Genomic DNA, 72,089 nt, shown 5'->3' on the forward strand with positions numbered 1-72,089 from the left:
TCTCCATCACCATATCCATGTGTGAATCACAGAAAGAGAGTGTTAAACCTTGATACAATATAGTTCAAGAAATATAGTTCACACGTGTGCATCTGCATCTCTGACACTCAATACCATTATGTTTGAGTCCTCATTAAAATAATACCAGGGTATGAAACCGTTTGAAACTGGTGTTTTGTTTGAAGTGGAATATTATAAGGGTCAGGAACACTGAGCAAGTAAGTCTCAGTAAATGCTGTCGTTTGTTTCATGTCTGATGAAAATCATGGATGCACAAAATCTTAGTGTTTACACTCAAAATTTCAACTTTGACAGAAATATTATGTGACATGATTAAGGATTCCCGAATGTTTTCGTCAGCAAACCACAGATTTTAAGCAGTGTTTTTAAAACCCCCAATTTTAAAGTCCCCCTGTAGTCAATTATTTTATCCCTTAAAACTCATCTTTGATCACCAAAATGACATATTTTGTCACAATCGCAGAAACACCAGCGATTTCAAAGCATGTTTTTGAGACTGTCTTTGGTTCACTGCAGTTTTAAGGAGAAAATACTCAGCAATGGTGTCGACTTATGAATTTACACATGGTTTTTCTTAAAGCATATTAAAAACACCATAGACATATAAACATAAACTCACAAACGCCCTTCAGTTCCCTCATGAAGCCCAGTTTGGGAAACCATGATTTATTCAAATGATATGAGCTTCAAACATACAGTGACTGGGTTGAAATAATACAACGCTTTAGTGTTAATAATGATTAATAACTATAGTGGTGATTTGCAGGAAAGGCTGTTACTGTACCGTATAAATCTCAGTACTGGCCAACACTAATATGAATAATGTACAGTATATTAACCCTGTGAATATAAATATACCATTTCCAACAAAGTCCAGCATCTTTGTTGTTCCACATTCATAATGGAAGTCAATGAACTTGAGGTTATATTACTGAATGACAGCATCAGTTTCTTCAGTTGTACTGATGTTCACTCGATCTTATAGACTGTATCTGCATTTAAATGCCATTTGGATTAAACATGTTGATGTAATATCTGACATTTGAGACAGACAGCTGTTCTGCTGGAGATATTCATATATCATAGTTCATATATCGTTTATCTCCTCCATAACATTTGAACAGAGGAGGACTTTTATTTTATTACTCTCAGTATTATCAGTGAAACTGTCATTTCAACTGGATTTGATTTAATTTAATATGAGATTTTGATTTTTTTTTTTTGCACTTGTCTCTCATACCCGTCATGTGTTCCTGAAGAGAGATCGAGAGTCTGAAGCTCAACAGACGCAAAGTGAACAAATGCAAATGAGCTGAGAGAAAGTTTCTCCACAGCAGGTGCAAAATGCCTTCAAACCATGAGAAACTGCACAAATTGAGCTGTTGCAGATCTACACTCTGTGTCTGTGAGTGTGTGTGTGTGTGTGTGTGTGTGTGTAGATCTGCAACAGCTCAATTTTCTCATGGTTTGAAGGCATTTTGCACCTGCTGCGGAGAAACTTTCAACTCATTTGCATTTGTTCACTTTGCGTCTGTTGAGCTTCAGACTTTCGATCTCTCTTCAGGAACACATGACGGGTGTGAGAGACAAGTGCAAAAAAAATTAATCAAATTGAATAAAAATTTTTTTATCAAAATTTAATCAAAATCTCATATAAATTAAATCAAATCCAGTTGAAATGAAACTTTTGAAATAACAGTTTCACTGATAATACTGAGAGTAATAAAATAAAAGTCCTCCTCTGTTCAAATGTTATGGAGGAGATAAACGATATATGAACTATGATATATGAATATCTCCAGCAGAACAGCTGTCTGTCTCAAATGTCAGATATTACATCAACATGTTTAATCCAAATGGCATTTAAATGCAGATACAGTCTATAAGATCGAGTGAACATCAGTACAACTGAAGAAACTGATGCTGTCATTCAGTAGCCTAATATAACCTCAAGTTCATTGACTGCCATTATGAATGTGGAACAACAAAGATGCTGGACTTTACTGGGTGATAAAATTAATCGTATGATCACATAATGATAGTGAAAAAGCCTGAAACGGAATATTTTTATTTTCAGGATTAATGTTGTATGTTAAGGGTGGTATTGGGTTTGTCCAGTAGGGGGCGGTGGCGCACTGTGTTTGTGGGCTGTGGCACTGTTAAAAGCAGAACTTTCCAGGGCCTTGACATTTCACAAACTTTCAAGGATTTCAAGGAACCCTGTATAATGTAACGAGTACATCAGGTGTTATGGGAAGTGTTCCCGGCGTCACACAACGTTCATAGCGTGCATTGTGTCTGTTGTATATCCTAAAGAAGACTCTTAACCCGAAACGCGTTGGTGATTTATAGAATAATAAAAAAAAAATTATGGGGTTGCCAGCAGGGTTGCCAATCCTTGCCATGTGGCTTCGCCTCTAGAAGAACATCATTAAAGTGATTTCCTTTTTTTCTGGCCGATATGAACACAGAGGCTTTGATGTGGTTTGACAAGAGTTTAAAAAAAGACATGAAAGAATAAAAGACTGTCGGGAAGACATAAATCATATGAAAGGTGATATCGATCAAGATCTGGCTTTGTTGCAGCTCCAGCCTTTTTGTAGCATTTGTATGATTCTGTATTTGTTTTGTATGAACTATTTATATTTACAAATGCTTAAAATTGCATGCTTGCTTGCATTCACACAATGTTTGTGTGTCTGTGGAGTGAAGAGATGTCACCACCAGCGGATCAATCGACTCTGTGGCCTGAGAGAGCTTTTGTTCTCTATTCAAGTAATCATGCTCTCACAAACACACACTTAACTCCATAACATTAATGTTATACACTCACCTAAATGATTATTAGGAACACCTGTTCAATTTCTCATTAATGCAATTATCTAATCAACCAATCACATGGCAGTTGCTTCAGTGCATTTAGGGGTGTGGTCCTGGTCAAGACAATCTCCTGAACTCCAAACTGAATGTCAGAATGGGAAAGAAAGGTGATTTAAGCAATTTTGAGTGGCATGGTTGTTGGTGCCAGACGGGCCGGTCTGAGTATTTCACAATCTGCTCAGTTACTGGGATTTTCATGCACAACCATTTCTAGGGTTTACAAAGAATGGTGTGAAAAGGGAAAAACATCCAGTATGCAGCAGTCCTGTGGGCGAAAATGCCTTGTTGATGCTAGAGGTCAGAGGAGAATGGGCCGACTGATTCAAGCTGATAGAAGAGCAACTTTGACTGAAATAACCACTCGTTACAACCGAGGTATGCAGCAAAGCATTTGTGAAGCCACAACACGCACAACCTTGAGGCGGATGGGCTACAACAGCAGAAGACCCCACCGGGTACCACTCATCTCCACTACAAATAGGAAAAAGAGGCTACAATTTGCACGAGCTCACCAAAATCGGACAGTTGAAGACTGGAAAAATGTTGCCTGGTCTGATGAGTCTCGATTTCTGTTGAGACATTCAGATGGTAGAGTCAGAATTTGGCGTAAACAGAATGAGAACATGGATCCATCATGCCTTGTTACCACTGTGCAGGCTGGTGGTGGTGGTGTAATGGTGTGGGGGATGTTTTCTTGGCACACTTTGACTTTAGGCCCCTTAGTGCCAATTGGGCATCGTTTAAATGCCACGGCCTACCTGAGCATTGTTTCTGACCATGTCCATCCCTTTATGACCACCATGTACCCATCCTCTGATGGCTACTTCCAGCAGGATAATGCACCATGTCACAAAGCTCGAATCATTTCAAATTGGTTTCTTGAACATGACAATGAGTTCACTGTACTAAAATGGCCCCCACAGTCACCAGATCTCAACCCAATAGAGCATCTTTGGGATGTGGTGGAACGGGAGCTTCGTGCCCTGGATGTGCATCCCACAAATCTCCATCAACTGCAAGATGCTATCCTATCAATATGGGCCAACATTTCTAAAGAATGCTTTCAGCACCTTGTTGAATCAATGCCACGTAGAATTAAGGCAGTTCTGAAGGCGAAAGGGGGTCAAACACAGTATTAGTATGGTGTTCCTAATAATCCTTTAGGTGAGTGTATATGTTAATGCTTTCAGCATAAGCGAGTTTACAATGGTTTTATGCCACTGATAATACAGAAGCATCAATATGATTGCTGTCCTGTCAAATGAAACAAAAACTGCTGAAGTTCTGACTTTTTCAATAATTTTTTCAATAATTTTGTTGTGCTGTAGGCTATTGTGGTTTTGCATTGTTTATATTATATGCATTATAAAATATTATTGCATTTTATAATGCACTATACAGTGTTGTGTTTAATGATGGGATCCAACCGATTTGACCACTAAACTTCAACTTCACAAGAAACTGTAGAGTGTCGTGTCTTTGCACGCCGCGCGGTGGCGCTATAGAGTAACCGCGCGCGCACTCCGCGCGTGATTGATCGTTTCCAGTGCAGTCCGTGCTCGCGTTGCTCAGTCAGATCGAAGCTGCTCGCGCTCTGAACGCATTCCTGTCGCGCCACGGAACGGGATATTTCTGCCATCCAAGGATCACACGTGTTACTGTAAGTACTTCAAAGGGATTATTAAAACTGTCAACGGTAAAATGGTCAGAAATTCAAACTGCGGTAAAGTTAGTTTAACGTTTGACATTCGTTAGACATTAGTTTTTATACCCATTAAACTCTCTGCGCATTTCATGTTTTCTGCCCAAACCAACCCAGATATGCGTAAACATTTGTCCTTTTCATTGCAAAAGGTTTAATTTCAACAAATATTAATTATCCCTATAAATCAATTAAACAACTGTATGACATTATGATATCAAACTAATGTCAAAATAGTACGAAAATATCTATTTTATTGCACAAGGCTCTGTTTTTGGAATTAGCTTTACACATATTTTATCATATTTTTAAAAAAAATTAAATGTATGCAATCCTGTAAATCCATTAAACTACAACACTGTTTGGCCAAAAGGTATCAAACGATCTGTACATTACTCAGAATATTATTCTCTGTAATGCACAAGGTTTGTTTTCTTGATTATTCATCTGATATTTTTTTATAAGGCTTATTTTTTAGATTATTAATCTGTTTTTTTTCTATATACAGTACTAAACCTATTAAACTACAACACCGTTTGGCCTAAAAGTATCAACTAAATGACTAAATGATAATATTATTCTCTACAAAGCACAAGACTTGTTCTCAAGTAATTAATCTGGTGTTTTTTTATACGTCTTATTTTTCAGATTATTAATTTGATGTTTTTATATACAGTACTGAACTCATTTAAATCCATTAAACTTGGCTTAAAGGTATCAAACCAACTGTAAATTACTCAGAATATTATTCTCTGTAATGCATAAGTATGGTGTACATTGGTATATTCACTCCCCTCTATGGAAGTAAAATAATGGCAAATGTTTTTGAAACAAAAAATCTTGTTGAATTGCTCTGCTTGAATTTTTTTGCATTGCATTAATAACCATGCTTGCATTTTAATGCGTTGTATTTTTAGGACTTGCATTTTTATGGGCTGAAATCCAACATGGTTGTATATTTAAGCTGTGAATAATTCAATTCAAAACATTTCACACACATGTCCGTTCTGAAAAAAATTAAATAATCCATGTATTTACCTTTCAGATTCCACTTCCAAAATATTCATTATGTTAAAAAATACAACCAATAATATTCGACAGGCAATATTCAGTCCATTATATTTCGCTTTACAAATTCACGTCTACAAATTCAGTGGTTCAAATTCGATTCATGCAATCCATATTTTTTTCAGTTAGCGCAAATTTATTCAAGTTTGGCATTATTTGACTTCCATACCCCTCCATGCACAGGTCAGCGCTGTATCATCTGTGTTCTGCTGGATACACACACATGTTGAGTTTTGCATGCAGATCGTTTCTCTGTGGCTTATTTAGCATGTTTAATTAATGGGATAATGAGCTGTGAAATGACCGTGTCATTGCTGACTCGCCACTTCCACATCGCTCAGAGTTTAAAACATCACAAATGTCAAAGTGAAGAATCACCCAAATATTATGTACGAAAAAACATGTAATCCTAAATAGTGTATTGTATGTAGTGATAAACCTTTTTAACTGTAGTAAACTTAATATATGCACATTGTGCACAAAATCCTTATTGTAGGGTACTTTACTTTTCTTTTTTAAAAGTGTGCCATATAGTTTGTGTCTGCTTTTTTCCCCACCTGAGACTACTTGTTTATATGAGTATATTGCTTCTGTGTGTGTTTTCAACACGTGAGCCGCATCTCGTCTTTTTCGGAGTGTATTCTGTGTGTATTCTCGCTCCAGATCTGAGAGGCGAGTTCTGTAATTGATATGCCACAAGTAATAAATCAGCCGTCCGCCTGCGAGCGCTCGCCATTATCTGAGGAGACGGGTTTAGAGGTCTGTCCGCAGTGTGTGTACGTGAATTTATGATCTGTTTTCTAAAGCAGAAGGGTTGTGAGACGACTCGCTGAATAACGTGTCCTCGGGCAGCTGTGGGAAAAATGGAGGATGAATTGACTTCCATATTAACTTCCATTGACTTCCATATGTTATAATTCAGGCACTTGCAGAACCATTTTGGGTTGGTGTACGATGTTGGGTACGATGTTTACTAAGCGTATGGAAAATAATTCAATTCATTTCAATTCAAATTTATTTGTACTGTATAGCGCTTTTCACAATACATATTGTTTCAAAGCAGCTTTACAGAAAGTGAATTTCAGAAATGTACATAGAAAAATACAGTTAGTTAATCATGTATTAATTTATGGCATAAACATATCGCCAGTGTCGAGTCGTCTCTTCAGAGGCGTCGAGTCGTCTCTTCACAGGCTTCGAGTCGTCTCTGCACGGGTGTTGGGGCATCTGTTTTCCATGGGAGGCTGGATACAAACTGGAGCTGACGATCTGTATTTACCTCGGGACTAGCGTCCCGAGATAACAACAGAAAAGCAGATGGGAAATAATTAGCGTAGCTGCTGTTCATAATATTAATGCATTCAATCTGATTCAACTGTAGTATAAAAGGTAAGTATTATGTGAATGCTTGGCTAAAGAGATGCGTCTTTAATCTAGTTTTAAACTGGGACAGCGAGTCTGAGCCTCGAACAATAGCAGGAAGGCCATTCCAGAGTTTAGGAGCTAAATGTGAAAACGCCCTCCCTCCTTTAGTGGACTTAGATATCCTAGGAATGACCAGAAGCCTCGAATTTAGTGATCTTAAAGAGCGCGATGGATTGTAGGGCGATAGAAGTTCCGTTAAATACCCAGGAGCTAAACCATTTATGGCTTTATAGGTCATTAGTAATACTTTGTAATTGATACGGAACTTTATAGGTAACCAGTGTAGAGATGATAGAATTGGTGTTATATGATCATATTTTCTTGACCTAGTAAGAACTCTAGCAGCTGCATTCTGGACTAACTGTAGCTTGTTTATTGAGGATGCATGACAACCAGCTAATAAAGCATTACAGTAATCTAGTCTCGAGGTCATGAATGCATGAACTAACTTTTCTGCATCAGAAACTGATAGCATGTTACGTAGCTTAGCAATGTTTCTAAGGTGGAAAAAGGCTGTTCTTGTAACATATGAAATATGATTTTCGAAAGACAAGTTGCGGTCTAATATAACACCCAGGTCTTTTACTGTAGAGGATAAAGTAACAGGACATCCTTCTAAATTAAAGTTGTATTGTAAGAGGTTTTGTGGGCAGTTTTTTTTACCAATAAGTAATACCTCAGTTTTATCTGAATTTAATAGCAGAAAATTACACGTCATCTAGTATTTTATATCTTTAACACACTCTGTCAATTTAGATAATTTATTGTTTTCATCTGGTCGCGATGAAATATATAATTGAGTGTCATCAGCATAACAGTGGATTAATTCCATGTTTTCTTATAATATTACCAAGTGGCAGCATATATATTGAGAATAGCAGGGGGCCTAACACAGATCCCTCCATAGTTTACTGGAGTTATGATCGTTTTTTCTCCATTTAAACAGACAAAATGGTAGCGGTCTGATAAGTACGATCTAAACCAGCCTGTCCATGAACACCAGTGTAGTTCTGTAGTCGGTCTAAGAGTATTTTGTGATCTATAGTGTCGAACGCAGCGCTAAGATCGAGTAAAACTAGTATTGAGATACAGCCTTGGTCAGAAGCTAGAAGTAAATAATTTGTAATTTTAACGAGCGCAGTTTCAGTGCTATGATGCGGTCTGAATCCTGACTGAAATTTTTCATATATATCATTTTCTTGCAAGAAAGAGCACAATTGAGCGGACACCACTTTTTCTAGTATTTTAGACATAAATGGAAGATTTGAAATGGGTCTGTAATTTGCTAGGTTATTATGATCTAATTGTGGTTTCTTAATAAGAGGTTTTATAACTGCCAACTTGAATATTCTTGGAACATGACCTAAAGATAAAGACGAGTTAATAATATTGAGAAGAGGCTCTTCCACTACAGGTAACACTTCTTTCAGTAGTTTAGTGGGTATTGGATCTAATAAACATGTTGTTGGTTTAGATGTAATGATACGTTTATTTAGCTCTTCCTGTCCTATAGTTGTAAAGCGCTGTAGTTTTTCTTGAGGGGCGATAATTTAGGCTGAATCATAAGACACCATTAAAGATTGTACATTTACAATTGTGTTTCTGATGCTTTCTATTTTTTCAGTGAAGAAATTCATAAAATCATTACTACTAAACTGTAACGGAATATTTTGCTCAGGTGACGTCTGTTTATTTGTTAGTCTAGCCACGGTGTTAAATAAAAACCTTGGATTATTTTGGTTATTTTCTATTAGTTTGCGGAGATGCTCAGCCCTGGCTGCTTTTAGGGCCTTTTTATAATGTGACATACTGTCTTTCCACGTGATTCTAAAGACCTCTAAATTAGTTTGTTTCCATTTACGCTCTAAATTACGGGTTTCTCTCTTGATAACATGCGTAGCACTGTTGTACCATGGTGCTTTAGTTTTCTCTCTAACCTTTTTTAATCTAATTGGTGCAACAATGTTTAATGTACTAGAGAAAATGGTGCTCATAGTGCTAGTCATTTCCTCTAGTTCATCTGTTTGTTTGGGTTCACTGAGCAGCTGAGATAGATCAGGTAAGCTATTTGAGAATCTATCTATAGTGGTTGGAAGGATTGTTCTGCCTGGTCGATAACGTGGCGCAACATGACAAATTTCAGCAGTACGTAGTATGCAAGTGACCATGTAGTGGTCAGTGACTTCATCACTTTGCGGTATAACATCTATATCGGTTGGATTGGTTCCATGTGATATAATTAAATCTAGCGTATGATTAAGACGATGAGTTGGTCCGGTGACGTTTTGCCAAAGGAGTTTAATAAATCTGTAAACGCAGCCCCTAACGCATCATTTGTGTTATCTACGTGTATGTTAAAATCTCCAACAATTAATGCTTTATCGACATTGACCAATAGATCTGAGAGAAAGTCTGCAAACTCTTTTAGGAAATCAGCATAGGGCCCTGGAGGTCTATATACAGTAGCCAAGGCTAGAGATAATAGGGATTTCTTTCTTACATCTAAGAACGTAACATTTAGCACTAGTACTTCAAACGAATTAAACCTGTGACCTGTTTTCTGAGTAACATTAAGAATATCTCTATAGATTGTTGCAACACCGCCACCACGACCAATCAGACGGGGCTCATGCTTATAACAGTATCCAGGAGGAGTAGACTCATTAAGATCGAAATAATCATTTGGTTTAAGCCAGATTTCAGTAAGGCAAAGTACATCGAAACTATTATCTGTGACCATTTCATTTACAATAACCGCCTTAGATGTGAGCGATCTAATGTTAAGAAGACCTAGCTTTATAAATTGTTTTTGTTCACTAATATTGAGATTTTCTGGTTTAATCACAATTAGATTTTTCCTAGATCCTACAGTAGATTTAGGCTCAATCCCAATTCACCCCTTGCCCCTACCCCTTGGCCCTACCCCTCCGTTTTGCGCGTTCCCGTGAAGGGGTAGGGTTGTCTCGATTCTCTTTTGGTTGGAGGGGTAGGGGTAAGGGGAAAGGCCAGATAGCCCTTGAAATGAAGATTTTTCGGGACCACACTTCAAACGAAGGGGTATGAGAAATGTACCTGCATACACCGGCTACAGAGGCAACATGACTGCCAATAATCATTTTCTTTATGTCACATTCAATCTTGTGTTCATATTTACGGTCATGTTATTCAAATAAACGGTTGCAAAAAAAACGCTAATGTTCGTTAACAATATGACGCGTGTAAAAAGCAAAAGTTTGAAGCGAAGTGGACGTGCGAATGAGGCGAATTCGCATCCGCCGCGCTAAATGCCTCATTTGCGCTGCAAGACCTCCAGACGCGCGCAAACGCGTCTTAACATTGAAATCACTCGCGCCAGACGCTCTATTCGTCGAAGATATCGTCATCTCCGTTGTTTTCTGCGAACTTCAGAAGAAAAATGCAAAAAAATAGCTGTAACTCACGCAAGACTACAGCTGACGACGGCATCTTGGAAGTTTGTGATAAATATTGGCGCATCTCCTGTGACGTAGGCGCTAGCAACGACGTATAATGACGTGTAACGGTGTAGTAGTGGTGTCCCATTTCTTAGGGGAATATTTTCACCCCTACGCCTTGCCACTCTGTTTCAAGGGGCAAGGGTAAGGGGTAGGCGAAGGGTTAGGGGTAGGCGAAGGGGTATAAAATAGAATTGGGATTGGGCCTTAATGTTTGACCTCACTAAACGAGGAATAGACACAGTTTCAATATAATGTTCTACATTGGTACTTATATCAATTAAGTTTGGACAGCAAATAGTGTGATTTGGACTTTGACTTACTAGTCATATGGTGTGCAACGCTTTGGAGATGTTGTCCGACAGAAGAGCCGCTCCGATTCTGCTGGGGTGAAGGCCATCAGCACGGAAGAGCCTAGGTCGCTCCCAGAACAGATTCCAATTATTTACAAATAGCAGTCTCTGTTCATTACACCATGACATTAACCATTCATTTAGAGCAAATAATCTACTGAACCTTTCTTGTCCTAGTCGGTACGTGGGAAGCGGTCCAGACGATCGATGATCGTTGTTTCAGGCGATGTGTTGCGTACCGTCTCGATCAGGTTCCTGTAGTCTTTTTTCAGAACCTCCGTCTGCCGCAGCCTGATGTCGTTCGGTCCCGCGTGCAGCACGACAGCTCCGACGCACTTGTCACTGTTCAGGATCTCGGGGACCTGCGCAGCTACATCAAGAACACGAGCACCAGGAAAGCAGTGAGTGCGCACCTTACCTTTACCTGAGGTAAGATGTGCTATAATGGCGAATTATAGACTAAAATAAGACGAACAATAGGTGCGACCACGCGTGCAATGCTAGCGGGCTAAGGCTAGTAGCGGAAGTTCGGAAGGTTGGATATAAGTAGCGATATCAAAGCAATCCGATTATTTTTTAAAGAGAATAGTATTCCAGATATGTTCACACGCTATAAAAATGAAAATGTTCGTTTGTAAAAGAGTGTAAAGAAGAAAATCAAGGTTTCTGAATTATTTCGACGGAGCTCCAAACACAACAACGCACTCAGTCACGAGTGTAACACGCATTTAACAAAGTAACTGAAATCACTTCCTGATTTAACTCATCATATTCCTAGTGCGTTGAAAATGGCAGCATCTAAAACCTTCTGGGAGGTTTGTGGGACTGTAGATATATTTTAGACTGTAGACTGTATAAATATTCTGAATGTTCTGATCCAATCAGACTTCTGACCTGTAATGCTGCCTGAATCATAATCATACACTGTTCGCTCGTTGGCCAGAGGAGAACTGAGTGACTGAGCCTGGGTTTTCTCCATTCTGTCACTGATGGAGTTTTGGTTCCTTGCCACTGTTGCCTTGGCTTTTGGCTTGCTTAGTTGGGGACATTTAATATTCAACAATATTATTGATCAGCCTTACTTAAGGTGGACGATGACGCAATTTTCTTCTAGAAACAAACTTTGTTGCATTATTGTTTTATTATCTATTATTTTCATGTTATTACTGTGAAGTTGCTTTGATACAATCTGTATTGTAAAAAGCGCTATATAAATAAAGGTGACTTGACATGACTAGTTGAGAAACACTGCTTAGTAGAGTTTTCTTATTGCGCTGGGATGCAAATTTAAGAACAACACTGTGCAACTACAGTGCAACTATTGTCAAGTACCTCGACTACACTATTAGCTTGTTTCTAACTTCATTAATTGAAATTTCCTGTAAAAAACATGATAGTAGCTCATATCTAAAATTGAATTTGAGTTAGAGTTTTGGTTGGTTGGTCCTCTGCTGATAGACAGAGGAATAATTTCCTTTCTCTGGTCCATTTTTGCGCATGTTTCTGGAGATCTGTGGAATGATGCCACTTCCCATCATCTCGTCCTTGGGGAATGATGGACAGATAAGAAGACCATCAGTTCACCGCAAACAGGAAAAAAACAATGGAGATAAGAAATGGACAAAGAAAAGGATAGAGAAAGGAAACCATTCCTCCTATTTTCCCTCTGCACTATCTCCTCTTTTTATTTCCTTTATCTTTCACAGTTTTCGCTTGCCTCCGGCTTTCTCCTGTTGCTGAGATTTTCCTGTTTTTGTAGTTCTGTCGTCTAATTTTTTCCAGTGGAAATGGTGAACTCAGATTGGTTTTTTTTTTGTGGATTTATTTTCTGTCATCAGCACAATTGCAATTTGTTTTCCTAACAATTAATTGGGTAGTAATTTTTATCAAGTGCTTTTATCCATAACAACTACAGGTGTAGTTTCTCTGGAGTAACCTGTGATTTCATGGTTGGTCACCCTCTTGAGTTACCAGTCCAGATCTTTATTCACTGTGATATCAGTCCTGAGTTTGTTGATCTGTTGACTAAATGGCAACATCTAAACCAGGGCTGGATTTGAAGCCACTGCCCTGCAGAGTTTAGCTCAAACCCTGATCAAACACACCTTCCTGTAATTTTCTAGTTACTCCGAAGACCTTAATTAGCTTGTTCATGTGTCTTCTATCTGAACGCTGGGCAGGGACTCTCCAGAGCTGGATTTGAGGAGATCTGATCTAAACAGGGCCTAGTTACTACAAATAATTGTATAGCATATTTTAGTGCAGTTTACCACAGTTTTCTCAATGGTCTGTCACCATTCTGAAAGAATTTTGGATCATATAATCATGGTGAACAGATATAAACGTTATAATGCATATATGAATCATCATAACGCATTGTGGAACTCATTGGTTTTATACTGAAATGTGTGTTCTCAGGGCGGTGAATTAGAATAGAAAAAGCTGTATGGATCATTTCATGTTGACTTGAAACAGGACAATGTAATTTTCTTACCCTTGTAAAATTTAGAACAACTTCAAGCATTTCAGACCTCAAAGACTTTAGACTTGTTTGTTGTTCAGGGCCCTTTTAGAGGTATACAGTTATTTGCATACTTGATCTACACAAAGCTGCTGTCAGACACTTTGTGATGATGGATGTCTTGTGCCAGTGCTGAAGCGGGTCCAACTCTGCAGCTGTGGTGTTGAGTTTGTTTACAGTACATATCTAATCCATCTTCACCCTCTGAGCTATCAGTCTTAGTAATTAAAAGTTGACACGGTTCGCCTCATTCGACCAAGGTTCTAAATGATTGGTTGCAAACTGAAAGATATTGTCTTGACTCTCTTTCCTCACTGTTTGACTTTGAGAAATGATGCATAATGAATCAGATATGTTACATTTGCACTCCATAATGTGTGTTTTTTTTCCCTGCAGGATTCCCGGACGAGGAACTGAGGTGGATGTTGGAGTGGATGACGGTGGTGTGAGAAGCCAAGGAAGCATTGAATCAATAAGGCTTGTCCTGCCTTCCTTTCTTATTTGTTGAGTTTTGTTTAAAAGTCCAAGATTGAAGACTAATAGCGTGGACCACCACATCTTTCACTTGTGAGGATTAGCGCAAATATGTGGCCTCAGCAGGGGCCGCAATGCATTATTAGCCCAAGGACTGTAATGCTCCTTGGGCTGCTGACAATCTGCATTTCCCCCCACCTTTCTGGAGGAGCACCGGAGCCATTTAAGTCCTTCTTGCCCCCTGAATGGGGTCTGACGCATTTAGCCATCCATAACAAGACAGGAGATGTTTACGTTGGTGCGGTAAACTGGATCTACAAGCTCTCTAGCAACTTGATCAAGTTGAGGAGTCATGAGACGGGTCCGGTAGTGGACAATGAGAAATGCTATCCACCTCCGACTGTACGCTCATGCCTCCATGACCTTTCCCCAAATAGTAATGTGAACAAACTGCTGCTAATAGACTATCCCCAAAACAGACTCATTGCTTGTGGAAGCACCTCGCAAGGCATCTGTCAGTTTCTGCGCCTGGATAACCTTTTCAAGCTTGGCGAGCCACAACACCGCAAGGAACACTACCTCTCCAGCGTCACTGAGTCGGGAACCATGTCCGGCGTCATCATCTCTGAGGGTCATATCAGCAAGCTTTTCATTGGGACGCCCATCGATGGGAAATCTGAGTTCTTCCCAACACTTTCCAGCCGTAAGTTGATGGCCAATTTGGAAGATGATGACATGTTCAGCTTTGTCCACCAGGACGAGTTTGTCTCGTCGCAGGTGAAGATCCCCTTGGATACGCTTTCCAAATTCCCAGCGTTTGACATCTACTACATATACAGTTTTAGCAGTGAGCAGTTTGTCTACTACTTGACCTTGCAGCTCGATACCCAACTAACTTCTGATGCCAGCGGGGAACAGTTCTTCACCTCTAAGATTGTCCGACTCTGTATCGATGATCCCAGTGTCTATTCCTACGTGGAGTTCCCAATCGGATGCACCAAAGATGGCGTAGAGTATCGGCTGATTCAGGACGCCTACTTGAGCAAACCCGGAAGGCAACTTGCAAACTCTTTGGGAGTGTCTGAGCAAGAGGACATATTGTTTACAGTCTTCTCCCAAGGCCAGAAGAACCGAGCCAAACCCCCAAAAGAGTCAGCACTCTGCCTGTTCACGCTAACCAAAATAAAGGAGAAGATCAAGGAAAGGATTCAGTCCTGCTATAGAGGAGAGGGCGGGCTGTCTTTGCCCTGGCTACTCAATAAGGAGCTACCATGCATCAACGTGGTAAGTCTCTGATGGCAGGCCATTAAGACACACTGCATGGCTATGATGATTGATTTGTTGGGTTGGATGAATTGGTGTGCTTCAGTAATGTCCTCTGCTAGAGTTCAGCTTCCATTATCTTGGTTGCAAAGGGTGATTGTGATTAGATATAAGTGGAGAAATTGTATATCAGACTAGGGTCGTCCGGGTAGGACAACTGGGAACTTTGAGGAGTGGCCTAGTAAAGTCCTCTATAGCAGTGTTTCTCAACTCCAGTCCTGGAGACCCACCTACTAGAATGTTTTAGATGTATCACTTCCTGATTTAACTCATCATATTCCTAGTGTGTTGAATATGGAGGCATCTAAAACCTTCTGGGAGGTTTGTGGGACTGTAGATATATTCTAGACTTTATAAATATTCTGAATGTTCTGATCCAATCTGACTTCTGACCTGTATGTTATGAGGTGTGGAGGAGGTGAACCCATATGCAGACCGTATGCAATTGAACAACGTTTATTGTGGACAAAAAGGGAAAACAAAACCCACAAGGGGGCAAAACATAGACAGGACAAAGAGTGACTAAACTAGACTATGACTTGACAGATAACTAGACGATAAACAAACAGCAAATACAGAATCAGAACTTTCTCTAGACAATACTCTTGACAGGATACTCACAGGGATGATTACAAACACAAGGTTTCACTATGTATGATAATGAACCAGCACAGGACAGCAAACACAAGGGGATTAAATAGGGAGAAACTGATAATGACAGCAGGTGACACAGATGAAACAATAATGACTAACGAGGAGAACAAGGGGGCAGGGTTAAGTAACGAGACAACACAAGCACATGGCCCAAACAAAAGGTCATGTGCTTGCACACAAAACATGGGTCTGTCATGATCCTGCCTCAAGACTAGAGAAAATTAAGGACAAGAAGGCAGAATCAAGACACTGTAACGCTGCCTGAATCATAATCATACACTGTTCGCTCGTTGGCCAGAGGAGAACTGAGTGACTGAGCCTGAACATTGCCACTGTTGCCTAGGCTTTTGGCTTGCTTAGTTGGGGACATTTAATATTCAACAGTATTATTGATCTTCCTGACTTAAGGTGGACAATGACGCAATTTTCTTCTAGAAACAAACTTTTTTGTATTATTTTCATGTTATCACTGTGAAGCTGCTTTGAAAAAATCTGTATTGTAAAAAGCGCTATATAAATAAAGGTGACTTGACTTGACTAGTTGAGAAACACTGCTTAGTAGAGTCTATTTATTTGTGCAACTGTCAAGTACCTCGACTACACTATTAGCTTCTGTCTAACTTCATTAAAATGTTGTAGAATATAAATATCACAAGCACTCTTCCTGTCACCCACCTCCTGTTTCCTTTTGTGTCCGTTCTCTGATCACGCGCGTGATCATAGGTAACTAAACCTATGCACGTGAACTCGGCAATCGACTACTGTGGACTTCGACCGAAAACAGGAAGAAAATACAAGTATGTGCGCTGGCTGAATTAACATCACTTTTATTAAAGGGATACTTCACCTCTGGAAAGATGAATGTGTATTTAAAATAGGTCATTTATGTAGAAGAAATGTGAAGAAATTTTTTAATTTGGAGCTTTCTAGCCTGAGAAAAGCCAGAAAATGTATTTTTGGCTCATGTGGATGAAAGACAACAACTCCCAGAATGCACTTGCTTCGCTGCCCTAGGAGGCCACGCCTACTGGTAAGAGAGCGCAGTTTAAAACAAGGTTAGGCTACCAGTGAGTCTCCGTGACGAGTCTGCCTGGGATTTCGGGATCGCCCAAAATGTCCGGGATTCGGCTTTTGTGTTCTACAGTCGCCATTCATCATGTTTACTGTGGTGAGCAGGACGAGGCTGACGGCCGCGGGAGAACGGCGCGAGGCCGGTGGCGTCATTACTGAGACGCGCCGGTCTCGCAACGGAGGGGCAGGAATTTTCTTAGCAATGTTAAAACGCACATCAACCGATCACTTGTTTAGCGTTGATTCACCGATCGGAATGAATTCAGTTAGATTGAAACGAGAGGTGTGCATGTAAACAACGAATGGCGACCGCAGAAAGCAAAAGCCGAATCTCGGACATTTTGAACGATCTCGGATGTAACCCCTACTTACTCAGCTTTCTCCTACTACTCAGCTTTCTCCTACTATTCTGCTTTCTGAATATGACGATTCGCAAAATGACGATTTTTGCGTCATCGGAGGATTTTTTCCAGACAAAAAATACATAAATCTCTCCTCTCAGGGGGATATGAGGGTGGAAAGCACGGTAATTCGAAAATACTACAGGTTTTCTACTAATACAAAGCTTAATGCTAAATCCTGAAGTATCCCTTTAATATCTTTCATATCTACTGCATTCAGATTCACCCGTGTTCACTCGGAAGGAATCACTCACATGACCTGTGCACTTGTAATGACACATCAAGGATGTTAAGAGGCTAAAAGCAGGTTTAAAACTTGCCCCATTGAAGTCAACAGGGTGCAAATTTTAAAAAGAGGATAACACGGTGTAGGCAACACCGATTTTTGTCGTTGTTCTCTGTATTGACAGCACTCCAAATTTACAAAAAAATGAGCTCAATGTTAAAATTGACCGGAGTTCTCCTTTAACACATGAAATTGTTAGAACGTAGTTTATATAGAGTCACGTGTCTCTCTCTCTCTCTGTTGTGTTTGGTTTCGCCTCTCACATAATCAGCAGTCTGAAAACCACACACACACTCATGTTTGTTTTGCTATACTTGTGAGGAAATTCCATAGACATAATGGTTTTTATTCTGTACATACATTAGAATATATTCTATATATTCTATCCCCCAAACTAACCAGACCTCTAAACCTACCCATCACACAAAACTTTTTTGTAATTTTGAATTTTTTATAAAACACAGTTTAGTATGTTTTTAAATGTTTTACAGTTTTTTTCGATTGCTAAACGACAGAGAGCACAACTGGAGCTACATGTGCAAAACTCTAACTACAGTCTGCACTACCAACAGTCACCTGAGCTAAACAGTTCACATCACCTGCAAAACTCACTCCAAGCAACACAACTCTTAACACATGGCTCAAAACAGGCTCAGTGCAGCCAAACACTATATGCACAACCCTCACTGAGATAACACACACTGTCACTCAGAACACACTGAGAGTAAAAACACTAGCATCAAACACCAATACAGAAAATACAAACTTTTCATCTTTACAGTTTGAACAGTTTCAGTGACTTCATACAAAGTAATATTTTCTTCAAAGAAAAGAGTGACATTCTTTCACATGATTTGTTTAATTTTTTAGAACATAACAATTCTTTAGGGTAAATGAAAATTAGCAGTTTGCTTCAATAGTCTGTAGTAATTTACGGAATTACAGTAATGAGAAAAAAAAAGGTAGAAACTAAAAGTACATAGTACACAGCATTCAGCTGAAAGTGCAATCAGCAGTGTGTGAAAGGCACAAGGCTGAAATCTATTCTGTTGTGAATGTGTGGTTCACAGTTTTGACAGCAGTGTGTTAGCATTTGAACAAAGTGCTGTAATCCACAGTGTTGTGCAGGTTGTGGTTAAAGTCATGGGATAAGTGTGTAGAGTTTTGAAAACTGTGTTCAAGCAATGAAAAACGAACTAGAGTTTGGACCACATGAACTGCTGCTGTGCAGACTGTAGTTAGAGTTTTGCACATGTGACTCCAGTTGTGCTCTCTGTCGTTTAGCAATCGAAAAAAACTGTAAAGCCAATTTAAATACGAGGACTCAGGAAATGTCCTCATAAATCACGTTCACGTTGTAATAGCAGTGTAATACCCATGTCATTATACAAATTTCTGTCCACATAAACACACACACACACACACACACACACAGCTTAAATATACAGCCATGTTTGATTTCAGCCCATAAAAATGCAAGCCATAAAAATGCAATGCATTAAAATGCAAGGATTAATGCAATGCATATTTGCAAGTAGTGCAATTAAACAAGCTTTTTTGTTTCAAAAACATTTGTCATTATTTTACTTCCATACTCTCTCTCTCTCTCTCTCTCTGTTGGGAAATAACAAGAACAGTACATCGATTATTGTATATACTATTAACCTTTTCACACATTAGCTGACTTTTGTATCCTTACATCACCCTCAATACATTTCCTGCAATACAGTGACCTTGCTTTCCCATTTTGGCATCCATGTAATAGCATGTGAGTTTATGTGTATGTGTGTGAGTGTGTGTGTGTGTGTGTGTGTGTGTGTGTGTGTGTGTGTGTGTGTGTGTGTGTGTGTGTGTGTGTGTGTGTGTGTGTGTGTGTGTGTGTGTGTGTGTGTGTGTGTGTGTGTGTGTGTTTGTGTGTGTGTGAAAGAGAGAGAGTGTGTGTGTGTGTGTGAGTGACATCCGCTGATACTGTGTTTAGGAAAACCCACCCATACCCAGTCATTGACCCTTATGGCGGAGTCTCATTCTCTAACTCTCTCTCTGTTCCTCTGTTTCAGCCTCTCCAGATCGATGATAATTTCTGCGGGCAGGATTTTAACATGCCTCTAGGGGGCACCAGCACCATCGAGGGCATTCCCCTCTTCATCGACAAAGATGACGGAATGACTTCAGTCGCTGCGTACGATTATCGCGGGAACACGGTAGTCTTCGCTGGAACACGCAACGGCCGATTGAAGAAGGTAAGAGGCGTGCAGCTCTAGATTTGATCTCTTTGTTCTCCTAACATTTATTATTCAGTGTTGTGCTTGGGAATGTTTGTAACTGTTCATTAAAGGGATACTTTACCTCTGGAAAGATGAATGTGTATTTAAAATGGGTCATTTATGTAGAAGAAATGTGAAATTATTTTTTAATTTGGAGCTTTCCAGACTGAGAAAAGCCAGAAAATTTATTTTTGGCTTATGTGGATGAAAGACAACAACTCCCAGAATGCACTTGTTTCGCTGCCCTAGGAGGCTACTCCCAAGCCACGCCTACCGGTAAGAGAGCGCTCAGTTAAACAACAAGGCTACTGCTAGGCTACTAGTGAGTCTCCGTGACGAGTCTGCCCGGGATTTCGAGATCGCCCAAAATGTCCGGGATTCGGCTTTTGTGTTCTACAGTCGCCATTCATTATGTTTACTGTGGCGAGCAGGACGAGACTGCTAACTCGTGGCCTCAAGATACTAACTCGTGGCCTCAAGATACTAACTCGTGGCCTCAAGATAGTAACTCGTGGCCTCAAGATACTAACTCGTGGCCACGAGAAAGTACGTTTTTTCAAGGCGAACGTTCCTTTTAATGTTTCCATGGCGACGCGTCACGCGATTGACCGCAGCCACAATAATACTGTATGACAGATGTGTCGCTTTTATTTCGCTTTTCCTTTTTTATTCAAAATATTCACAAACTTGCTTACCATGTCATCAACTAGCCCCTGAGAGTACGGCGCCACATTTAGAATGTTCAGTGCTGCCAGATTCAAACTGTGCTTTCGCGCATTGAGCCAGAGTCGGACGCGTTCAGCGCTGTCATATATCACAACTAAGCAGTTTTTTCAACTTCATAATGTTTATTTTTGGTTTCAGATATTTAAATACACATAAGCACGAGTAAAACAATACATTTGGAGTTTGTAAAACACACTGATGTCTGTGAAGCAGCAATAACAATCTATTCAAATATAATTTGCAGACATGTGTTATTCATATTAGACAAACATAGTGCAAGACAAGGAACTATAAAGTTTACTCTATTCTTCTCAGTTCACCGGCCACTTTCTTGCATTTATTTCGGGAGAAACTGATGAATTTACGTGCTGTAAATCCGACTGACAGGACAACATTGCAGCGCCCATCTCATGTTATTATAGATCAAGATTATTTATGGTTTTTAAACGAGCCAGAGTCGGACGCGTTCAGCGCTGTCATCACAACTAAGCAGTTTTTCAACTTCATAATGTTTATTTTTGGTTTCAGATATTTAAATACACATAAGCACGAGTAAAACAATACATTTGGAGTTTGTAAAACACACTGATGTCTGTGGAAGCAGCAATAACAATCTATTCAAATATAATTTGCCGACATGTGTTATTCATATTAGACAAACATAGTGCAAGACAAGGAACTATAAAGTTTACTCTATTCTTCTCAGTTCACCGGCCACTTTCTTGCATTTATTTCGGGAGAAACTGATGAATTCACGTGCTGTAAAGGTACGTTCACACTACACGCGACCAAGCGACGCGATAGCATTCATTTTCAATGGGGAGCGGGCGACTTCCGGCGACACGCGCGGTTGCGACCGTTGGCGACTGGATGGGGCGTGTCTGGCGACGCGACAAAGTTGAGAAATGTTTAACTTTATGCAAATGAAGAGCGACTTTCGCGAGCGACAACCAATAGGAGTGAAGTCAGTGGAGCAAACGTGATCCGTCACTCTTCAGTGCAGCGTCTGACCGAGGCAAGATGAATGAGAAGTTTATTTTAGCAGTCAGAAACTGTCCAATAATGTATGATATGTCTCTGTGTACATACAGTGGTACTCGCCGTGCTGACTCCGAGCCCGAATGGTTTCGTGAACTCAGAAAGACCAGTATTTGCCCATTTTCTGCAGTTAAATAGCCGCGATAGCACAGGGCACTCGCTGTTTCTCATTCATCTTTAATATTATGCATTTTTTGTACTGATCCCATTTATATTTAGACTTTTCCTTCCAAAATGTTAGCTTGTAGCGGCAAGAAAACAGATTTGTTGTCTACAACACGTAACATCCGTGAATGTCACTCACAAACATTACCTAGGCAACCAGAAGTGAGAACGCCCACTAACGACCTCATCGCCAGCCACTGGCGACATGCAGCGATAAAGTCGCTTGTAGTGTGAACGGGGCTTTAATCCGACGGACAACATTGCAGCGCCCATCATGTTATTATAGATCAAGATTATTTATAAAGGTTTTTAAACGACTAAACACACTCACTTACACGTATGTGAGAATCGGAATATCAGATAGGCTAGTTGATGACATGGTAAGCAAGTTTGTGAATATTTTGAATAAAAAAGGAAAAGCGAAATAAAAGCGACACATCTGTCATACAGTATTATTGTGGCTGCGGTCAATCGCGTGACGCGTCGCCATGGAAACATTAACATGGAAATGTTCGCCTTGAAAAAACTCACTTTCTCGTGGCCACGAGTTAGTATCTTGAGGCCACGAGTTACTATCTTGAGGCCACGAGATATACTATCTTGAGGCCACGAGTTACTATCTTGAGGCCACGAGTTAGTATCTTGAGGCCACGAGATACTATCTTGAGGCCACGAGATACTATCTTGAGGCCACGAGTTACTATCTTGAGGCCACAAGATAGTTATAATCATTTTTTTTTTTGCCAAAGTGGGACTAGGGGGGCTCCGTACACATCAACGATCACTTGTTTAGCGTTCATGTAAACACTACATTCAGATTCACCAATCTGTAACAAGGACGCTGAGGCTGAGTGAGAATCCATGTGTGGAAGTTTATTAAAGGCAGTTTCCACAAACAAATACGATAAGGCAGGCAGAGGGTCAAAACCAAGGGAGCAGTCAGATCTTTCAACATACAAAGGGGAATTCCAAAAGGCAAGAGTGAGTAGGCAGGCAATAGGTCCAAGCAAAAACATCAGTCCGATCAGGCAACCAGAACAAAGGGGATATTAAACTATATGCTAAAACATATTTCTGAAAGGACTTCAGTTAGCAATACGTTTTTGCATGCTGCTAACTAACATCATTTTCTAACCTTAACCCTATACGTAAGTGATATATCCACATTTCACAGGGCTATAGCAATTTGGCGGAAATATCCTAAAAAAATCATTTGACCGACCATACCTCATACTGAAACTTTACCTCGAAAAGCACAGACAATTTCCATTTTAAGCTTTCACCAGAAATTAAAAGTTTACAAAGCTCAATATGCTTTTATGCAAACAAAGCAAACATTTAAAATGAAACAAGTTTTTAATCTTTTCAGAAAACTGGAACATAATTTCAAAGTTATGAGGAACCGTCGTCTTCCATTTTGCCATCAACTGATCAGTTCTCAAAAAACACTGTCATAGTGAAGTGTGTGAGCGGCAAGGTTATAATCGTTAATGAAAACGAACGAAAAAATGAAAACTAGGTGGGAAAAAAAATTGTCGTTAACTGAAATAAAAATAAAAACGAGGCATTACAAAAAAACGATAACTAACTAAAACGGTAATGTGTGTTTGGCAAAACTAACTAAAATAAAATAGAATTGTAGAGTAAATGTTTTTGTCAATGTCTTTCATAGAGCAAATAACGTTATATCTTTCAGAGTTGACATTTCCGACCATAGACATACAGTTTCCGACTGGCAGTGTTTCCCACACATAGACTAATCGTGGCAGTGCGCCACAGAATCAACACCAGCCACCACATATTGCGTTTCTTTATTCATTTTTTTTAACTCTATTTAAAGGGGTGGTTGAGTATGATTTCACTTTTCTAACTTTAGTTAGTGTGTAATGTTGCTTTTTGAGCATAAACAACATCTGCAAAGTTACAACGCTCAAAGTTCAAAGCAAAGGGAGATATTTGCTTTTAAAGAAATTGTTTTCTTAGGACCACAACAAACGGCTGGTAGAGACTACACGACATTCCTCCAGGGTTAGTGACGTCACCAACCCTAAAATTTACATAAACCCCGCCCCCGGGAACACGCAGTCCGTGTTGAGAAGAGGAAGAGTTGCTGTAGTGGAGCACATTTGTGAATCAGTTCAAACTGTAGCAGTCTTCTTTTCACATGCAATAGAAAGTCACTCTGTGTGCATCTCACAACAGTTCCTATACGAGCGATTTATAGATTATCATGACAGAATATGCTAATTGAGATAGTTAACTCCACATCAGCAACATAAATTCATCAACAAACCATTCAGAGACGTCATGTTGCATTCTACATGTTGTCACTTCTTCTTGAGTCTCTCCATCTTTGTCTGACTCCGTTTAAACATAAAAGGCAGAACAGTTTCTGTCATTTTAGTGTGTGTCTGCATGAGGTAATCGAAGCTGCTAACACACAAGCTCTTGATGTCTGCGCACCACAACCTTGTGGAGTCGAAAACGGTGGGACAGCATGACCTGGTCGTCAGGTTCCTTAGGGGGGCGAGGAGACTAAATCCTCCTCGCTCTCCTCTTATACCCTCTTGGGTTGTCTCACATTGCAATCAGTCAAGCCTCTTCGGACCTCGCAGTGGTTTTATCTGCCCTGCAGAGAGCTCCCTTTGAGCCATTGCAATCAGTCGAGCTTAAGTTCCTGTCTATGAAGACAGCGCTCCTGGTCGCTTTGGCCTCCATCAAGCGTGCCTAGAATTCGGGCCGACTAACTCTCACGTGATCCTGAGACCCCGGCCTGGATACATGCCCAAGGCTCCCACTACTCCTTTCAGGGATCAGGTGGTGAACCTGCAAGCCCTGCCCTCGGAGGAGGCAGACCCAGCCTTGGCACTGCTCTTTCCAGTACGCACCCTCCTTGTTTCAGGACCTCAGACCAGCTATTTGTCTGTTTTGGTGGGAAGCTAAAGGGAAAGGCTCTCTTCAAGCAAAGGTTGTCTCACTGGATAGTGGACACCATTGTCTTGGCTTACCAGATGCAGGGTCGATCATGCCCCCTAGGGGGTGAAGGCACACTGCACCTGGAGTGTGGCTTCCTCCTGGGCTTTAGCGCATGGCGCCTTGCTAACAGAAATCTGTAGAGCTGCAGGCTGGGCGACACCCAACACTTTTGCAAGATTTTATAATCTCCGGGTAGAGCCAGTGTCCTCTCATGTACTTGCTTCCACTAGCCAGTAAGTAGGACCTGCTCAGTGTCATCGCTTGCTGCACCATTACACTCCACGGACTGGATACGTGCGCTATTTCACTCAGATGAGTTCTCCTCTGACCCTGAGTTCCTCCTACACTGTTGATGCCGTCACCAGAGTACATGCCCGGTTGGTCAGCCCTTGTGATTGGCTAGGTCCTTCCATGTGCATGGTTCCCCACTTGGGAAACCCCCACATGTGTATTTCCACGGTGAGTCTCCACCGAGCATGTGTCCTTCCGTCGGCAAGACTTTGCCATCTCGAGGTTAAAACATTCCACCCTGCAGGCTGGATACCTATGAGTTCTTCCTTATGCTTCCCGTACTCGGGTCATATGCCTGTTCTAAGTCCTCCCTGTGGGTAGGCGCTGTGTTACATATTCCACCTGGGATATGCTACCCAGTGTACCTTGGTATTCTTGCATTAAGCCTAGCCCTTAGTCCGTGCTAGTCTCACGACAGGGAGCTCAGACTTGCGCAGGGCACTGGAAGACAGCTGCTGTGGCATGATTGAATTGGGACCCCCATTTCGTCACGCACTGACGAAACCTATGATAAAACAAGTCTGTCATTTTTATCATAGGTCCTCTTCAACTGTGAGTGACGGAATCTAAAACAAAAATCCAGAAAATCGCATTGTATGATTTGAAGTAATTAATTTGCATTTTATTGCATGACATAAGTATTTGATACATCAGAAAAACAGAACTTAATATTTGGTACAGAAACCTTAGGTTGCAATTACAGAGATCATACGTATCCTGTAGTTCTTGACCAGGTTTGCACACACTGCAGCAGGGATTTTGGCCCACTCCTCCATACAGACCTTCTCCAGATCCTTCAGGTTTCGGGGCTGTCGCTGGGCAATACAGACTTTCAGCTCCCTCCAAAGATTTTCTATTGGGTTCAGGTCTGGAGACTGGCTAGGCCACTCCAGGACCTTGAGATGCTTCTTACGGAGCCACGCCTTAGTTGCCCTGGCTGTGTGTTTCGGGTCGTTGTCATGCTGGAAGACCCAGCCATGACCCATCTTCAATGCTCTTACTGAGGGAAGGAGGTTGTTGGCCAATATCTCGCGATACATGGCCCCATCCATCCTCCCCTCAATACGGTGCAGTCGTCCTGTCCCCTTTGCAGAAAAGCATTCCCAAAGAATGATGTTTCCACCTCCATGCTTCACGGTTGGGATGGTGTTCTTGGGGTTGTACTCATCCTTCTTCTTCCTCCAAACACACCGAGTGGAGTTTAGACCAAAAAACGATATTTTTGTCTCATCAGACCACATGACCTTCTCCCATTCCTTCTCTGGATCATCCAGATGGTCATTGGCAAACTTCCGACGAGCCTGGACAAGCGCTGGCTTGAGCAGTGGGACCTTGCGTGCGCTGCAGGATTTTAATCCATGACGGCGTAGTGTGTTACTAATGGTTTTCTTTGAGACTGTGGTCCCAGCTCTCTTTAGGTCATTGACCAGGTACTGCCATGTAGTTCTGGGCTGGTCCCTCACCTTCCTCATGATCATTGATGCCCCACGAGGTGAGATCTTGCATGGTTCCCCAGACCGAGGGAGATTGACCGTCATCTTGAATGTCTTCCATTTTCTAATAATTGCGCCAACAGTTGTTGCCTTCTCACCAAGCTGCTTGCCTATTGTCCTGTAGCCCATCCCAGCCTTGTGCAGGTCTACAATTTTATCCCTGATGTCCTTACACAGCTCTCTGGTCTTGGCCATTGTGGAGAGGTTGGAGTCTGTTTGATTGAGTGTGTGGACAGGTGTCTTTTATACAGGTAACGAGTTCAAACAGGTGAAGTTAATACAGGTAATGAGTGGAGAACAGGAGGGCTTCTTAAAGAAAAACTAACAGGTCTACGAGAGCCGGAATTCTTACTGGTTGGTAGGTGATAAAATACTTATGTCATGCAATAAAATGCAAATTATTTAAAAATCATACAATGTGATTTTCTGGATTTTTGTTTTAGATTCCGTCTCTCACAGTTGAAGTGTACCTATGATAAAAATTACAGACCTCTACATGCTTTGTAAGTAGGAAAACCTGCAAAATCGGCAGTGTATCAAATACTTGTTCTCCCCACTGTATTTAATGTCATTCACCATCGTTTTGAGGCTCTATTTTTTTTTTTTTAAGTATCGATTTGGCACCGGTATCGAAAAAAAAAAAAAACAATACCCAACCCTAATTATTGTAATGATGTTTGTGTTTTCACATGATGAAAGCGTTTGGCCTGGTGTCGTGCTTCTCTGTGTGTGAGAGGATTGCGCTGGTGTTATGAGATATTAATGAGATGTTGATGCTCTTGTTTTGGCAGATTCTGATTAATTCTGTGAGCCCGTCCCGACCGGCGCTGGTGTACGAGAGCGTCCCGGTGAGCGATGGCAGTCCGGTGTTACGGGACATGCTGTTCAGCCCCGACCTCCAGTTCATCTACACACTCACTGACAAACAGGTGAGCACGCGCTTTTACACACTTCATAATGATGATTTCAGTGAAAAAAACACCTGGACCAGATCCTTTTCAATATGGTGTTGCAATGAGAATTTGATGTCAAAATGTGCTTAATTGCCATTAACCCTCTGGGGACCAAGGTGTTTTTGGAGCCCTTGAGATGTTCTGACATGCCTTGAAATTTGTGCTTTTTTCAGTTATTTATAAACATGTTAATGGCAAAGGTGTAAAATCACTCTATATAGCACAAACAGGGCTACCAAAATATGCGGGCAACGTGTATGTAGATGTTTGTATTTTTAAGAGAATAATGTTTATGCGTGGTTATTGGAAAAAATTAAAATGAAAGTGGCTGAATTAAGACCACAAAACACATATTAAATATGTGTCCACAAGACTTTTGTCTAATTGATGTTGTACCTTTGAGTACTGGCTTCAAAATTATGTGAAAATAGTCTTGCTTTATCGTTCACAAAAAAAAAATACATTGATTTAAATGGTGTAAAACAGGTTTTGCTTGGAAAGCCAATATGCGAGGGGGGCGTGAAGGACTAGTTTACACCTGGGTTGTTCCACCCACTCTGCATAATGACTCTGCATAATTAGCCATTCATTCAGGTGTGACACTGACTGAGCCACAATGGAAGGACAATGTATTTAGAAGAATACTTATATTGACCATTTAAGATTTCGCTTACATCTATCTTGTAAATATGTTTAGCTATTTTATTAAAAATGTTACAATTACAACAATAATTACAATTTCAACAATATTTCAAGTGTACTCTTTCTTTGTAAAAAAAAAAAGAAAGAAAAAAAAGATTATAGGCCTACATTTTATCATATGTATTCATTAGTTTGAATATAGCCAACATTGGAACATCTAACATCTTAGTCTATGACTTTATTTTTGACAAAAATAGTGTGACTAACGCCTGACTAACGTTGTTTTATTGAAATATCAGGGCATATAAATGTTAATTTACGTTGCTTATACAAATACATTTTATTTCAACATATTCCAGTCGATTTTTACTCATCTCAGTAGGCTATGGCAAAGCAGTTTATTCTTTCACACACAGACACGCGATTCATAGGCTATTTAGGCTATGTACCCTTCATTCATCTCACAGAAACGCGAGTCATATTATAGAAATGCGATTCATCTTTTTGCGGTTTATAGGCCTACACTAACGTTATTCCATAACGTTATTCCACACTTGAGAAAAGAAAACAGCCTACCTCACTCCTCAGCGCGATCTGCTGCTCATATCAGGAAATATTTCTCCTCATCAGCACTGTGGAAACTTTTCTCCATAAAGGCTATAATGTCTCACTCGCGCTTTGTTTACAGCTGATGTGGGGGCGTTTCACAGACTGAAATGGTTCTCAGAATTTGCATTTGAATAGCGCGCGCTCTCCGGGGAGTGGTCAAATTACTGTGAATCATCTCGTAATGAGCTCGACTGGAGTCGCTCTCTTTGTATACAGATTACAGAAACTAAGAATATTTGTTTTTTATATAAATGACTTCATTTAAAAGATGCGATCTCAAGCTTTATGCCCGTGGGTCTGTTTGCCTGTTTGACTGAATTTTCGCGGAGTTATAGATCATTTTCGAACGCGTTTCAAACGGGAGTTTACTGACAGAGAGAAGGCAGAAATCGCATCATCTTAATTTTTCTTTATTTGTCAAAAAGCAAAACACTTTATTTTTATTGTGAGTAGTGTAAGGATGGACTTTTACTAAGACTGAATTCAAGAATCCTAAACCGCAATAAAACAATAAAACTCACTAATCTGAAGAAGAGATCTATGGGACAGAGAGCACAACACAACTTCTCCAATCTCGTCTCTTCCCCCCATGCTGGGGTCCTGACTCCTCACACTATCTTCTCCCCCCAGGTCTCATTCAGTCATGCAAAACACACACACCTACTGTCTCCAGTTGTTTTATGAGAGGTCAAAATAAATACTTCTGGTGCGAATGGTAAAGAAGTTTCATTCCTGCAGCAGCAGAACAGTCAGAACAAAGAAAACAATGCCTGTTCTTTTTGATGTGGGAAGATGCCCCAATAAAGATAATAGATAACCATTTGTGTTTATCCCCCAAACCCAGGCGTGACCACTTGGGCACGAGAAAGGGTCCAGCAAAAGCTGAATAAATATTTGGGTGCTAGATGTCTAATACCGAGCCCGAAGCCTCTCCTCGGACAGCACGCCAAATATACATTTATTCTATCTGACTTATTTGTAAGCGTGAACTCGTGAAATCTCAATTCTTCAGCGGCAGTCATTTGAATTCAACCCAAGCGCTCGTTAATGACGTGGATGATTACGTTACCGTTGCTCATCTGTCCATCATCGTATAAAGCCCGCCCTGACAATTTGATTGGTCCGAACAATTTTTGTTCGGGCATAATAGCTCCTCGACGGAACGAGTCCAGACCGAACTTCCCGACCTAAAAATGTTGTGGGCGGGGCTAAGTTCGGCTGGCATCCAGGCTAGCAGGCTGCAGTATCAGATGAACTCCGCTCACGGCTGCTCGCCAGTGTGTGTGTGTGTGTGTGTTACATGATGACTTTCACCATGTATTAAAATGACAAATTAATGTTAAGCTTGAGTTAAACATGTTGTCTTTAATGCATATTCGTTTGCTCTATTTTACACTGTATATTTTCACGCACACACACACACACACGCTGACAGGCTGCATATGGTGAACTAATATTACAGAGAAACGGATGTGCCCTTAACCCTAAACGTTCACACCCACACACACACACACACACACAGACCTGACCTCGCCATCCTCACTATCTCACCATCTGTTCTTCATCTCTGCTTGTCTTCATCCCTCCATCATTGTTTCTCACCCTGTAAACTGATACTCACATCTGTGTGTGTGTGTGTGTGTGTGCGAGTGTGAGTGTGTGTATATGAGTGTGAGTGTGAGTGTCATTAAAGTGGATTCATATGCTTCCCATCATGCACTCTGGGTTTATATTTGCCCTTAGATTAATAAGTTATGTATTAATAATATTATACACTTGTGTATAATTACACAAGTAAGTGCTAATTATTATTAATTATCTATTTATAGGTTATGGTTTGGTTAATTTCTTGTAATTACACATAGTGTTAGTAAGTACATATATCATGTGTTACTTCCACCTTCTTTCATTCCATTTCTCATTTGCTTCCTCTTCCACACACACGCACACACGCAGAAAGCAGCAAACATTTGTCACCCTCCAGCGCTCATTTCTAGCCTGAAGCGACTCATGCTTTGACCACAGATGTTATACTCTGATTTGCTCTGTGTGTGTGATATGATTAACGTGTGTGTGTGTGTGTGTGTGTGTGTGTTGTGCAGGTGACACGTGTGCCGGTGGAGAGCTGTTCTCAGTACACGAGCTGCTTCGAGTGTCTGAGCTCCAGAGATCCTCACTGCGGCTGGTGTGTCCTTCACAACATGTAAGCAAACACACAAACACCTTCATATCAACACCTTTCCTCGACTTCACATTACATCTCATTTGACAGACATAAATAAGTTGAACATTTAACCCTATTAATGAACTGTTTAACCCTAGAAAGCCTACTGTATCATATTTAATACATGAAAAACATGATCAAAACTTTCTGAAAATCCTGTTGCTCATTCTACAACATGTCGTCTTTCTCCTGATTTATAGTTAATAAGTAAATAGTATAATTGTACAAATGTTCTCCTTCAGCTCGTGATTCATGTATCTTTTTCCTGTGAAATATGTACTGATAAATGTAATAACTTTGAATATTTCAACACTTGAACACTTACTGGACTGAAGCAACTGAAGTTTATTGATTATCCAAACATCGTTTATTAGAAAAATCATGAGTCTAAAATATGATCATCGGTCTTTTGAGGAAGGTTTATTTGTTCGTCTCTCAATCATCATTGTATTGCATTGCATTATGTTTTAAAACGTACTAATGTAACCTCAGTTCTCTTTAGAAGAGGGAACGAGTATTGCTAAGTTGCTTACGCTATGGGTAAAGTCATCTTTTCTCGAGATATGAAGCCAGAAATTATCCTTAATTTTGTATTTATTGTCAATGTGTTGCAGCAGCTAGCAGACCTAGAGCGGGCTAGCTTCGCGCCCTCACGCGCCACAGCCCGCCAGAATGGGGGTAGCTTAGCGTATAAAAGGACGGGCTCGGGGGCTGCTTACCTGGTTTTCATCGACTGAAGTGAGATCAGCTCGTGGCACGAGCACGGCAGGTTACGCAATACTCGTTCCCTCTTCTAGAGAGAAAAGAGGTTACATTAGTAACCGAGTACGTTCTCTTACTAGAGGTTCTCTCGTATTGCGTAAGTTGCTTACACTACGGGAACCCCTTGTCAACGCTGTGCGTGCCAAGCATCCACCACATAAAGTCCCAGGGGCACGCCCGGGGAACATAGATTAGTGGGAATAGACGGCAAACTAAGTGGGCCAGTACATGTACTTAAGCACACAGTGTCATGTGGCAGGGAATACGGAGCGGCACAGCCGGTCCATACTGAGAGGAGAATATCAATCCTAATAGTTCAAGTCTAGCCTGCAGGGCAGGGACTTCTAGGCTATAAAACTTAACAAATGTAGAGGGGGAGGCCCTGCCTGCCCAGTACGCGCCTTTCAGATGCTCACGACCAGACAAATCCTCGCGCAAATTCGCCCGAGGGACTGGTTTATCTCTCTCGATCTGAAAGACGCGTACTGGGCAGGCTGGGCCTCCCCCTCTACATTTGTTAGGTTTTATAGCCTAGAAGTCCCTGCCCCCCTGCAGGCTAGACTTGAACTATAAGGATTGATATTCTCCTCTCAGTATGGACCGGCTGTGCCGCTCCGTATTCCCTGCCACATGACACTGTGTGCTTAAGTTTGAACGGCAAGGATTGAACGGTTATTGTAATTAAAGGATTGAAGGATTGAAAGTTCAAGGATTGAACGGTCGCCTCATGAGAGCTTTGTTCAAATATCTCAGATCTAAGATGGATCTGAGAGCCCCATCCTTCTTTGGTACGACCGGAAGTACCGGCTGTAGAAGCCTGACTCGCTCTGGGAAGGCGGTGCTGGTTCTATGGCCCTTTTGCATAGCAGCTTTGCTATTTCTGCGCAAAGTAGGTGTGCTACTTCTTGATTCACTCTCGTCTCGGTCCGTGCAAGATAGCGCGGGGGACGGCGGGCAATTTTGCAGTGAATAACCCGGCTTTACTGTATTCAGCACCCATTCTGACACTCCCGGAATCGCTTCCCATGCTTTTGCATGCATAGCTAGGGGTAGAATGGCCTCTCGGTTCCGGTCTCCACACGGCGTGGGCTTGTGAACCTTAGTCTGAGGTATTGGCGCTGTGAGCGCGCTCTCGATGCTTGAATACAGCGGCACGCTGAGAGTGGCGGCTGGCCTTCCTGCATGTAATGACCCGGTCACCTTGGGCGGGGAACATTTCATGGAAAGAAGGCCGGGACGCGTGTGTAGCACCGGGCGTTTTGTCAGTAAGCGTGAGCGCTTGCTAGCGGGCACAGGACTTATGTTTATACCATAGCCGTTGTGTGTCGGCTTTATGTGTTTTGTTCCCTGTGATAACTGTGTAGCAGAGCGGGCAGTGAGTAGGTGTGGGAACTGTATCGTGGGCACAAGACAAAACATTCACATGTCCCATACACGAGGCCATGCACCTCCCGATAGCCTGGGCCGCGGATTTAGTGGCGCGAAGGGAAAGATCCGTCGCGCTCCTTAAATCCGCGATGGCAGACTGGTCCGCGCCTTTCTCATCCCACTCACGGAGGAGATCGGCTTGGAGAATTTGGAGAACTGCCATCGAATGCAGGACGGAAGCAGCCTGTCCAGCGGCGGTGAAAGCGCGGCCGACAAGAGCTGACGTGGCCCGGCAGGCTTTGGACGGAAGGGCAGCCTTTGCACGCCATCCCGCAGAGGGCGGACAAAGGTGCGCTGCTACCGCCTCTTCCACAGGGGGGATGGACTTGTATCCCTTCTCACTGGCGCCGTCCACTTGGGAGAGCGTTGAGGAGACGGAAGGCCATGGCAGGCTCTGCCGGTCTCTGGGAGCGACGCTTCTTTCTGCGCGGTCCGGTAGAGGCCGGCGGAGGTGCAGCTTCAGCGTCAAACATGCTGAGTCGAGCCCGCAGGGTCGACACAGACATGTCGTCGCAGTGGATGCAGCCGCCTGAAGACAGGGCGAGGGCTGCGTGGTCTCGGCCCAGGCAGAGAGCGCAGATCACGTGGCGGTCTCCGTTGCTGAGCGTTGCTGAGCAGGAACTGCGAGGCATTTTGAGAAAAACGCCTTGCGTTCTTTTAGAGGAAAAGGTGTGTGTCGCAGCGGCAAACACACACAGAATCAGTAAAAGGATACGCCGGATAGCGTGGCAGGCACGGATGGCTGAAGGCGGCGAAGAATCGTCCGGTTTCCTCAGGCGCTGTCCTCTGCTTGCACTGTCACTTGCTTCGACGGCGGCGGCTTCTCTCAAGATCCAGCGATGCGGAGAGCTTCGCTGAAGAGATGAAAATCAGGTAAGCAGCTCCCGAGCCCGTCCTTTTATACGCTAAGCCACCTCCATTCTGGCGGACTGTGACACGTGAGGGCGCGAAGCACCCCCATTGGGCATGACGTCACACAGGGCTCAGTGGTAGGTTGCTGCAGTTGCCGCAGGGCAGCCAATGAGCGCACTAGATGGTCCGCTCTAGGTCTGCTAGCTGCTGCAACGCGTTGACAATAAATACAAAATTAAGGATAATTTTTTGGCTTTATATCTCTAGAAAAGATGACTTTACCCGTAGGGTAAGCAACTTACGCAATACGAGAGAACCTCTCGTAAGAGAACTACAGCTTTGATCATAAAACTAAGCATTTAAATATCATCTTACTAAGACATATTATTGGCAGATATAGAGTGACGACTGATATTTATATGCATTTGATGTCAGTATCTGCTATATCTGTATCTTATATCTCAGTTATTTACATTACAAGTGTTGGAAAGTTTTCTTTCATCGAAGCAAGACCAGGAGACGTTGGGATAAGCAGAAGTGATTTATTGGGATCTTCGCTGTGTGTCATCTGTAGTGTTCTTCCAAGTCTAACTCAAGACAGTTGCCTTGCAAATTTATAGACATTTAGGGGGAGGGATTTACATTGAGGTTGAACAAAGCATGCAAATTAAGTATACAGGTTAAGGAACCCGCCCGACTCCAGCGTGTTACCAGTCTCAATCCAATCAGCATAACCATTCAAACGCATATGTGCTAATCCAATCACCCAACGATTCAACGTCTGGGCTGTGGCTCTGAGTGAAAGTGGGACTCCAAGAGCCATTAAAGACAATAAGGAGAAAACAGGAATTGCTGAGCAGAATCATTATCTCAACCTTAAACGCTAAATACAATATTCTTTACCATGATGTTATGTATGGAAGCATATTTGAAATAGATTTAAAATTTGTAACCCTTCAGTCCCCCATTTGAGTGTTCTTAAAAAACTCTCACAAAATACAAATTTAGACACTTAAAAGTTCATTCTTGTAACTTGTGTAAGTTACAGGCACATAGCAAGTTCATTCTTTCCTCGGGGTCGGGGTGGGGGGCATCATAAAGGAATTATGCTTGGGGCACCAAAATGGCTAGCAGCGGCACTGGTTGTTCATTATGTCTCCTTATTGAAGTAAATTGTAGTTTTCCTTGATTTGCCCCGGTCTTGAAGTAAAAAGATGACTGTGAAAAATAGTAGTATTTTGTTAAATGCATTTATGGTGAGATTAGGCTACTACATTTTATTTTATTAAATGCATGCGCCGTCACTTTAATCCAGCACGCGCAGCACAGCAGAAATAGACTCGCTGCGGAAACGATCGCTGCACTGCTGTATACGCACCGCAGCTGGAACGGATTGCCGGACCGCATCTGCGTGGAGTGTGAAAGCTCGAACCATGTCAACATGGATAAGGAAAAAAATGCGCACCGCATACGCACTGCAAACGGACTCCGGAGTATGTGTGAAACGGGCGTCACACTCCACGCAGATGCGGAAAGTGCATAGACCTATTATTGAATAGGCCTATTATTGAAAAAATCAAACGTAAACGGGCGGGGCCCCCTATTGGGCGGGGCCCATGGGCTTGAGCCCAGTCAAGCCCAATGGTAAGTCCGGCCTTGTATATATATAACCAGCTTTAAAGACGATATGAAGCCCTTCAGTTTAGCTCAAACCTTCTCAGTGTTGATTATATTAGAGTTTGTTGATACCCTGAACCGCTCAAGGCTGGAACTGTTGTGTTAATGTGAGTTTATTCTCTCTCTGTCCTCAGTTGTTCTCGCCGTGATCGCTGTGAGGGAGCAGACGAACCCCAGAGATTCACTTCTCAAGTGGATCAGTGTGTGGAGCTGCCGGTCCAGCTGTGTGTTAAAGTAGATGCTACTGTAGCGTGGCCAAAATAAGGGGAAGGTTTTATATAATAATATTGACTAATAAAATTGGATGTTTAGTCATTTGGTTGAATTGTTTTCTCCTGAACGCTGTATTTCGCCCTTCTGTATTTGTCCTTGACCTCAAACCCCATCATTGTGAGAGCTTTCTCGTGACCTCACACGTGGGACCACGTCACCAAACAGGAACTAGACAGTGGTGTTTTACCAGAGCCCGTCTACGGAGAGCCTGGCCACTCCCTATTAAGTCCTATTGTACCGAATTTTGGTTGTAGTTCCACCAGAGTTCCACTGGGGGCGATCACCCATGAGTGCAAAATGAATGGGAGTCTATGGGGCTAGACGGCTAAATTTGTCTCTTTCACCCGATTGCCGTTGAGAAATCTCAGATTTGATTGTAAGTTTTGCAAGTTCAACATGGGTTATAGGTCGAAAGTTGAATGAACGAGTACTTATGTCCTTTCGATTTATTACAGGTTGAGTTGTTGTTGCCCATAACACACTAGCATTCTACTACTGAACGCTGATTGGTCAGTGAAGGACTGATTACGACCAGAGATACCGCTTGATGGCATCGTGGCATCCGAAGCGGGACCAGAAACAAACAAAACAAAAACTCTTCTAGCACGTGTATTTACCTGTGTCAGCTGTGTTGTCGATGCCTCGAGAGAAAAGAAAGTGCAGAGCGCGAAAGCAAAGCGACTGAAGGATTGCCGTAAAGCAGTATCTCTGGTCGTACGATGTGTATTTTAGATTAGATTAGATTAGATTCAACTTTATTGTCATTACACAAGTACAGGTACAAGGCAACGAAATGCAGTTTAGGTCTAACCAGAAGTGCAATAGCAGCAAGTGCAGGATATACAGTGGTTCATAAGTGCAGAACATGGATATGTACTGAATAAATATAGAGTTGAATACTATTATAAACAAAAATTTACAGATAGATTGTCCTATGAATATAATATACAGATAACTATTACTGTGAACAGAATTTACAGCTAGATATGTACTGAATATAATAATATACAGATGGCTATTACTATAAACAGAATGTTTACAGATAGATATGTACTGAATATAATATACAGATGGCTGTTACTATAAACATAATTTTACAGATAGATATGTACTATGAATATATATACAGATGGCTGTTACTATAAACAGAATGTGAGCATAATATACAGATGGATATTACTATAAACAGAATTTTACAAATAGATATATGTATAAGTTAGGCTAATGAGCAGTATAACAATGGATTTAAAGTAGTGCAAATAAAGTTTGGACAGAAGCTATCCGAGTGAGTGCAGTGGAAAGTAATTGCATATTACAGTTAAGGTACGATATTGCAATGTATATATAACAGTCGGTACTGTAAATAACAGTCGGCAGTGCAAATGAGCATATTCCAGTCAAGGTAGTAGTGCAAGATGCATATGTAAACAGTTGTTACTGTAATAACAGTCAGCAGTGCAAATGAACATTATAGTATTGCAAATAACAAAATGGAGGCAGGTGTGAGGAGGGAGAGGAGAGTCAATCAGTATATAAGGGGAGTGGGATCAATGAGGGTTAGAGTTTAATAAAGAGACAGCTCTGGGGAAAAAACTGTTCTTTAGTCTGCTGGTCCTGGTTCGGAGGCACCTGAAACGCCTGCCGGAGGGCAGGAGAGAAAACAGTCTGTGGGCTGGGTGAGAGGAGTCCTTAAGGATGCTGCGAGCTCGATGCAGACAGCGTTTCCTCTGGATGTGCTCGATGGCAGGTAGTGGAGTCCCAGTGATGCGCTGGGCGGTTTTCACCACCCGCTGCAGTGCCTTGCGCTCTGCAACAGAACAGCTCCCATACCACACTGTAGCACAGTTGGTCAGGATGCTTTCTATTGCACAGCGATAGAAGTTCACCAGGATAGTGGAGGAAAGCTGATTCTTCCTCAGTGTCCTCAGGAAGAAAAGGCGCTGGTGAGCCTTCTTGACCAGGCTGGAGGTGTTGGTTGTCCAGGTCATGTCCGCCGAGATGTGGGTCCCCAGGAACTTGAAACTGGAGACACGCTCAACAGCCATTCCATTGATGTGGATGGTGTCGTGTGTGCCTCTTGACACTTTCCTGAAGTCCACGATGAGCTCCTTCGTTTTGGTGGTGTTGAGGAGCTGGTTATTTTCGGTGCACCATGTGGCCAGGTGCTTGATCTCCTCCCTATAGGCAGTCTCATCGTTGTTGCTGATGAGACCAATCACCGTAGTGTCGTCCGCAAACTTGACGATGGAATTAGATCCGTACACAGGCTTGCAGTCGGAGGTGAAGAGGGAGTAGAGGAACGGGCTTAGCACACAGCCCTGTGGTACACCAGTGTTGAGTGTGATGGATGTGGAGCAGTTGGAGCCTGATCGAACATTCTGGGGTCTGTTGGTCAAGAAGTCCAAAATCCAGTTGCACATGGAGGTGTTGAAGCCCAGGTCTCCAAGTTTGGCTATTAACTTAGTTGGGATGACAGTGTTGAATGCTGAGCTGAAGTCAACAAACAGCATGCGTGCATAAGTGTTCTTATTGTCCAGATGTGTGAGCACAGAGTGCAGTGCCATGGAGACTGCATCCTCTGTGCTCCTATTGCTACGGTAGGCAAACTGGTGTGAGTCCAATGTGGATGGTAGAGAGTCTTTTAGGTGTGCCAGGACCAGCCGCTCAAAGCACTTCATTACGATGGGTGTGAGTGCTACAGGGCGGTAGTCATTAAGGCACTTCGGGCTGGAGTGTTTTGGCACTGGCACAATGGAAGTGCATTTAAAGCATGTTGGTACAGTTGCTTGGGCAAGAGACAGGTTGAAAATGTCTGTAAAAACCCCAGCGAGCTGCTCCGCACATGCCCTGAGTACGCGTCCAGGGATGTTGTCTGGTCCAGCAGCCTTGTGCGCGCTGATCCTGCTCAGTGCATTGCAGACATCTGTGGAGGAGAGTGTGATCGGTGGGTGGTCAGCTGAGGATTTAAGCTTGGTGGCAGTTTCTCTGTTGTCTCTTTCAAAGCGAGCATAAAAGTCATTTAGCTCGTTCAGGAAGTTGACATCAGTGGCTGCGGGGGTGGAGTGAGAGGGTTTGTAGTCACTGATGGCCTGAATGCCCTGCCACATGCGCCGAGGGTCAGCGTTGGAAAAGTGTCCCTCTATCTTAAGCTTGTAGCAGTCAAGTGTCACGTCACGTGTATGACGTCATTGACATTTTAAAAGACTTTTTAAAGCAAATAAGTGACTCTAAAAAAATCGAACACCCCGCAATGTGTAATTTCTTTGCATCTCCTTTTGAATACAACATTCAAATTACTAGACAAAAAATGATATCCTGAGAAAAGTGGATTTTGAAGGGTATAGCGCCATAGACCTCCATTCATTCTGCACTTGTCCTGTGAGCGCCCTCATATGGAACCAGAGTGGAACTGCAACCAGTTCAGAAGCCGGAAGTGTACTGAGAGTGGAAGTTCTCCCCTTATTAGACATTCTCTGGTTTTACCTTATAAGTAACCGGCTTATCAGTGTTCGGGAGATTTGTAATCTCGTTAAAAAAAAAGGGACCGATCGATCTGGGATTGCCTGTTTGTGCTGGCTGTTTTGAGTGTGTGTTGCCATCCCGCCTTTTAGGAGTACGTCTATATCTTAAAATGATGGATTACTTTCCTGGAGGACTTTAAACAGTCAGAAACTGTCCAGAAACTGCTCACGGATTCTCCACACCACCGGTGGGACTGATCTGGATTTAGCGCGCTGCACGCTAGACTTAAGGATTTATCACACACACACACTTTTGTAAACGCTGTGAAATTGTTAATTGTATATATATATTGTTATTTTTGTTTGTTTTGTATAATACACTTGGATTTTCTGCTGAACTATTTGTGTTGACATTTGTTATTTCTCCTCCATACTGTTACTTTCAGAAACGGGACAAGTGTTCCCTTCATATAGTGTAAACTCCACAAAATATTCTATTGGAGTGTTACACTACATCCACAGCCACTTATATCTGGCACTTTCCCATAGATGTTCATAAGGAGGGTTAGCAGATACGCAGCGATATGGAGTAGCAGATGTCGTGTAGAGTGCAGTTTAATGGTTTTGTAAAAAAAAAAAAAATAATTTTATTTTGTGAACACATTTCTAGTTAGTTTGTATATACTTAGTTTTAGTAATTATAGTTATAATAATTGTTTGAGATTGAACAAAGAACCAAACAAATGCCACTTAAAAGTACAAATTATTCGTTCATACTCATTCATATTAAAAATTAAATCTTGTTAAACAAAAAATATGCGTATGATTATTTGTTTATGGTTATTTCTATGATTAATCCTTTCACACATTAATCTTGTATTGATCCATTTATGCTTTTAGTCTATTGCATCTTTTAATATCATATACTCATAGTTATACTCATATTCATGTGTTCTGTTCAGACCAGACATTTAGTTTACTTCTACTCTGACAAATGTACATCTGTTTGTGGGTTGACATGCTCGGCTATTTGGGTTTTTCCCCTGTTTTCTGCTCGGTGTGGTATCCTGTCTATCTGTGGTATCTTGTTTAGTTTCACATATGATGCTCATCTTACTTGGTGTTAAAGTACAGCTGTATTTGCATAATGTCTAGAAATGATGGAAATACTTATTTGGCCATTTCTGCTTCTTAGGGCTGGTTCGCTGTTTTTTGCTAATTATTATTTCATTTCGGTTAGTTTTTCAGTAACTGTTGTTAGTTTCGTTTAGGTTTAGTTTCTCATTTATGTTAAAATTTCTAATTTATTTCAGTTTACGAAAATGTTTTTTGACCAATAGTTTTAGCCTTACACACACACACACACACACACACACACACTCACTCAACACACACACACACACACACACACACAGAGCAACAGAGTGTCTGTGAATCTGTAAATCTCTCAATAAGCTTCTGTCAGAAGTTCTGATGTGAGTTGAGAACAGCAGTGCCGTGTGTGTGTGTGTGTGTGTGTGCGCGTACGTGCGTACGTGTGTGGTGTGTGTGCGTGTGCGTGTGTATGTCTGTGTGTGTGTCTGTGTTGAGTGAGAGTGTGTGAATGTGTGTGTGTGAGTGTAGATCTGCAACAGCTCAATTTGTGCAGTTTCTTCTTTTTTTTTTTTTTTTATACTTTATTTTAAAGGATTTTTCAAGTAAAAACACAGAACAAACAACACTGGCTCGGACTACACACACACACAAAAAAAAAAAAACCCGTACATAAAAGTACATTAATAAAAAGCTGCATAACAGACTAGGTGCCCAGAAGGGATATGCAGCCTAGACCTTAGAGAAGTCTTTGGGGGCCGACTGAGCTGTTAACTTGTCCAAATACCCGAGAAATAGACCCCAAACAGCGGAAAACTTTTCAATAAAATCAGTCCTCAAAAGTCGAAGTCTTTCCATCTGTATGACAGAGATCATATCCATAATCCACATCTGGAAGGAAGGGGGGGTGAGGGTGACTTCCAGTTCTTAAGCACAAGTCTCTTAGCCACGACCATACCCAGCAATAAGGACTGTTTTAATGCACCTGAAAGGCAAGAGGTGCACTGTGAGAGGCCGAAGATGGCAAGTTCAGCATCCGGTGGAAGAGGCTTGGAGTACCAGTCAAAAATGCTTGACCAAAATCCAGACAATAAAGGGCAAAACCAAAAAGCATGAGAAGCTGTATCCTCTGCCACCTTACACCTGTCACACATTGGTGAAACGGAGGGGAAAATTTTATGCAATTTAGCTTTGGTGTAATGTAAGCGGTGAATAACTTTGAACTGGATCAGTTGGTGTCTGCTATTGACTGAACAAGCATGTATCGTAGCCAAGCACCTGTCCCACGTGTCATCGGAGAGCTCAATTCCTAGATCTTCCTCCCAGGCCTCTTTAAATCTTACAGTAGGGGCTGAGAGGCAACTTCCAAATAAAGAAACAAATTTAGAAATAAGACGTACAGAGGCAGGAGGATAAAAAAAACATAGAAAAAGACATGTTTCTCTGGGAGGAGTTCAAAATGACAAATTTTGGACTTCACTTAATGTCTGATTTGTAAATAACGAAAAAAATTAGTATGAGGCAAATCAAATTTCTCTCTTAACTGATTAAAAGATGCAAACCGTCCCTCAATATAAAGATCTTTAATGGAACCAAAACCCTTTTCCCTCCAGACATGTTAAGTTCTATCAGACCATGGGGGTAAAAAGGACTGATTGTAACAAATTGGCGTATGAACAGAGGTCTCCGGCAGGGACAGAACTTTTCTCACTTGATTTAAAATAATTTTGACAGAATTTTTCAAAACAAAGCTTAATTTATTCAACTCTTTGGGCTTATCCAATTTGGAGAACAGCAGTGCCGTTAAGGAGGTGTCAACAGCCAGGTTGGTCTCCATTTGTACCCATAAGGGGACCTCAGGGGTCTGATTACCCGGTGCCCCCTTCAGCCAGAACATTAAAACCCTAATATTGGCAGCCCAATAATAATGTTTAAATACTGGCATACCCAGACCACCCAAAGACTTGAATTTTTGTAGATGACTCTTAGAAATCCGGTGGGTCTTATAATTCCAAAAATAAGACAGGATTATAGAATCCAGTTCCTTAAAGAAAGCAGAGGTAAGAAAAATAGGAAGATTTTGACACAGATATAGGAATCTAGGAAGAGAAACCATTTTAATTGAATTTATACGGCCAATCATAGACAAAGGTAAAATTTTCCAATTCCCTATATTACTTTTGAGCTTAGAAAGAAACTCCACAAAATTTTACTTAAATATTAATTTGGGATCTTTGGGGATTGTCAGTCCAAGATATGTGAAATGATCCCTAACTATCTTAAATGGCATATTCTCCAAAAAAAAACAGGGCTGTAAGTGTCAGAGAGAGGCATAAAGTTACTCTTTGACCAATTAATGGTATATCCCGATAGTCTCCCAAAAGAAGTAGTTAAATCTAAGAGAATGGGAACTGATCTCTCAGAGTTCCGCAAATATAATATTATATCGTCAGCATACAGGCTAATAAGAGCTTCCCTGCCCCCCACTTCAAGACCCGTGATATCTGTATGACGCCTTATACTTAGGGCGAGAGGCTCTATCGCAATGGCAAAAAGGGCAGGTGAGAGGGGACAACCCTGTTGCACTGAGCGCTGCAAGGGAAATCTAGGCGACCTGTCTGTGTTAGTTAAAACTGAACACATTGGCCTGGCGTATATTAATCTGACCCATGATATAAATGCCTCGCCAAACCCAAAACGCTGTAATGACGCAAACATATAAGGCCATTCGACCTGATCAAAAGCTTTCTGCGCATCCAAGGACAGGATAGCTGCCCCATTTGCTTTTGTATGATTGGCGTATATTGTGTTGAGAAGGCTACGTACATTAGAGAAAGAGAATCTGCCAGGGATAAATCCAATCTGGTCAGGGTGAATGATAGAGGGTAGATGTTTGTTAAGCCGAATAGCTAACGCTTTAGTAATTACTTTTTAAGTGCAATTGGCCTATAGCTGGCTGGGTCAGTTTCATCCTTATTTTTCTTTAGAATAAGAGAGATATTGGCTTCGTACAATGAACTAGGCACATTTTTTTCTTTTTTAGAACAGATTATCATTCTTAGGAGGAGCGGGGCAAGGATATCACAAAATCGTTTTGAAAATTCAGCACAGAATCCATCTGGCCCAGCCGCCTTCCCAGTTGGAAATGACTTCACAGCATTGATTATCTCCTCCAAAGTAAAGTCAGAATCCAAGTCGGCCCTAGCATCGTCGTCAAGCTTAGGAATTTCAAGAGAGACGAAAAAATCCATTAGATCAAAATGAGTGGCTATATTATTAGAAGTATAAAGTTCATTGTAAAAATCCTTAAAGCGAGCATTAATGTCCTTGGGGTTAGTTAACAGGATTCCCTCTTTAGACTTAATGCTATAAATCGACCTGGAAGCCCGAATCCCTTTGAGTTGTCGCGCCAAGAGCCTATCAGGCTTATCCCCCGTTTCAGAGTGTCTCTGCCTCATTTTCAAGAAAAGGTTATTTATTTGACCACCAAGAATGCCGCTGTACTCATACTTGAGCTTCATTATTTTGTTATAATCGTCAGATGATTTTGACTTCTGATATGCCAATTCAAGGGTAGGAAGAATAGTTTGGATCTCTAAAAGCCGCCTCTCTTTTTCCTTTTTAGAAGCAGATTCATAAGAAATAATATGCCCACGTATAACCACTTTTAAAGTCTCCCAAAGAGTAGAATCTGACACCTCCCCATTATCGTTAAACTCTTTAAAATCTTTCAGCTTGATATTAATGTATTCTACAAATTTACCATCAGTAAGCAGAGATGGATTAAAACGCCAGGAATAAGACCGCTTAGGAAGAGAGAAGTCAACAGACATGGTCAGGGGACTATTTGGTATCAATAACCTGCGAAATTAACTGGGAATCAACCAAAAAATAATCTATTCTACTATACGATTTGTGGACATGAGAGTAGTAAGAATAGTCCCTATCAGCAGGGTGCTGAACTCTCCAAATGTCCACCAAATTCCTGCATTTAAGCAGGATGTTTAAAACCTGTACGGACGCAATTCCGGGGGGAGGGCGAGTGGATAGTCTATCCAAGTAAGGGTCTAAATAACAATTCAGATCTCCCCCGATTATTATATTGGAATTACTCCCATCGGGAAAAAATGAGGGTCGTCAGTGTTTGGACCATAGATCAGCGGGAACGAGTTTATGGTTCCAGATACAATAATATATCTGCCGTAAGGATCAGTGACCATAGAGGAAAGTTTAAATGGAATGCTTTTCCTAAAAAGAATGGCCACCCCACGAGCATGGGAAGTGAACGGTGATTGATAGACCTGTGATATCCAACTGCACCTCAGTCTACGCTGCTCTGTCGTTTTAATATGGGTCTCTTGCAGAAAAATCACATCTGCTGATAATGATTTAAGGTGTCTAAATACTTTTTCTCTTTTTATAGCATGTCCAAGCCCCTTAACGTTCCAAGAGACCAATGTCACGTTTTTTCCCCCCAATCAATGCCTTATCAAAAGGCCTAGGCATACACACAAAAAAAAATAATAATAATTTTTAAATCTTAGAATGGGCATCCACCTTTGAAAACATAACATGACTAGCAGCATCCGAAGAATACATTGTAAAAGACTAAACAAAAATAAACAAGTCCGAGCCAGAAAGAACATTGAACCCCCAACTTACCCCACCCGCCTTCGTGTCTACCCGAACCAGACACACAATACCCAGTTCCATCCAGAAAGGAGCTGCCGGGCAGTTATCAAAAAACAACACCTCCGGGGAAAAAAGAACACCTCCCCAAGGCCTCAATTATGTGATCACAGACAGAATATTGCCGCAAAAAATAAATAAATAAATATAAATAAATAAATAAATTAAAAAGTGGACATTAAAATAAACAAATGGGGAAATATCAATACATAAAATTAGTTAATTAAATTAAAAAATAAATTAGAAAGGAGGTACAGAATTATTTATTTATTTTTCATCATAAAAAATAAAATAAATAAATAAAAAAGGCTGAAAGTACTACCCCCAAAACTGAAATTAAGCATTCATAAAACCGATAAGAGAACAAACCATATAACAGATTGGGCACGCAGCACAATCATAATTGTTATAGTTTAGTGCATCTTGCGCTCACAGCGACTCATCCGCTGTGGGAGCGACTCTACTAGCTGTCAGTCTCTCAAGTACGCAACAGCACAAGGAAATTGCAATCGACCATACTCGAGTCCAGGGGCGTAGAATTTAGTAGGGACGCTAGGGACGTGTCCCTACCATAGACTGTAAAAAAAGATGGACGACGCCCCTACGCTCTCTTCCATTGATGAGAACTGAAGCCGCCAGAGTCCCGATATGGCGCTGACATATTGGAACTTGAGTCTGTGCAGTAGCGATCTCGGGACCAGACCTGCGCAGTAGTGAGCAGGAAGTAAAGCCGCGAGATCAACGCTCCGCCCTCACTCTCGCAGAATGCACTCAGGGAGAGTGGATTCTGCACACTTTTAAAAAAATTGATTGCAGTACGACAAGAGGCTTGTTAAAATAAAGTAAATACAATCTCCTCAGTCCTCCGAAGATCCCGAAAATAATGTCCGTTGGAGCTTCAGTGACTACTTCGCTCGAGAACCTGTCAATCACAGCTGTCAATCATGACGTTACACCACCGCATCACGTAACTAAAAAACAACTTATTTTTGAAACAGACACTTGAACTTACATCAGCGTGATAAAAACGACAGCAAATGAAAGAAACCACCTTTGGAAAAAAGATATTTTAAGTGTAATTTAATTGTTTAGTTGGTCTCACGTCCCGTTGAATAACATGGGGAGGCGGGGCTTATGACCTATACTAGGACCAGTCACCGGGGGGCGATCGAGACGTTTTGGCTTCACTTTTCAGGGCTTGTGCGGCACGCTTGGTCCCTACCAATATCCAGTGACACTGATATATCCTTAAAATATTAAAATATATAATATATATAAAACTTACAATATATTTATATTGATGTCCCCGTTTCAAAATCAAACCTACGCCGTACTGCTCGAGTCTACTCTCCGGAATTCTCACCACATTTTTCCACGAATCGCGCTGCCTTCTCCGGATCATCAAAGACTGTTGGCGGCCTCTCTCCATGCTGGTGAATCTGCAGCCTAGCCGGGTACCGCAATGTAAACTTAATTCCTTTTTTGCGCAGGGCTTGCATTACGTCCCGAAAGGCGTTCCGTTGCGACATCACCTCGGCGGTAGCCTGGGTGCCAGCCCGAACCCCGCCCACAACATTTTTTGGTCGGGAAGTTCGGTCTGGACTCGATCCATTGAGGAGTAATTATGCTCGGCTCCCAGAAGGCCGAGCCAATCAAATTGCCAGGGCGGGCTTTAATCGATGATGGACAGATGATCTGCGGTTACGTAATCACCCACGTCATCAAAGAGCGGTTGGGTTGAATTAGTTTACAACAAAGATGATGACTGCCGCTGGAGAATTGAGATTTCACGAGTTCACACTTACAAATAAGTCAGATAGAATAAATGCGTATATGAGATTTAACGAGTTCACACAAATAAGTCAGATAGAATAAATGCGTATATGAGATTTAACGAGTTCACACAAATAAGTCAGATAGAATAAATGCGTATATGACGTGCTGTCCGAGGAGAGGGTTGTGGGCTCGGTAGCCATACTCCTCCCGTGTTCCTGGTTGTGAGAGAACAAGCCAAGACAAGAGTGAGGATTCGGGGTGGTGGAGGCATAGGCGTCGATTTCGGTGGGGACGGTGACATTACGCGTACCCACCAGATTTCGTCATGAGTCATTTTGTACCCACCACTTTTAACTTCGGTCCATATTAATTTGACTTTTGGTTCTATTTTTTGACCGTTTTCAGTGGTTATGAGGAGCAATATGAGAGAGAAATATGCTTCCTCATGCTGATATAGGGTAACGTTAGACATGGTATTGTTTGATGACAAGTTGATATTGGATTGATTATTTGTACGTGCTCCTCCCGAACTTTGTTTATGAAACATCATGTGTAGATTGCGCCATCGCGTCTGTTATAGAAGATATCCACAGCGCATTCATTTTAAAAGAGGAACAGAGAGCCGCAACATTTTGTTGGTTGAAAATATGAATGAAGAACATGCGTCATTTACTCCGTTGCTCTGATTGGTTGTAGGTCTATCCAATTGAGTGCAGAGTTTTTTTTTTTCTGGTTCGGTTGAGACACGCCCCATAATCAAAGCCCTATGAAGCAGTATCAGACTCACATTCTGACTAGAATATGAGTATGACAAAGTCAGGCTACCTCGGCGGTATAATCGGGAAAGATCAGCACCCTTTTACCCTTGTATTCTAATGGTTGCATTCTCCCGCGACGCAGAATCAGCTCCTTCACTTGGAAATGATGGATGCGCGCCAAGATAGGACGCGGCTTCTCACCAGCTGCAGGCTTAGGCTGGAGAGAACGATGTGCTCGATCCACTTTAACTGGGTGAGGGAAATGCTCTTCCCCGAGCAGTTGAGGAATCAGCCTGGAGACAAATTCGGAGGGCTTACCATCCTCTTCGTCCTCTTGTATCCCCACAATCTTAATATTGTGCCTTCGAGACCGAGCCTCAAGGTCTAGAACTTTAGCGCGGAGCTGATTGTTTTGCTTAGACAGCTCTGAATACTTGGTTTCCAACACGGTTATTCGCGCCTCAAAGTCAGTAATAGCCAACTCTTGGTTAGCCACCCGGGCCTGCAGCTCAGACTGCGATGTCACAAGTTTCTGAAAATTGAGCTCAAAAGCATCAAAACGGGCGTTTACTCCCCGCAAAATGGACTCGGACATCTCTTTGCAGATCTCCTTACACATAGCGTAAGCAGTGTCCGGTAATTTCTCAGCTTTGTCGGGCGAGCTGTTAGCTTTAGCAGTAGCTGCGGTGACTTGGTCATCAGCGTTCTTAAAGGGATAGTTCACTTTGAAATTAAATTTTGGTATGTTTTAGCTTACCTGAAGGGCATCCAAGATGTAGGTGTCTTTGTTTCCGCAGTAGCTTCAATTTTGATATTTTTAGGTCAAACCGTTCTTGTCTGTCAGTCATATAATGCAGGTCTATGGTCACTGTCTCAAAGAGCATGCACAAGTCCAAATTAAAACAATTCCCCATCGTCCAAATGAAACAATTCCCCATCGTAAGTACACTTTGATGGCCTAAGACACGAAACGAGCGGTTTGTGTGAGAAAACGAACCGTATTTATATAGTTTTTGCCTCTTGAACAAAGCCGCGTCCAACTGATCTGACGGCGCGGGCGGGTATAGATATATACACTGATGTCGCCTTGGCTAATGAACTGCAATAGCGAAGGCGACATCTAGTGCTAGTGTTTCTATACCCGCACGCGGGCGGATATAGATATAGAAACACTAGATGTCGCCTTCGTTGGACGCGGCTTTGTTCAAGAGGCAAAAACTATATAAATACGGTTCGTTTTCTCACACAAACCGCTCGTTTCGTGTCTTAGGCCATCAAAGTGTACTTACGATGGGGAATTGTTTCATTTGGACGATGGGGAATTGTTTTAATTTGGACTTGTGTATGCTGTTTTGAGACAGTGACCGCAGACCTGCATTATATGACTGACAGACAAGAACGGTTTGACCTAAAATATCAAAATTGAAACTACTGAGGAAAAAAAGACACCTACATCTTGGATGCCCTTCAGGTAAGCTAAAACATACCAAAATTTAATTTCAAAGTGAACTATCCCTTTAACTTTAGAGGTACTCGGCTTCGGCATTATCGAGTCACAACACGAGTTTACTTGAGAGAGAAATATGTAGACACACTATAATAGCTCAAAACAAAATAAAACACGGGAAAATAATAACTTTATCGAGGCCTCAGAGAGGAGCCCTAAACAAACACGTCTATACCTCAAACATGCGCACTAGCGCCCCCCCCAATTTGTGCAGTTTCTCATGGTTTGAAGGCATTTTGCACCTGCTGTGGAGAAACTTTCTCTCAACTCATTTGCATTTGTTCACTTTGCGTCTGTTGAGCTTCAGACTCTTGATCTCTCTTCAGGAACACATGACAGGTGTGAGACAAGTGCAAATTTTTTTAATCAAAATCTCATATTAAATTAAATCAAATCCAGTTGAAATGTTTCACTGATAATACTGAGAGTAATAAAATAAAAGTCCTCCTCTGCTCAAATGATGTTATGGAGGAGATAAACGATATATGAACTATGATAGTATGTTTACAGCAAAAATCTGTTTACAGTCATAGCCTACCAGCCAAGACCAAAATGTCATTTTGTAAGAATTTGTAGGCCTATCTGAAAAATGTGAAAATGATATGCCTTATGTGGTCATTTCATGGTGCAGTGTAACAGAACAAGAAAAAAGCACCGAAAGAGAGTGAACTTAAAAAAAAAAACAATCAAAGAAAAAAAAAAGTGTATTGCCCTATATTTTAGTCTGCTCTGGTTATGGTATCGACAGATTGCAACCTTTTCAATGCCTGATATTTGTCGCTGTTTGCCGCTCTATTGCCTCTTTTTCTACATCTGTGCTTCACTTTTCTCAATCTTTGCACAGTGAACAGACCATACTTCATGCCAGAGATTACTGTCCATCCTCCTCAAGAAGTCCAATGAGGGGCTGAAAACAGTGGACTAGGACAAGACCAAAAGATTGATAGAAAGAATTTTGTAGGGAGAGAAAAATAGAGAGACCTGCCACCAGTAAATGATGCCACGTCATTACAGCCAAAAGTGTTACAAATATATTCATTTTTGTTTTTGCTAAAAGATTGTGTTTTTTGTTGTCATTTGTATATACAGTATTATGATTTATTAGACTATTAACTATAACTTTTTGAATATCTAATTTTGTGTTACTGAATAACTTTTTGTGTTTAAAATTGTGATATTTCGTTACAATAATGGTAACCATTGGCTATAGCTATCTAACAACGTTTATTTATTTATTTTAATAGAACGGAAGCCACTCGTTTTATTACAGTAAAAGGTTTCTGCAGTGTTTTTCAATACGTCTATGTGACGAAGCCATTTTTCAGTTTGTACTTGTTTCTTTCGGAGTGTAAATATTAAATAATTCTGTGATGTGATCTGGTTGAGAAATTAATAAATATGAATTAGCTCATGCACGTAATGTCCACTTTCTCGAGCGTTTGGTAAAGGCAGAGCCATAGAGAGAGAGAGTTGCGACAACTCCATTGACTACAATGGAACGTGTGTTAACCATGGTGTTAACAAACGGCAGGCATGATGCTGGTTGACCACTATAAACATTAAATACTAGCAGATTTTTATCTTTTAAAAATCAAATTTCTGTAACTACAAACACATACTACATTCACATATCAGTGTATTATATACATAATGTAAATCAATTAATTTATTGACTACAAACTACCAGAAATCAAAGTTCTGCTCTCCGCAACTTAATTAATATTCATGAGCCAACGTCCAGCTACACAGTGGTTCAGTTGCTAAGCAACGAGTTTCAGACACAAACAAACGAGTTTCAAATTACTGGCGGTAACAGTTAGAGGCAGAAATCTTAACTATTCTTAATCTTAACTATCAAAATAATAACTATTCATTAAAATGCCTGGCAAAAAGCAAGATATCGATTATCCAATTTCCGAGCTCCAGAAAAAAATTTATCTTCGGGGTGAGTTTGTTTATTACAGATTTCGCCAATTAAGCTGAAACAGTTAACGTTAACTTAAAACCTGCTTAACGTTAAATAGTCAGTAATATTGCGGCAGTAGTGGAATAATAAGTATTTCAATTGTTTTCTTATTATTGTTCTTATTAATCATGTATTCTCACGGATGGCAATGTTGTGTTGTAATGTCAGCCTGGAGTTATTATAAATGTATTAAACCTCTATAGAAGCAACTATGCTATATATTACTTTTAAATTGAATAAAGAGCTCAGTAAGATTTGTCTACAGAAAGTTAATATTGCATGACATTAACGTTACACCCAACTTCGCATGGCCGCTGAATGTTTCTCTCTGTCCACTAGAGAGAGACAGAATCGCGTATTTCGAAAGCTCTCAGTCTGTCATCGAGAAGGACAGAGAAGCCATCCTTCAGCTGAGACATGAGAATGAAAACATGCGCAAGAAACTGGCTGAGGTCAGACATTATGAACACACACACACACATGTAATGTTAAAACATATCCATATCATTTAAGTCACGTTATAGCTGTATTTGATGCATATCTTGGTTGTCCAGGGAGAGGAACAAGTAACGTTAATCAAGGATGTTTTTCAAGACTGTGGGATGGAGAATGCATCATTCAGGAACATGTCTGTTAAGGTGGGGTTAATGAACCTTTATATCAGTAAAATCCTTTTGTCACTTCTTTCACTTGTACTACCCAGTTAAATTGCCCAAATTGCCCGTGGTTACAGAATCACCTGCATATCAGTTGTGGGTGACAGTAATTTTTGTTGTGCAGTCATCTCAGACGGTGCTGGAGAAGGAGGTGTATGATAAAACGAAGAAGCTGAATGCTATGAAACACACCACTGACACACAGAGGCAGCGTTTGGAGGACTTGAAGCTCCAGGACGAGAGCATGAAGCCCCAGAGCAGAAGCCCTCTGCCTGACAACCAGGAACTAGACGAGGAAAAGGTAGAAACTGTCTTCTTTTCTGTGCATTTTGAATGAACACTGGTGAATCTTACAATTAAAGATTGGGTCCAGGTTTCCTCCCAAAATCAAAGGAAAAAAGCAGTAAGAATATTGAGCCTTTTTTCCAGTCAAATAATTTTTGTCCCAATTTCTCCTTACTATAATAAATAAAAAAAAAAACTGAAAATTGTCCTGTCCAAAACCATGCCCACCATCATTATTATACAATCTAAACAATTCACGGGAATAAGATTTTTTTTGCACATCACAATGATAATTAGAGTAAAGAAGGGATCTCTGCCATAAGTTTCCCTAAGTGGTCATTCTTCCTGTGTAAATTCTCTTCTTCCTTCTCTCAAGTCTTTCATCTTCCCCTCTGTCTTGAGTGTTTACCCACCCTGTATTGATGAGCACAATTAAATATGTTAGTTCAAGCAAAAAAATGAATCAACTTGTGTGCTTGTTTTATAGAAATTGTGCATTCTGGAAAACCGATTGCAGAAAGTGCAGTTGAAACATCATGAAGCAGAGAACATAATGCGAGGATACCTCAAAGTGAAGGACCAACTACAGGTATCTGAGAAAGAACAGATGAACTGGATTCATGTACAGACTGACACAGCACACACACATAAACCCACACAGATGTGTATTATAATATGATACCTCATCTATGTGATGGGGAAGATTTAAGCAATCCAATGTATCCAATGACACTCATCCATACCATTCAAAATATATTCTTATTCTTATAATAATGAGAAAGGTTTCTTGAGCACCAAATCAGCATATTAGAATGATTTCGGAAGGGTCATGTGACACAAGCCAAGAGGAATGGCTGCTGAAAATTCAGCTTTGATCACAGGAAAAAATTACATTATAAAATAGATAAAAATAGAAAACAGTAATTTTAAATTGTACAGGTGAGCATAAGAGACTTCTTTCATTAAAGGGTTAGTTCAGCTAAAATTTAAAATTCTGTCATTAATTACTCTTCATCTTCTGAACACAAATGAAGATCTTTTTTATGAAATCTGAGAGCTTTCTGTCCCTCCATTGACAGCTACGCAACTACCACTTTCAAGCCCCAGAAAGGTAGTAAAGACATCATTAAAGTAATCTATTAAACATATTAAAGAGTGCTTTGTTTGCAAAAAACCCCCCAAAAAAACATAATTTACCACCTTATTTACAAAATATTAATCTCCAGCATGCGTTCATGCAACAACGTCTGCTTTTGCGTCAACACAACACACATGTGCCACGGTGCTCTCGTGAACGCGCAATGGAGATTTATATTTTGTAAATAAAGTGGTAAATGTGTGTTTTTTTGCGCAAACAAAGCACTCGTGTCGCTTCGTTAAGTTGCGGATAAACCACTGGAGACACATGGATTACTTTAATGATTACTCAGGGCGCTTTTCCACTGCATGGTACAGTACGGCTCGGTTCGGTACGGCTCACTTATGGCGCATTTCCACTGCATGGTACGGTACGGTTCGCTTCGGCTCGCTTTAAATGGTACCACCTCTGTTGAGGTTCCAAGCGTACCGTACCGATACTAAAATGTGACGTGAAAACACTGCAGATCACTGATTGGTCAGACAGAATCATCACTACCAGTGTCATTGTATTTACGACACGAGACACTAAACCTGCTAGATTTAAATAGCCAGTAGACAACAGCCAACGCTGTAGCGCCTGTTTTAAAAGAATTTGCTTAAAAAAAAAAAAAAGAGTATAAACTTCAAAAAAATAAATAGCTGAATCGTGTTCAGTGGACGAGGTGCGGATGGGGCAACACGGAATGACAAATTCGCATTTAATATGATGATGTCATGGCAGTAGAGACGGCAACTATAACGATCAGTCCCACCCACTTTGAAGCAATACTAACTGCAGTGGAAAAGCAACTGAACTAAAGCGAACCGAACCGTGCCGTACTGAGTCGAGTCGTACCACGCAGTGGAAAAGCGAAGCGAGCCGAACCGTACCGAGCCGAGCCGAGCTGTACCATGCAGTGGAAAAGCGCCATTACTCCCTTTCTGGGGCTTGAAAGTGGTAGTTGCATAGGCTGTCAGTGGAGGGACAGAAAAATATCTTCATTTGTGTTCCGAAGATGAACGAAAGTCTTCTGGGTTTGGAGCCACACGAGGGTGAGTAAATAATGACAGAGTTTGGGTGAACAATCCCTTTAAGATTAAAACTCTTAGCGACCCCAATCTTTTGAACAGCATGGTAAATAAACATTTATGATTATCCTCTTATTTGTTTCTTCAGGAAGAAAGTCTTACATTTCAGCCACAGCTGGACAGGACGGAGGCAGAGATCCACCGGCAGACACAAGTGCTCAACGAACTGAAGGTCACGAACAGTGATGCTCACTTCGCAAAGGATGCAGCCATGGTAAAGACAAAGCATTTAATAAATGATAAAAATGTATTTAAATGAGATAATAAAGCAAGCATGCGTGTCAGTGTGCCATGGTAAAGGTTGTGCAAGTAATGCTTCTCGTAAAGAGTAGGGGTGTAACTCCGGTGTCCTGCCCAAACTCCCTCCATTGGCCTTTATCAGTCATGGCCTACTAATAAGAATCCTCATGCTTTCAATTGGCTTTATCACTCTCTCTCCTCTCCACCTATAGCTGGTGTGTGGTGAGCGCACTGGCGCCATTGTTCTGACAGTGGATGCTGCCCCCTAGTGGTGGTTAAGGGGAGACCCCCGATCTGATTGTAGAGTGCTTTGGGTGTACAGTAGTGCATAATAAAGCGCTCTATAAATGCCTCAGTTCAATAATGTGTGTGTGTGTGTGTGTGTGTGTGTGTCTGTGTCCAGGCTGAGCTGCAGCTTCAGGAGGAGCAGGTGCACAGAGTGCGCAGAGAGCGAGATGAAATGAAGCAGGAGGAGGAGGAGATGAAGCAGGAGGAGGAGGAGATGAAGCACGAGGAGGAGGAGATGAAGCAGGAGGAGGAGGAGATGAAGCACGAGGAGGAGGAGATGAAGCAGGAGGAGGAGGAGATGAAGCACGAGGAGGAGGAGATGAAGCACGAGGAGGAGGAGATGAAGCACGAGGAGGAGGAGATGAAGCAGGAGGAGGAGGAGATGAAGCACGAGGAGGAGGAGATGAAGCAGGAGGAGGAGGAGATGAAGCACGAGGAGGAGGAGATGAAGCACGAGGAGGAGAGGACTGCTCAGGCAGAGAGAAGAGCGAGCATCATCGATCACACATCAGCTATCAATGTAATACTCTAATAAGCATAAAGATATGTGTGTCATACTAATAGCACTTCTCATGTGAAGTGCACAGGAGATTGGACTCGCAATTGATGTTAATAGAGCTTTGTGTTAGCATGCTGCAAAGCTCACAACACACAAATAAAATAGACAATTCAACTATTTATAAGTATATACACTACCGGTCAAAAGCTTGGAATAATTACGATATTGTAAAGTCTCTTATGCTCACCAAAGCGGCATTTATTTGATGAGAAATAAAGTAATGTTGTGAAATATATTATTACAATTTAAAATAACTGTTTTCTATTTCTAATTTATGCCTGTGATGCAAAGCTATATTTTCAGCATCATATACAGTCTTCAATGTCACATGATTCTTCAGAAATCATTCTAATATGGATTTGGTGCTCAAGTAACCTTTCTTATTATTATCAATGTTGAAAAATAGCTCCCCGATGAGCTGATCAGCGAGGCCCAGAGCAGTGCCAGCGCAGGAGAAGAAGTGGAGGCCATCTCTCATGAGGCAGCTTTCCAGCAACTTAAAGAGGCCACTGGAGTCACAGACCCATGGGTGAGAACAGATAACACAACATTCAACTGTTTTCAGTGTGTTAGGGGGTAACAGTTTAGGACACAAGGACCAGATGTTTGAAAGAAGACCCCGGAGTCAGAATCTATCTATAAATTACAGAAACGTCTGTGTGTCTGTCTGTATGTGTGTATGTCTGTTATTCGCATATCTCTCGAACCGTTAGTCCGATGGATTTCAAACTCGACAGGTGTCTCGCTACGGGCACGAGTAAGTGCAGTGCCAAGTTTAACATTGTTTGGTAGGGGTGGGGGAAAAAATCGATTCTTAGATGAATCGCGATTCGGGACGTGGACGATTCTGAATCGATTCACAAATGTCAAAAATCGATTTTCTAAAAAAAAAAAAAAAAAAATTCTAATAACGTAACATTGAAGGAACGCAAAAGGCGGAACTCTGAAGCGGACGTGCAGTGCGCGGACAGTCTGTGGCGTGCACATAACAGAGACGCGCACATAACAGACGCATGATGGCTGAGCGCCAAATCCGAACGGCACCAGAGAATGTCTTCGTTAAAAGCTAACGTATGGAACATTGGCAATTTCATTGTGATCTATTTAGTATTTTTTTGTATGAGAGCTAATTTCTGTATTGTTTAGTTTTCACATCAATATGCTGTAAACCGATCTGATCTGTATGCAATATGTGCAATGCCAGTCACAAAAAGTTACATTTTGACTGTAAGTTACTCTCTGCAGATGTTCATTCACTTTCTTTGCTATTTTTGATTGTGGTATACAGCAAACATTTCAAGTCATAACTCTTTATTATTTAGTTGTGTATAAGTCAAGAGCGACTTTGTATGTTACTAATTATTCAGAATATGCATAAGTCCACAAGCATTATACGTTATGATAGCTTCTGGTACATAATTCTATATTTTTGAACGAAAACTGTTTGTGAATTTGCTACAGCAAAATGTTTTGTTTTTTTTGTCTGAAGGATTATATTGCTCATTGGAAATTACAAGAGGATGTTGGTTAGAAGTCTATTATTAAATGCTAGAGATTCAGAATATGCTGAAGTTTGTATTAATTTACTACAAGTATGCTGCTAGTACAGGCACACATTTATTTTCCTGTTGGTTCTCAGCAATGTTGGGACATATGCTGGCAAATGTAACCTTACAGTTGACTTGCCAAATCACTTCCATTTGTTTTATTAATACAATTAATATAGGAAGTATTGGAAGTAAGTTTGTTATGGGTCATCATAAATACTTTGCTTTAAAAGTACCAAGTAAAAATATTTTTTCAATGTTTTTGATAAAAGGCACTTCCCTGAGAATTGAACTAAATAAATGTGAAAAAGACACTTTAATGTCTCCGTTTGTCATTCTGTATTGCAAAGCAGATGAGAGTAGATCATGATCAGAAACCTGATTAGAAATCATTATGAATAAAATCGAATTGTTTTGAATCGAAAATCTTTTTGAATCGAAAATCGATTTTGAATCGAATCGTGGCCTCAAGAATCGGAATCGAATCGAATCGTGAGATGGTAAAAGATTCCCACCCCTATTGTTTGGATTAGAAATGCAAAAGATATCGGTAAATATATATCGGTAAAAGAAGCACACACTGGCTTTTGCCGCTCTAGCCGCTCTGGCTTTTGACCGTCACAGAGAGGGTCGAAGAAAGCAGTGGAGCTTAAGTAGCTTGGAGTTCATTGTGTAGCCTGCTCCCTGAATCGTGTAGTTCAGTGTTCCACATTTATTGTATGTCATTATGTCAGTATCAGTATTTGCTTTCTACCATGCACAAATAAAAATGTCACTGAACTTTTGCTGTGTAAAAGTGTATCCTCGTTTTAAAATTTGCACCCTGTTGACTTCAATGGGGCAAGTTTTAAACCTGCTTTTAGGCTCTTAACATCCTTGATGTGTCATTACAAGTGCACAGGTCATGTGAGTGATTCCTTCTGAGTGAACGCGGGTGAATCTGACTGCAGTAGATGTGAAAGATATTAATAAAAGTGATGTTTATTCAGCCAGCGCACATACCTATTTTTAAATCCTGTTTTCGGTCGAAGTCCACAGTAATCGATTGTCGAGTTCACGCGCCTAGGTTTAGTTCCTATGATCACGCGCGTGAACTCGACAATCGACTGCTGTGGACTTCGACCGAAAACAGGATGTAAATACAGGTATGTGCGCTGGCTGAATAAACATTATTTTTTGTAGATAGTTTGCAGTTTCATCAGAAGTTCAGCTTCAAGACTCACACAGGAGTTCGTAGGCCGCCCCATTTACAGTTACAAAGATCACAGCAGTTATACCCTACACCACACACACACACACACACACACACACACACACACACACACACACACACACACACACACACACACACACACACACACACACACACACACACACACACACACACACACACACACACACACACACACACACACACACACACACACACACTCAAGATCAAACACAGACATTAAAGAATACATGAAAAGAACATTTCAGGAATCACACTGGTAACTTCTATAACAAAGTTAAATTCCCAGAGAAGTCATTCAACTCATTTGATATTTAGAAGGAAAAATATTGACTAATACCTTGATTATAATCACTCATTACATATACATTGAAGCAGCAGTGGATTCCAATCCCCCCTTCAAGTGTATATAGATTACTCCTTGTTAAGCAATGTTAATTCTGTTCTTGTGTTAAGCAATGTGTATTCCTGATTTCTTTTGTAATAGGAAATAGTGGGCCTGTTTATCTCTCAGAGAAATACACAGAAATATTTGAAGAAGATACAGGTAGAAAATGAGAGAATTCTGCTTCAACTGACTGAAGAGAGGGATGCACTTCAAGCTCAGCTTGAGGATATGAAATACTCAAAAAACTGAACTCTCAAGGTAAGAGCAGACATTGTAGACAGTGTGAATAATAGTGCTATGATATCACTTCACATGCTCTGTTATTGTGACTGAATAATAACAACATTATTGTCCTCGGTCAGCTCTCTGCGGGTTTGTGAGCTTCAGCAGCAGCTTGAGCAGACGCAGCAGCGCCGTGATGCAGCTAAAGATCGTCTGGACAGACTCAAACATACACTCAACACTGTCAAAGCAGGAGTGAAGCACCTCAGTGACAAACTTCAGCACATACCACTGGTACTAATGAATCTTGTCAAATACATAAACCCCCTGGTTTCACAGACAAGGCTAAAGCCGAGTCCCAGACTAAAATGCATGTTTAAACTGTTTTAACTGAACTTTTTTAAAGGGATGGTTCGGAGTAAATTCAACCTAGGGTCCTTTGCACCTTGACCTCGAGCCCCCTGAAGCCTTTTTTCTCTTGGTCAAACATTATTAAAGTTAAAGCTTATTTAGAGATATCAGCCGAATGGCCTAGTGCAGGCGCTAATGGACCCAAGTTTGTATCTCGTAGATTACCCCACTAATAATGCCCGGAATGGTAACAAACTTCTACAGTAGAACAAATAGGTTCTGTACTCATAAAACGAGGCATTGGAAAGTTTGTGAGTACATCAGGAGTTTATTTAAATAACACTTGCCTGGTGGCTTGTGCTACCGCTAACCCGGACGTCGAGGTCGTGATTTGGGAAAAGCCCGTAAAAGTCCCTAATCCCCAATTTTATGAAGCGATGAGAATACTTTTTGTGCCCCAGAAAAAAACTAAATGTCAACTTTATTCAGTCAACGCGCGTCGGAGACTGGTACATAGTATAGGTAGTGTATTAGAATTATTTTATTTATTTTTTGTAAAATTGAGTAGAAACTGCATAAGAAAAAACACTAAAAAGTGTCCAGGGATGTTTTCTCTGTAGTTAGTGATTAAGGAAATGTTTTGACATTCAAACGATGCATGCATGAAATGTCTGAGCATTCCTCTCGGTCTCTGGCAGATGAAGGGTCCGACACCACAGCTGCCTCCAGACTCAGAAGAACAAACACTGCAGCTGATGTCTGAGGCTGAGCAGAAACTGATGCTGCTGAAGGAGGAACTACAGGGCAAAGATCTGGCAACCATCCTGAAGGAGATAGAGGAAGAGGAGGTGAGGAACAATGATTAGTCAAGTTGCTGTTATTGTATTTGGGCTTGTTGAAGATTTGTAACTAGTGAAACATTGACTGTTTTGTTTACTTTAGGAATATATGTCATATTTTACTTTTTTGGAAGTTGTAAAATGACGCTTACTAATGGCACGATTCCACTGAGCGTTACAGTACAGTACGGTGCGCAATTATTTCCGTTTCCACTGTCAAAAGTTGTGAATGGTACCAAAATGATGAACCGTACCATACCACTTTTTAGGTACTCTTCCGTTGGGGTACCTAGCACAGTACGGTACTAAAGGGTGGAGCTAGACTCACTGCAGGATGTTGATTGGTTGACAGAGTATCGTCACTTGCGTGTGCTACAAGGGGAATGACAACATAAGAAGCGCTATTTTTTAATATACAGTTGAAATATAATACTACTGTTTTTGTGTCAAGAAATGTAGTTTTAAGAGTTTTTCAGGCGAGATTGTAGTTGTTTAAAGCTCAAATCTGTGGTTTATTTATAAAGATTTATGAAAATTTGATCCAGGTTGTGAGATCCAGGTTGTGAGATCCAGGCGATCACTGGGCGCTCGGCGCTCATGTACCCCGCCTGGAACAGCCTTTCCTCGGCTAGTCGTTCTGAAGTTTGCTGCTGACTCTGACGTCTCTGTGGTGGTTAAACGAGATATAATTCGTCTTGTGTATATCTAACGGGCGATATTTGGTCTCGTGAATCTATAATTTGTTCCCTGGCCAATCGTTTTGGCTGAGGGCTAAGTGAAGTTTCATAACTTTATATATTTAAGCTATTTAACTTTACCGTTGTATGGTTAGAGAGCGCTGACTTTGTATGTTTGACTTTGGTTTGGTTATTGCTTCTTGTACCTTTTACTTATACTTTTATAATGGCTAATATTGATAAAACGGAAATTTAACAAAAAGAGACTGGGTTGAGTTTTGTCATTTAAAATTTTATTACAGTGAATATGATTACTGTAATGTTGTTTACTGCAACATCTGTTGTTTAGTACAAATGCACATATTGCCTTAACCATATTAAAATGTTTAATATTTTTATATTATATTTAAATGAAAAGAGGTAGGGTTGTGTTTTAAATTTTGTTTTGTTATAAATAGGCTAACGTTACATGCAGTGAATATAATTAATACACGTTGCCTGAACCACATTTGTGTGGCTATAATGTTTTTTCTTTAAATTAAAACGAAAAGAGGCAGTGTGGTGTTTTATTACATATTTCGTTTTATTGTTGCCTAAAATATACATACAGAGATAACCGGAGTAGCAAAGCGAGCTGAGTGACGCAGAATTACCGGACTCGCGTCCTCAGGAGTCATTCTCCTGAGTCGGACTTGGCAAGCCGAACTTTGCGTACTTGCTATTGAGAAACGCCTAATGTTGGCACTTGGCTTCTTGTGACAAACATGCAGAGAAGCAAGAAGAGGATCTGCTGTATGTAATCCAATGTTGTTTATGTCGCTTTCTTCATCACGCGAAAATGACGTCGATCGGTTCTTTCCGGCATAGGCTACACCACGCCTATCAAGTAAGTGTACTGTTGGCAGTGGAAACGCTAGCCGATTCATGGTTTACCGACCCGAACCGTAACCTACTGTACCGCACCGTACCGCTCAGTGGAAACAAGCCATAATATTACTAATATGTTGTTAATTTCATGCCCCTTTGCAGTTCTCTGCCAGGATAGCAGGAAACCGTCTCGGTTACTAACGTAACCTCGGTTCCCTGAGATGAGGGAACGAGTATTGGGTAAGGCTAGCTTATGCTATGGGAAAACTTCTTTTCTCGAGAATATTGAAGCCAGATCTTTAAAACGCAGTGCAGCTGCACAGCATACACAGATGAATGGAGAGTACGGTCACTGGCTGTGCTGTGGCAACTGGGTATTGCACTTGACCAAGACGAGGCCACAAGAGCATGAGATGATGTTATGACCGCCACATATACTTTGAGCGTGGAGGGGGTGCGACCCGCGTTCAAGAGCTCTTGCAAAAAAACCGAGTACACTTGGTACTTCGCATGAGTCGGGGTCCAGGCTCCGTGCTGCGCATCAGCCAGAGAACACCACCCATTTCTGAGCATAGAAGTGCCTAGTTGAGGGCGCTCTTGCTTCAGTGATGGTTTTTAGCACCCTATCCGGGAGGCACCCGGGTACCCGTTGAGGGGCCATACATGAAGGGCCCACAAATCGGGACAGGGATGCCAGATTTTCCCGTTCACCTGCGTGAGGAGATCTCTCCTCAGCAGAATTGGGCATGGGGCTGTTTTCAGCACTTGTGTCAACTCGGAGAACCATAACTGGGTCTTCCAGAGAGGGGCTATTAGTAGCACTGCACACTTGCTTTCCCTGATCTGTTCGATGACCTGTGGTAGCATCGTGACCGGAGGAAATGCATATAGCGGACGGCTCGGCCAGTCGTGGGCAAGCTCTTCGAGAAAATTGTTCTCTGTTCCTCTGACACCTAAGGGGCAATAATGACACGCTCTCTCTAGAGGAAACCCCCTCGCCGGGTTACTGCTACAAACTGATAAAGGTCAGATAAGTATGATTTAAACCATGTTAATGCAATTCCACTAATGCCAACATAATTTTCGAGTCTATTTAAAAGAATGTTGTGGTCAATAGTGTCAAATGCAGCACTAAGATCGAGTAACACTAATAGAGAGAAACAACCACGATCGGATGATAAGAGCAAATCATTTGTAACTCTAATGAGAGCTGTCTCAGTACTATGGTACGGTCTAAATCCTGACTGGAAATCCTCGCAGATATCACTTCTTTCTAAAAAGGAACATAGTTGTGAGGATAACGCCTTTTCTGGTATCTTTGACAGAAAAGGTAGATTCGAGATCGGCCTATAATTGACTAATTCTGTATGATCAAGTTAAGTTGCAATTTTTTTAACAAGCGGTTTAATCATAGCCAGCTTACAAGTTTTTGGTACGTATCCTAATAAAAAAGATGAATTAATGAATGATATTAAGAAGAGGATCTATGACCTCTGGAAGCATCTCTTTCAGTAGCTTGGTCGGTATAGGGTCTAACATGTTGTCGATTTAGATGATTTAACGAGTTTAACGAATTCTTCCTCTTCTATAGCAATGAATGAGTCAAATTTTTCCTGAGGGAAACTACAATGCACTGCCTGATGCAATACTGTTGTAGACGGTTACATAGTTGCATAATTTTCATCCTGATATTATCAATCTTATAAGTGAAGAAGTTCATAAAGTCATTACTGCTGTGCTGCTTGGAAACTTCTGGGCTTGAAGCTTTATTTTTCGTTAGTTTAGCCACTGTTTCAAATAAATACCTAGGGTTTTGTTTATGTTCTAATGGGGTTGAAAAATAAGCAGATCTAGCAGCTTTCAAGGCCTCTCTGTATGCAATCGAGCTCTCTTTCCATGAAATGCGAAATACCTCTAGTTTTGTTTTCTTCCAATTGCGCTTCTAAGGGCGAGAGTGTGCTCGTTGTACCACAGCATTGGATTATTTTCTTTATCTTCTTTAAGCGCAACAGAGCAGCTGTGTCTAAAGTGCTGGAAAAGAGAGAGTAAAAAGTTTCTGTCGCAATATCGAGTTCTTCTAAGCTATCTGGGATGCTGAGATGATGAAACTGAAATAAAACAATCTTTAGTGGCAGAAGTGATAGGTCTAACATATTTGTAACACGGAGTCAGCTTTGCAGCCTTGGCTAAATGAAGTTCACACGAGACTGGATAATGATCTGAGATGTCATCGCTCTGCTGCAGAATTTCAACGGCATCAACATTGATTCCTTGTGCTAATATTAGATCTAGAGTATGATTACGACAATGAGTAGGTCCTGACACGTGTTGTCTAACTCCAATAGAGTTAAGAATGTCTTTAAATGCCGGTCCCAATTCATCTTTTTCGTTATCTACATGTATATTAAAATCACCAACAGTTATGACTTTATCTGCAACCAGTACTAACTCTGATAGAAAGTCAGCAAATTCTTTGATAAAGTCTGTATGGTGCCCTGGTGGCCTATATACAGTAGCCAGCACAAATCTCAAACGTGATTTATCATTTACACTATATATTGCTATATTAAGCACCAACACTTCAAAAGAATTATATTTGAAACTAGACTTCTTAGTAATTCTAAAAATATTACTATAAATTACAGCAACACCTCCCCCTTTGCCTTTCGGACGAGGCTCATGTTTATAACAGTAATCTTGGGGGGTGGACTCATTTAAAGTAATGTAACCGTTTGATTTTAGCCAGGTTTCTGTCAAACAGTGACCATATATGGTATTTGATAATGAAATCTCCCAAGGGTAGCACGTACAGAGTGAAAAGCAACGGTCCTAGTACTGAGCCTTGTGGTACGCCATACTGAACTTGTGATCAATGAGACATCTCTTCATTTACTGCTACAAACTGATACCGATCAGATAAGTATGATTTAAACCATGCTAATGCAATTCCACTAATGGCAACATAATTTTCGAGTCTATTTAAAAGAATGTTGTGGTCAATAGTGTCAAATGCAGCACTAAGATCGAATAACACTAATAGAGAGATACAACCACGATCGGATGATAAGAGCAAATCATTTGTGACTCTAATGAGAGCTGTCTCAATACTATGGTACGGTCTAAATCCTGACTGGAAATCCTCGCAGATATCATTTCTTTCTAAAAAAGAACATAGTTGTGAAGATTACGCCTTTTCTAGTATCTTTGACAGAAAAGGTAGATTCGAGATCGGCCTGTAATCGACTAATTCTGTACGATCAAGTTGCGTTTTTTTAACAAGCGGTTTAATCATAGCCAGCTTACAAGTTTTTGGTACGTATCCTACTGACAAAGATGAATTAATGATATTAAGAAGAGGATCTATGACCTCTGGAAGCATCTCTTTCAGTAGCTTAGTCGGTATAGGGTCTAACATGTTGTCGATTTAGATGATTTAACGAATTCTTCCTCTTCTATAGCAATGAATGAATCAAAATTTTCCTTAGGGACACTACAAAGCACTGCCTGATGCAATACTGTAGTAGACGGTTGCATAGTTGAATAATTTTCTCCCTGATAGTATCAATCTTATAAGTGAAGAAGTCATTACCGCTGTGCTGCTTGGAAACTTCTGGGCTTGAAGCTTTATTTTTCGTTAGTTTAGCCACTGTTTCAAATAAATCAAATAAATTCTTCTAATAGGGTTGAAAAATAAGCAGATCTAGCAGCTTTTAAGGCCTCTCTGTATGCAATTGAGCTCTCTTTCCATGAAATGCGAAATAGATGAGGCTTTGCCTTTCAGACGAGGCTCATGTTTATAACAGTAATCTTGGGGGGTGGACTCATTTAAAGTAATGTAATCGTTTGATTTTAGCCAGGTGTCTGTCAAACAGTGACCACAGTATCAGTTCTCACCACAGCCAGCGTGGGAGTGATAATAAATGTAGATTGTGCACCCCTACACATGAAAACTGTTTCCACATCAGTTCTCCCCCAGCTCGCGCTGGAAATGTGATAAAGTGCGTGCCCGCTGTAAGCACGTACCACTGCACATGAGCGCTGTTCACACAGCATTAAAAGCACAAGACGGCTGGACGGCCAGGTTCCTATCTCACAGTGGCCCGTATCCAGTCTTCATTCAACCCCTAGCTATGCGGGCCAAGGCCGGGGAGGATATCCCCGGTATATTAGAATGGGTGTTGAACATAATAAAACAAGTCTACTCGCAACAGTTTGCTCACAGTATGCATTTCCTCCGGTCACGATGCTACCACAGGTCATCGAACGAATCAGGGAAAGCAAGTGTGCAGTGCTACTAATAGCCCCACTCTGGAAAACCCACTTATGATTCTCTGAGTTGACACAAGTGCTGGAAACAGCCCCATGGCCAATTCCGCTGAGGAGAGATCTCCTCACACAGGCAAACGGGAAAATCTGGCACCCCCTTCCCGACTTATGTGCCCTTCATGTAAGGCCCCTCAACGGGTACCCGGGTGTCTCCCGGATAGGCTGTTAAAACCATCACTGAAGCAAGAGCGCCCTCAACTAGGCACTTCTATGCTCAGAAATGGGTGGTGTTCTCTGGCTGGTGCGCAGCACAGAGCCTGGACTTTACTCATGCGAAGTACCAAGTGTACTCGTTTTTTTTGCAAGAGCTCTTGGACGCGGATCGCACACCCTCGATGCTTGTGGTGGCCATAACATCATCTCACCCGAAGCACCTCTTGTTCAAAACCGCTCTTTTTCTGGCACTCGCTTCAGTCAAGAGAGTGGGCGATTTACCCGTGCTATCAGTGAGCGCGTCCTGCCTTGAGTTTGGGCCTAACGACTCCAGAGCCGTCCTCAAGTCATGGTTATATTCCTAAAGTGCTCTTGACTCCGTTCAGAGCACAGGTTATTTCACTCGCAGCTCTTCCCTCACCAAAGGATGAAAGAGACGCAAATGTACTCAGTCCCGTCAGTCAAGTCAAGTCATCCTCATTTATATAGCGCTTTTAACCATGTAGATTGTTTCAAAGCAGCTTTACAGAGATAAACGTATAATTTAAGGTAACAGAGATTGTTTTGACTTTATAGCGGTTCTTTAATAAAGTTATTTTCCAGCTAAAGTTAGTTTTGATTGATTCGCTTCCGTCGCAACGATCATTTGTTATTAAATTAGGGGCCGCTAAGACGACACCATTCTCTCTACACAGACTTTAAAAGCGAACCTGTGATAAACGCTGATGGCGTTCACATGCGCATTAAGAATTGGTTCTATAGTTATGTGCGTTTGAATATATGTGCGCAGGTTTGGAATTCCCTACAGACCAAGCCTAAACAGAGAACTGGTCTTTACAGACTTTTATTTTATTTTGTCACTTTGAGGTAGGTACGCAAAACGAATTTTCCCAACAATGCTTTATCTGTAGAGTGGTAAAGGGATCCTCCATAGGGAGAGACTAGTTGGCACTTCAGTACTGCGTTGACATCGGGTCCAGGCGAAGGTCCTTCGTCAGATCTAGATACGGCCTGGATCCGGTAGGCTGCGGGAAAACCTGGGATAAACAAAGACACTAAAATTAGCGTAGATGCCATTCTTCTTATGATGTAATGAGTACATCAGGATTTATGGGAAGTGTTCCCGGTTCCAGCTGACCTAATCTATGCAGCCTAACATTGAATTATAGAAGTCTATAATGTATTATGTGTATGTCTCTGTTTTTTCAGAGTTTAGTAGTAGGAAATTACTAGTCATCCAATTTTATATAAGCTATGTATTCCGTTAATTTTGTGAATTGGTAAGTTTCGTCGGGGCGTGAAGAAATATAGAGCTGAGTATCATCAGCATAACTGAAAGCTAATACCATGCTTCCTAATGATATCTCCTAAGAGTAGCATGTACAGAGTAAACAGCAGCGGTCCTAGTACTGAGCCTTGTGGTACGCCATACTGAACTTGTGATCAATGAGACATCTCTTCATTTACTGCTACAAACTGATACCGGTCAGATAAGTATGATTTAAACCATGCTAATGCAATTCCACTAATGGCAACATAATTTTCGAGTCTATTTAAAAGAATGTTGTGGTCAATAGTGTCAAATGCAGCACTAAGATCGAGTAACACTAATAGAGAGATACAACCACGATCGGATGATAAGAGCAAATCATTTGTGACTCTAATGAGAGCTGTCTCAATACTATGGTACGGTCTAAATCCTGACTGGAAATCCTCGCAGATATCATTTCTTTCTAAAAAGGAACATAGTTGTGAAGATAACGCCTTTTCTAGTATCTTTGACAGAAAAGGTAGATTCGAGATCGGCCTGTAATCGACTAATTCTGTACGATCAAGTTGCGTTTTTTTAACAAGCGGTTTAATCATAGCCAGCTTAAAAGTTTTCAGTACATATCCTAGTGACAAAGATGAATTAATGATGTTAAGAAGAGGATCTATGACCTCTGGAAGCATCTCTTTCAGTAGCTTAGTCGGTATAGGGTCTAACATACATGTTGTCGATTTAGATTAGATGATTTAATGAGTTTAGTAAATTCTTCCTCTCCTATAGCAACGAATGAATCAGATTTTTCTTCAAGGAGACTACAATGCACTGCCTGATACGATACTGTAGTAGACGGTTGCATAGTTATAATTTTCTCTCTGATATTATCAATCTTGTTAGTAAAGAAGTTCATAAAGTCATTACTGCTGTGCTGCTTGGAAACTTCTGGGGTTGAAGCTTTATTTTTCGTTAGTTTAGCCACAATTTCAAATAAATACCTAGGGTTTTGTTTATTTTCTTCTAATGGGGTTGAAAAATAAGCAGATCTAGCAGCTTTTAAGGCCTCTCTGTATGCAATCGAGCTCTCTTTCCATGAAATGCGAAATACCTCTAGTTTTGTTTCTTCCAGTGCTCTCAGAGTTTATCGGGAGCGTTCTGCCTCATTCTGACAGTCAGAACAGCTTTTTGTATGCCTTGGCGGCCGCACCAAGGGGCTTGCCTTCTCAAAGCAGAGATTATCGTGCTGGATAGTTGATGCTATCGCGCTGGCTTATGAGTCTAAGGGCCTTCATTGCCCCTTAGGCATCAGAGCTCATTCCACGAGATGCACGGCCTCGTCTTGTGTTTGGTCAAGTGGAATACCCATTGAAGATATCTGTGCGGTGACAGGCTGAGCCTCACCGTCCACATTTATGAGGTTTTATAACCTAGAATTGGTTCGTGCGTCTGAGCTGCCTCGCCATAGATTCGTGCAGTTGCCGCAACACGGCCAATGACCATACTCTCCGTTCATCTGTGTATGCTGTGCAGCTGCACTGCGTTTTAAAGATCTGGCTTCAATATTCTCGAGAAAAGGAGTTTTCCCATTGCGTAAGCTAGCCTTACGCAATACTCGTTCCCTCATCTCAGGAAGCGTCGCGGCAGGAGAAGGAAGAGGAGATCGAGGGCTGGTGTACAGTCCAGGCAGAGAAAGCAGCGAGGACAAACATCATGGTCCGGCGGGTCCAGATCTGTAACTGTATTGGTGAAATATTTAAAATAGGCTTTTTTTTACATTTAGATTACAGCCTACTGTTATCTCAAACATGTATGAACTTGTTATTGCCTACCCTCATTTCTGTGTAGTCGATACCATTGTTTTTTTTTTTTTGTCTGGTTTTGTTTTTAGACAATGAAGAAATGTTGGCTTCTGGCACTTTTGGATCGCTTCACCTCTCCGAGACTGCAGCTCAAGGTATAATCTCAATGATGGACCCAAAGTTTGCCCAACATATCTCATGTAATGAGCTGGGATCTGTGGGTTTATTAGAGAATATTAAAAATGTTTTAGTCAGGAATTTTCAAGTAGTACGATGGTTAGAAACTTTGTTAGAAGCTTAACTTTTAGTCGTCTCTCTTCATTGTGACACATATGCTTTGTGGCTAGTGTTCTGATGTGTTCAGTAGTTTGCATGATCATTTTAAAACAACAGGGAAGACTTGGCCTGTGTAAAATCTACATAATTTCCTAATAAAATTATCACTCAAGATATTGTTGCACAGTCACGCTCTCCTGACTTCACCCGTTCAACAACTTTGCCTTGAGTATAGTTATTATAATATAGAATTGGCTGTCTGCAAGTTTACATGTATCCCCTCCATGCCCATGGTGTTTGATTGGTAGGCAGACAGACATACTCTTTAAGCCCATACATTTATACTGTGCAATATTTCTTTAGATGACCAGGGGAACGCTGCCTGTGTAACTTCTGGTTCACCTCATCTCCCTGACTCAGTTACTCAAGGTATTATTTAAATGTGGTGCCGTGTCCATCACTAGGCACACTTGCTAATGTACAGTCAACACTTACATTATGTTTGGTTAAACATATAAAGCATATAAAGAAGCTGGATGTATCTTGTTTTTAACAAGCAGTTTAATGAAATATCATGTTAATGAAAACAATCTAACTTGATTTTTAGCAGATCTAAAGGCAATTTTTTATCACACACATTTTGTCTACACAAGTTGCAGCTTGTTTGGCAATTTTGAACAGCAACATCTCTTCCTGCAAGTACATCTTGCGGGATCTTTTATCTTTTTTTATCTTCTAATCTTTTTTTAATTGTCCAGGTGTCTGTGTTTCATCAAGGCGGTGTGTGAAGAGACGACAATGCAGTACTGAAGTGTCATCTATTCTCTCCGTTTACTGAAGTGAGGTGGACCTCAGCCGTATCCAGATCATATGGTGGATCTGCACCTGGACCCAAACATGACGCATCCCTGAAGTGCCAGCCTTATCAGCCCTGTGAAGGCCTCATCGACACGACCAATCTGACTTCTGACCTGTACTGACTTCTGCAGTTCCCTGCCAGGATAGCAGGAAAACGTCTCGGTTACTGACGTAGCCTCGTCTCCCTGAGATGAGGGAACGAGTATTGGGTAAGGCTAGCTTATGCTATGGGAAAACTTCTTTTCTCGAGAATATTGAAGCCAGATCATTAAAACGCAGTGCAGCTGCACAGCACATACAGATGAATGGAGAGTACGGTCACTGGCTGTGCTGCAGCAACTGCACAAATCTATGGCGAGGCGGCTCAGACGCACTAACCAATTCCAGGTTATAAAACCTCATAAATGTGGACGGTGAGGCCCAGCCTGTCACCGCACAGATATCTTCAATGGGTATTCCACTTGACCAAGCCCAAGACGAGGCCACAAGAGCATGAGATGATGTTATGACCACCACATATACTTTGAGCGTGGAGGGTGTGCGACCCGCTTTCAAGAGCTCTTGCAAAAAAAAACCGAGTACACTTGGTACTTCGCATGAGTCGGGGTCCAGGCTCCGTGCTGCGCATCAGCCAGAGAACACCACCCATTTCTGAGCATAGAAGTGCCTAGTTGAGGGCGCTCTTGCTTCAGTGATGGTTTTTAGCACCCTATCCGGGAGGCACCCGGGTACCCGTTGAGGGTACATACATGAAGGGCCCACAAGTTGGGACTGGGATGCCAGATTTTCCCATTCGCCTGCGTGAGGTGATCTCTCCTCAGCGGAATTGGCCATGGGGCTGTTTTCAGCACTTGTGTCAACTCGGAGAACTATAACTGGGTCTTCCAGAGAGGGGCTATTAGTAGCACTGCACACTTGCTTTCCCTGATCCGTTCGATGACCTGTGGTAGCATCGTGACCGGAGGAAATGCATATAGCGGACGGCTCGGCCAGTCGTGGGCAAGCTCTTTGAGAAAATTGTTCTCTGTTCCTCTGACACCTAAGGGGCAATGATGACACGCTCTCTCTAGAGAAAACCCCCTCGCCGGGTTACTGCTACAAACTGATAAAGGTCAGATAACTATGATTTAAACCATGCTAATGCAATTCCACTAATGCCAACATTTTCGAGTCTATTTAAAAGAATGTTGTGGTCAATAGTGTCAAATGCAGCACTAAGATCGAGTAACACTAATAGAGAGATACAACCACGATCGGATGATAAGAGCAAATCATTTGTGACTCTAATGAGAGCTGTCTCAGTACTATGGTACGGTCTAAATCCTGACTAAAAATCCTCGCAGATATCATTTCTTTCTAAAAAGGAACATAGTTTTGAGGATAACAGACGAGGCTCATGTTTATAACAGTAATCTTGGGGGGTGGACTCATTTAAAGTAATGTAATCGTTTGATTTTAGCCAGGTTTCTGTCAAACAGTGACCACAGTATCAGTTCTCACCACAGCCAGCGTGGGAGTGATAATAAATGTAGATTGTGCACCCCTACACATGAAAACTGTTTCCACATCAGTTCTCCCCCAGCTCGCGCTGGAAATGTGATAAAGTGCGTGCCCGCTAAAATCACAAGACGGCTGGACGGCCAGGTTCCTATCTCACAGCGGCCCGTATCCAGTCTTCATTCAACCCCTAGCTATGCGGGCCAAGGCCGGGGAGGATATCCCCGGTATATTAGAATGGGTGTTGAACATAATAAAACAAGTCTACTCGCAACAGTTTGCTC

The 72,089-nt window shown here is 41.3% G+C and overlaps 1 protein-coding gene across 1 annotated transcript; it reads left to right on the top strand.

The window, feature by feature from the left end:
• The first annotated feature begins 16,616 nt into the window (after window positions 1–16,616).
• LOC311300825 (plexin-A1-like) lies at window positions 16,617–36,028 on the top strand. Its single transcript, XM_084425435.1, has 5 exons — window positions 16,617–16,691; window positions 19,710–19,892; window positions 27,397–27,534; window positions 30,912–31,012; window positions 35,887–36,028. Exons 2-5 carry the CDS (start codon window positions 19,752–19,754, stop codon window positions 36,014–36,016), a joined length of 510 nt encoding a protein of 169 aa, XP_084281561.1. The 5' UTR covers window positions 16,617–16,691; window positions 19,710–19,751; the 3' UTR covers window positions 36,017–36,028.
• Window positions 36,029–72,089: the final 36,061 nt, after the last annotated feature.

This window comes from Rutilus rutilus (genome assembly GCF_951802725.1).
Source record: "Rutilus rutilus genome assembly, chromosome: 12".
Classification (NCBI taxonomy): domain Eukaryota; kingdom Metazoa; phylum Chordata; class Actinopteri; order Cypriniformes; family Leuciscidae; genus Rutilus; species Rutilus rutilus.

What these genes read in the sequence shown, in the direction of transcription:
- LOC311300825 (XM_084425435.1), top strand. Translation starts at nt 19,752, where the DNA reads ATGCCTCTAGGGGGCACCAGCACCATCGAGGGCATTCCCCTCTTCATC. An exon ending in GCAACGGCCGATTGAAGAAG is followed by an intron (nt 19,893 to 27,396) that starts GTAAGAGGCGTG and finishes TTGTTTTGGCAG; the next exon opens with ATTCTGATTAATTCTGTGAG. An exon ending in ACACACTCACTGACAAACAG is followed by an intron (nt 27,535 to 30,911) that starts GTGAGCACGCGC and finishes TGTGTTGTGCAG; the next exon opens with GTGACACGTGTGCCGGTGGA.